The sequence below is a fragment of the Lissotriton vulgaris genome, unplaced genomic scaffold (assembly GCF_964263255.1).
Source record: "Lissotriton vulgaris unplaced genomic scaffold, aLisVul1.2 SCAFFOLD_1199, whole genome shotgun sequence".
NCBI classification, from domain to species: domain Eukaryota; kingdom Metazoa; phylum Chordata; class Amphibia; order Caudata; family Salamandridae; genus Lissotriton; species Lissotriton vulgaris.
Window position 1 is genome coordinate 85,049 of NW_028251169.1, and position 72,089 is coordinate 157,137.

The 72,089-nt window shown below is 49.7% G+C and overlaps 3 non-coding genes across 3 annotated transcripts; 2 read left to right on the forward strand and 1 right to left on the reverse strand.

The window, feature by feature from the left end:
- The first annotated feature begins 19,809 nt into the window (after positions 1-19,809).
- TRNAE-UUC (transfer RNA glutamic acid (anticodon UUC)) lies at positions 19,810-19,881 on the forward strand. The gene has a single exon. It is a non-coding gene; the product is annotated as a tRNA-Glu (tRNA).
- A 24,650-nt stretch (positions 19,882-44,531) lies between these two features.
- On the reverse strand, positions 44,532-44,617 carry TRNAY-GUA (transfer RNA tyrosine (anticodon GUA)). Its single transcript is given in 2 exon segments — positions 44,532-44,567; positions 44,581-44,617. It is a non-coding gene; the product is annotated as a tRNA-Tyr (tRNA).
- An 18,366-nt stretch (positions 44,618-62,983) lies between these two features.
- Positions 62,984-63,055, forward strand: TRNAQ-CUG (transfer RNA glutamine (anticodon CUG)). Its single transcript has one exon. It is a non-coding gene; the product is annotated as a tRNA-Gln (tRNA).
- Positions 63,056-72,089: the final 9,034 nt, after the last annotated feature.

Sequence of the window (72,089 nt, forward strand, 5' to 3'; positions counted from 1 at the left end):
GGCTGGTGGGTCAGTGTCAGGACGTCATACCTGACCTGACAGGATGGAGAGTGGACAAAGGGTTCCAAGCACCTGGGCCTACTGCCCCCTGTCCTCTGACGCCACAGAGGTTTGAGATCCCTGAGAGGCATAAAGCCTGGCTCTCATGCCTGAATACTGTCAGTGGCCACTGTGGCTTGCTGTCTGTCTGTAAGGGCACACCTGTGTGCAAGTTAAGGTTAGATGCTGCACAGGTGGTGTCCACAGGTGAGGAGAGGGGTTCCACATGGGTTAGCTTGATGGACCCTGAGAGTATGTACAGAGGAATTGAAATGGGTTCCAATTGGCGTAGAACTGGAATATGTCCCTGCTGTTGTGGGCAAGGTCCATGTTCTACCGCCCAAAGCAGGGAAGCCCATCAAGGTAGCAATTGGTCTACCCTGCGTTTTGTTTTAGGGGGTTGTGTTGGACTTGGCCCTTTTTGCAAGGTCATCCCTGACTTTTTGCCTTCCTCCCATATGTTTTCTGACCTGTTGTTGGCTGTTTTATGACTCTGGGCACTTTACCATTGCTGATCAGTGCTAAAGTGCATATGCTTTCCCTATTGTAAATTGGTGAATGGATTAGTGATTCCATGATTGGCCGGTTTGGTTTACTTGTCATACCCTAGTACAGTGCACTGAGTGTGCCCAGGGCTTGTAACCCAAAGGCTGCTGGTGGGCTTGCAGCACTGGTTGTGCCATCCACAGAAGCAGCCTGTAAAAGTGTGTCTCAGGTCTGCCATTGCAGAGCCTTTGTGCAGTCTGGTACTGCCATGTTGACTGGGCACGTGCACCGACTTACCAGGCCCTAAACCTTCCCTTTTCTTCATGTCAGACACCCCTATGGTAGGCCCAAGGTCAGGGTACATTGTAAGTATAAGGTAGGACAAGCCCTGATGTGTGTGGCATGTCCTAATAGTGAATTCCAGCTATTTTTGTTTTTCACTAATGCAACGCTACCTATTCCCCATAGGCCAGAATGGGCAGTTTGAATACATCTTATAATCCTAACTGACTCGGGGAAATAGGTGGAAATTTGAGTTTAGTATGTCTGAACTCAGAATGATAAAATGCATCTTTTAGTGAAGTTGGTTTTAACATTCTGTGTTTGAAAATACCACTTTTAGAAAGTAGGTATTTTCTTGTCTACCAATCCAAGCCTGCCTCTGCTAGGTTGTGTATTCCTTGTCTGCAGTTTGAGTGACAGGGGCTGGGGGGATTTCAGGAGACAGGGTGAGTCAGCCCAGTGCTGACTAGAGAGATCTGCATCTAGATGAGAGGGAGGAGTTCCAGCTGGGACCTGAATAGGGCTGTGCCTTCCCTCTACAATGCTGTCTCCACCTCCTGTGGTATGTCTGATGTCGCTGCCCTGCACTGTGAAAGGAAAGAAGGAGTCATGTAAACAGAGTGCTCCAGGATTGACCAGAACTGGTTTGGACTAGGCAAAGGCCTCTCTGCCTTCAGAGAACAAAGAAAAACTGCGTATAAAAGAGGGGACCCAGACCCCAGAGAATTAGATCACTTTGGACAACAACAAGAAACCTTTGCTGAGGAGTGGAACCAGAGAGACTGACGAGAGACTATCCCTAAGCTGAAGTGCTGCTTGGGAGATTGGCCTGCAGTTGTTAACCTGACTGCCAAAGAAAGGAGGGAGGAACTTTGATTACTTTCGTCAATTTGTAAGGATTTCCAAGGGCTTGAGGAAAGAGCGTGCCTCCTGCTGAAGTCTCAGGGAGAACAGACTTCACCCACCAGCTTCCCAAGAGTTCTTTTAAAGTGCCTGCAGTTGTGCTGGACATTTTGAGGACTTGCGCATCGCAAGGAGCTGGAACCATGATGCAGAACTGCGGCTGCAGCGTCACAACACGAGAGCGCATCGCCGGAGAAGTGGATCGACATTACAGCAGACGCCGCCGGATCACCGGGAAGCATGTCGCAGGGCCGGTCGTGGCCCCCAATAACCGCTTAGTCATTGCTGGCTCCCCGAAATGCCTCACATTGCCAGAGAAGAGGATTGACGTCGCAGCAGATGCTGCCGCATCACCGGGAAGCGGGTTGCAGGGCCTGTCCCGGCTCGCATCGTTGTCGAAACATCACGTTTTACCGGAGAAGAGGATCGACGTTGCAGCAGACTCCGCCGCATCACCGGGAAGCATGTTGCAGGGCCTGTCCCGGCTCGCATTATTGTCAACACACCGTGCATCACCGGAGAAGAGGATCGACGTCGCAGAAGACACCGCCGTTTTACCGGGAAGCGTGTCACAGGCCCTGTCGCGAGCCGCATCAAGAAGACGACAACATCTTTATTTCTTTGCACCAAAACTTCATCTCATCAAGGCGTTGCTCGCCGCATCATTACGGAAGTGTAGTAAGAAACCGATGCATTACCGTCCCCTACGCAGCAGCAGGGAACCGACGCATCACCTTCTCTGCAACACTTTTGTTGTATTGTGTTACGCATTTTAAGGTACATTGACTCAAAGTGTCGCATTTTAAAATCTAAAGAGAACTAAGCCAATTCTTCCATTTTAAGTACAGTATTGTGGATTTTTGTTGTTTGTGATCCTGTGTTAAATCTATATAAAATATACTTATTTTTAATATACAACTTGTGTGGTGTCCATCTATAGTGTTGTCACTTGGTTACTGTATGTGTTCACAAATGCTTTACACACCACCTTTGAGATAAGCCTGTCTGCTCATGCCAAGCTACCAAGGGGGTGAGCAGGGGTTATTTTAGGAGTGTACCCCCATACCCTGACTAGACGCAAGGGTCCCTATTTGTCACAGGTACCCACCTATGCCAACTGGAGACCCTGAAATCTAACTGGGCTTCAATCAATCAATCAATCATAACATTTGTAAATCACACTACTTATCCGTGAGGGTCTCAAGGCGCTGGGGGTTGGGGGATGCTGCTATGCTCGAAAAGCCAGGTCTTGAGGAGTCTTCTGAAGGACAGCAGGTCTTGGGTCTACCATAGGTGGGTGGGGAGGGAGTTCCAAGTCTTGGCGGCGAGGTGGGAGAACGATCTGCCACCAGAGGTGGCTCTTCGTTGCGGTGGACAGTGGCCAGGGTGAGGTCAGCAGAGCGGAGCTGGTGAGTGGGAGTGTAGAAGCTGAGTCAGCTGTTGAGGTACGCTGGGCCGGTGTTGTGGAGTGCCTTGTGTGCGTGGGTGAGGAGCTTGAGGGTTATCCTCTGGTTGATGGGGAGCCAGTGCAGGTCTATCAGTTGGGTGTGATGTGACTGCAATGAGGGATGTCAAGGATCAGGCGGGCAGAGGCGTTCTGGATGCGTTGAAGCCGTTTCAGGAGTTTAGCCGAGGATGCTGGGTAGAGGGCATTTCCGTAGTCCAACCTGCTGCTGATTAGGGCCTGGGTGACCGTTCTTCTTGTTTCGGTGGGGCTCCACCTGTAGATCTTGCGGAGCATGCGTAGGGTATTGAAGCAGGAGGAGGAGACAGCGTTGACCTGCTTGGTCATAGAGAGGGTGGAGTCGAGGATGACCCCTAGGTTGCATACGTGGTCAGTGGGTGTTGGAGCTGTTCCCAGTGTGGACGGCCACCAGGAGTCATTCCAGGCCAAAGTGGTGGATCCGAGGATGAGGAACTCCATCTTGAGGACTCCTGGCCAACATGCTGCAATGACGGCAGGACACCAGCACAATAACAAGCAATGGCAAGCAAAATCAGGCTCACTTTTTAAAATAAATACTGATATATTAGCTTTTCTAATGCTTTTTTGTCCCTTGTTATTCTGCTTCAGTACAAAGAAACAATGCTTGTTTCCAGGTGCTGAACCCCATTAGCAAAGAAGTAAAAAAATAGATAACCTTGCAAATGTGTACATGGATATTTTACATGATGCTATGGTGACACAGCGTGATGACGTATACAAGTGCAAGCTTCACCATGCATGTTTATGTATTCAGCATGATGCGGCTGACATTGTAGACTTTCTCTATCCAGCATTCCAATATGGAATATTTCGATCTTAGAGTGATTGATACTAGGGGGGCGGAGGAGGCATAGTGCCTCTATGCAAAGTTCCACAGAGTTGGAAAACAACTCCGTATACCTTTGCTCCACTACTTGCCGTCCCAAAGTAATTATAAAGTAATAAAAAAGGCACTTACCTGCCATGGCTGCCGCCTCCTCGCCATGGCCGCTCTCCTTCCTTGTCCTCATTGTATTTCTTCTTAGATAACCCCTAAGTTGTATGCGGTCACCATGGGACTCTAGTCCCAACTTTTTTCTAGCTCTCTGGACTTCTAGGGACTCTTTGTCCAGGGCAAATTACTGATGTCTCAGCCTAAGCTTAGCTTTCACAAGCTCAAGAATGTGGTACTCTCTGTCAAGAGTGGTCCCTCTTGCTAGATACAGAGGTCCCTACAGACTGTCCTGAGTGATTAGACTCTGCAGAGGGCAATCTAGATCTCCTTGCTAAACTCTGCACTCTTCCAGGAGCGGTGAAGAGGGGGCCTTCTTGGCCTTCTCCATCACCTCTCTGAAGATCTGAGTTATCCAGGTGGGACCCATCTTGGTCCTCCTGGCCAGGTTTGAGACTAGATCATAAAAGGTGTCACCTCCTGACCTGTCTCCATTCTCTGTCCCACCCACTCTGATTTGTTCATCTGACCCAGGGGTCTGCCTAAGGTCATCAAGCAGTAAGGACTCTATGAGGTGGTGGGAGTTTGTAGTTCTCTCTCTCTTCACCTTCCTATAGGCACACAGGGCTTTTAATGCTTGGAATGAAAGCTCACTGTATCTAGAGGACAGAGAGCCACCAGCATCTCCTTTAGTAGCGATACTAAGTGTGGTAAGGCGTTGCATCTACTGCACCTAGTAGGATCTAAACTCTTTGAGGTTGGAGAAAGGGTGTGTTAACCCTTGACTTTCCCAACCCTACGTGCAGTAGAACTTACTTATTCTAAGCTAGTATTATATGTATCTAGTACTTAGTGGTTTTCAGATAATCATTACAAATATTTATCTGTTAAAACAATGCAGACTTGAATCTCAACCACTGCACGCCAGTGTGAGAAGTGAATCTGGTATATGCTGTCCACTAATTAAAGTAGGCACCTTGCACCAGTCTGAACAACCCTTAAGGTGATTTAAGAGGTCATAGATAACCTTAGAAAGCTATCCCAGTGGTAGCTGTGGAGAGCAGCCGTCAGGCTTAGTCTTGAAGGAATGTTAAGCAGCTTGTTTTACCAGAATGCAACCTTATAGTATTGGTTAAATGAAACGAGAACCACACAGTAGTTATAAAAATATGTATTTATTATTATAACACACTCTAAATACCTCGCAGCAACTGCTACATGCATATAAACACAAAGCACAAAATACTGTAGCACAGAACCAATCCTAAGTAGCACTAATACACAGTGGGCTCCGGGGGAGACCAAACCATATACTAAAATAGTGGTATAAGAACCACAACTCGAGTCGAGACAGTGTCTAGAGGTTGTAGAATCACTGGGACCCCAAGGAACAACCCAAGGTGAGTAAGTAGGGACCCCATGGAGGACAAGTGCAGTGTGGAAACACGACCCCAGGCGCCACAAAATTCTATGGGAGAGTCGCAGTTGCAGTTTTGAAGTTTAAGGACTCTTCCCCGTGGATTACGAGGAAGCCCTTTGGATCATAGGATGTTGAAGAGCCACCCCACCCATGGATACTGTACTATCAGAGTTACCTATCCAGGGAATCTGGGTGTTTTGGGCTGAAGTGGTGTCGGAAACTGCTGTCAATCTCAATGGAGGACTTCAGGGAAGAGCCACTGCTGGAAAGAAGAAAAGTGTCCGCTGGAATCCAAAGGTGGATCCTTGATGAAGAGGACCTGCAAGCAGAGGGTACAGAGCCTGGGTCACTCAGGGGTGCCCAGGGGCTCGGTAGATGAATGCCCGCCGACGTCGTGTGCTTCAGGTGCGAAAAGGGGGTTCTTGACTCTGCAGCCACCGGGACCAGGAGATGTCGAGGATGACCAGGAGTCAGATACAAGGTATCCCACAAAGGATTTTGAGTACTGAGGTGTCGGTGTCTGACTGAAGCACCAACAATCCTTGGCAGCAGAAACACATTAAGATAGTCAAGCATAGTTGCGGTTCGGAACAGTAAGATCCAGGAGACTTACCAAATACTGGGGAGTCAGGGAAAGCATGGAGCAACCAGAAGAGCCCAAGAAAAGCAGTATTGACCCTCAAGAGGACCCACAGCCCGGAGGCACAGGAGTCACAAGGGGACCTCAAGCAGAATTACATAGCAACAGCCCACAGAGCACCCAGTGTAAGAAGGCCAAAGTTATTTTGTGAAAATGGTGTCAGAAGTTGCAGCTACTCAGAGCCTAGTGCACTTGTTTCGGGAATGCCAACAAGCGTATGCACTTGCAAAAGTACTTGGTACACAAGGGTTCCGATCTTGCAGCTCCCACAAGTGATTCTGACCTCAAAATTGGTGAGAGGGCACCCCCAACCTCAAGGGACTTGGAAGCCTACCTCCTGTGTTGCAGGAGTCTTCAGAGTACATAGGAACTCAGGATCATCAGACCAGTCAGTTGCGTTACGGTCCCTGCAGTTGTGGGGGAGTGACTCCTTCTCTCCAAGGTAGATGACTTCAGTTGTCCTTGATGCTCCACAGGTACTGCACAGAGCATGTAGGTTGCACAGGCACACACAAGGCTTTGAACGGAGTGGGAGATGAAGTCTGGCCCAAACGAAGTCCAGCGAAGTCCAGAGTGTCCAGATGGTCAAAGTTCAGTGGTTTCTGGTTCAGAATCTTGTCCACGTTGAATCTAGGGCCCTACAGCCAGTTAAGCCCTTTTGTACCCACGGGAGAGGGTTGGATAGATTCAGGGGACCCTCCCAGGGGAGGATCAGAACAGTGGGGAGGTTTCTCCCATGTCCTTTGTCCAGTTTTTCGCCATAATAGGAGCCAATGGCTCCCAGGACTGGTTTGAACTGGACTGGGGCACCAATTGTGCCCTTCATGCATACTTTTGGTCATTGCAGTCACGATTCACTCCCTGTGCTCTCGTACCCACCACCAGGGGGCTACATACTGGGACTTTCCAGTCTTCTAATAAGCTTCCAGACCCTCCCCTGCATGCATATCCTGACTTTCAGCCATTTAGACACTTATTGGGAACTGACATCCATTCCCAATCCATGCTGGGTTTTGTGAAAGCCAGCCTGCCTATACATGAAGCCAGCCTACTCATGCCTGAAACTCCATTACCCAGAATTCCCTGCTCACTGAGGTGTCCCTGCGCCTGACCTTTGAGGTGTCCATGCGCGGGGCCACTGAGGTGTCCCTGCACGTGGCCACTGAGGTGCCCCTGCACATGGCCACTGAGGTGTCCCTGCACGTGGCCACTGAGGTGTCCCTGCACGTGACCACTGAGGTGTCCCTGCACGTGGCCTCTGAGGTGTCCCTGCACGTGGCCTCTGAGGTGTCCATGCGTGGGGCCACTGAGGTGTCCCTGCACGTGGCCACTGAGGTGCCCCTGCACGTGGCCACTGAGGTGTCCCTGCACGTAGCCACTGAGGTGTCCCTGCACGTGACCACTGAGGTGTCCCTGCACGTGACCACTGAGGTGTCCCTGCACGGGGCCACAGAGGTGTCCCTGCATGTGGCTATGGAGGTGTCCCTGCACGTGGCACGGAGGTGTCCCTGCACGTGGCACGGAGGTGTCCCTGCACGTGGCCATGGAGGTGTCCCTGCACGTGGCCACGGAGGTGTCCCTGCACGTGGCCACTGAGGTGTCCATGCACGTGGCCACTGAGGTGTCCCTGCACGTGGCCACTGAGGTGTCCCTGCACGTGGCCACTGAGGTGTCCCTGCATGTGGCCACTGAGGTGTCCCTGCACGTGGCCTCTGAGGTGTCCCTGCGCGGGGCAACTGAGGTGTCCCTGCACGTGACCACTGAGGTGTCCCTGCACGTGACCACTGAGGTGTCCCTCTACGGGGCTACGGAGGTGTCCCTGCATGAGGCTACGGAGGTGTCCCAGCACGTGGCCACGGAGGTGTCCCTGCACGTGGCCACGGAGGTGTCCCTGCATGTGCCCACTGAGGTGTCCCTGCATGTGGACACTGAGGTGTCCCTGCATGTGGCCACTGAGGTATCCGTGCACGTGGCCACTGAGGTGTCTCTGTGCGTGACCACTGAGGTGTCCCTGCACGTGACCACTGAGGTGTCCCTGCACGGGGCCACAGAGGTGTCCCTGCATGTGGCTACGGAGGCGTCCCTGCACATGGTCACGGAGGTGTCCCTGCACGTGGCCACGGAGGTGTCCCTGCACGTGGCCACGGAGGTGTCCCTGCATGTGCCCACTGAGGTGTCCCTGCATGTGGACACTGAGGTGTCCCTGCATGTGGCCACTGAGGTGTCCCTGCACGGGGCCAAAGAGGTGTCCCTGCATGTGGACACTGAGGTGTCCCTGCATGTGGCCACTGAGGTATCCGTGCACGTGGCCACTGAGGTGTCTCTGCGCGTGGCCATTGAGCTGTCTCTGCGCGTGGCCATTGAGCTGTCTCTGTGCGTGGCCATTGAGGTGTCCCTGCGCGTGGCTATTGAGGTGTCCCTGGGCGTGGCCATTGAGGTGTCCCTGCGCGGGGCCATTGAGGTGTCCCTGCGCGGGGCATTGAGGTGTCCCTGCAAGGGGCGATTGAGGTGTCCGTGCACGGGGCCATTGAGGTGTCCCTGCACGGGGCCATTGAGGTGTCCCTGCAAGTGGCCAATGACCTGTCCCTGCACGTGGCCATTGAGGTGTCCCTGCACGGGGCCATTGAGGTGTCCCTGCACGGGGCCATTGAGGTGTCCCTGCACGGGGCCATTGAGGTGTCCCTGCACGTGGCCATTGAGGTGTCCCTGCACGTGGCCATTGAGGTGTCCCTGCACGTGACCAATGAGGTGTCCCTGCACGGGGCCATTGACGTGTCCTTGCACAGGGCCATTGAGGTGTCCCTGCACGTGGCCAATGACCTGTCCCTGCACATGGCCATTGAGGTGTCCCTGCACGTGGCCATTGAGGTGTCCCTGCACGCATGGGCGTAGGAAGTGTGGGGGATACGGGGGACATATCCCCCCCAGATTTTGTAGTGGGGGGGACGCGGGGGACGAGGGTGGGGGGGACGAGGTGATGAAAGAATTTCTCCTCTCTCTTCTGTCTGTGGCAGGGCCATTGGTATGTCAAAGCGCGAGTGCTTTGACGTGCTAATGGCCCTGCACTTGACCTGTGCCCTTCCCTTTTGTTGTGCGTCAAAAACTCCAAGAAGGTTTTCACACCTCATCACTCGCCCCCACAGCTGATTGCAGTCTGAATTTCCAGGACGAATCAAGAGAGGTAGTTAAGTTTGTAGATTGCTCACTACTGACAGCCACAGCCCACTGGCGTGATCCAGCACTGCGGGCTCCAGGTCACCAAAAGATTCATGCTGTGTGTGTAATAACAAGGCCCTCCTATCCCTTATCCAAGGCAGTGTTTCATGTGCTGTGATGAGTACAGTTGAGTTCTGCTCATATTACCCGAGATGGAGTCCGGTGCGAGCATGTTTGTGGTAGTGTACGCAGCAAAATGTAAAACAAGTTTATTGCTATTAGAAAAATGAAAGATTCCTGTGCTTATAAAAGGAGTTCACGTACGAGTTAATTTTTGTGCGAATCAATCTGCTGAGGTGGATCTACAAGCAGTACTGTATGTGAATGTGCACCTCTTTTGGAAGCACTAACATGTACGTTTCAGTTTATTTCTAAAAACTTAAACAACGCTTCTCCAGTAATAACATGGATTGTGGAGTCTCTTTAAATTGTTTTTCAAGCCAAATGTACCAGATATGCAAACTATGTGTAGTTCCTTTTAATATGCCCACATATTGTCTGCACTGAAAAAACACAGGGCCTCATTTATGAAAAGTGACGCATCGCTGCGTGAAAACAGCGATGCGTCACTTTTCACTGTGCACTCCTTGCGACACCAATGATGCGTCATATTTAATGTATGACGCATCATGTCGCAAGGAGGTACAGATACGTCAGTATTTCTGACGTATCTGTAAGCGCAAAAGTGACGCATTGCTGGAGTGTGTCACAAAAGTGACGCAACTCCAGCAATGTTCCCTTTCACATGGGGCAAGCCCCATGTGAAAGGGCCTGCGTCAGTCTTACGCCTGCTGTGAGGCAGGCGCAAGATTTTGACGCAACGGCGTCCTAAAAGTGACGCAGTAAAATCTCATAGATTTCACTGCGTCACTTCAACGACCCTTCCTTGCGTCAATACGCCCCCCCTTGCATACATTATACCTGGCGCAGGTATAATGTGGCGCAGGGGTTTACAAAGTGACGCATCTACCTAGATGCGTCACTTTGTAAATACGGTGCAACAAGGCACATTGTTTAAGCTGCTGGTGCATCACAAAAAGTGACGCACCGGTGGCGTAAAAGTGACGCACGGCCTCATAAATGAGGCCCATAATTTTCTTCCACATGGTGTCAAGATTACAGTTTGGGCCTGTAATATTTTCTCCCAGTCAGTATCGTATTTTAGTATTTTGCATGCAAATCTATTTTTAACGGTGGGACTCCTGAACCTTTAAACGTTCACTTTAGCTACAAATATATTTAGTATTGAGGTGCTTTCCCAGAGTCTGTGTCACCCCCAGCCCCTTTGAATTGGTCCACTGCAACACCGTGGAGTATTCACAACATATGAGTGTGGAAGAAACGTTAAAAAATGTATTGTAATGAGTTAGTGGACCATAACTGAAGCTGTTTACTTTATAAAATATTGTTTTGCCCATAAAGCTTAAATTGCTTTCAGATTAGTCAATTGAGTTGGTGTTAATAGTCTGTGCAGCTGGACTGCAAGGAGGAGTCTCCTGTTTGCGCCCTTCCATTTCTGGTGCTTTGAAAATGTCCAACAAAGCATTCTGAAACCTTGGCAGCTATGCTGACTGCATCCTGCCCCTCCTCAGCTGGGACCCTACTTTATTTGACTGTTTCACACTGCACAATTCAGCCACTCAAAAGCCTAATGTTTTGTTTAAATATTTGAGCAGTTAAACCTCGCCCTGGAACATGAGAACAATTAGCACCAGACATAGTCTAAGCACACATCTTGCATTATATTGTGTTAGATGTGTTGGTTTGTCCTAATATTTACATAAATAACAATTTAAATACCACTATTTTGTCTTATTTCAAATTTTATACCACTATCCAGTCCAGGGTTTCGGAGTTCCTTAAATCACACATCCACGTTATACAAAGACAATAAATCATATGTACGTAAATCAATTTACAGGATGTGTTACATAAGATAGTGAGGGTTACAAGGTGTAGGAGTCGCATGTTGACTCCTTCACGCCAAGGCAGTATACTTTGGATGTCCCTGATCCCCACAGGCCTTCTGGAGAACCTGGATGATGCACAGACACAGATGACTCAGAAGACTTGAAGAGCAGTGAGGCCAGGAGCAGTAGGAGTCTTCCTTGATGCAGTCTTGGGTCCAGTCGAAGTCCGCCGAAGTCCAAGTGTCAAAATGGTCAAAGAGTGTCTTGGTTTCAGAGGTTGAGAGTCTTGTTCCACGAAGAATCTGAGGACCTACCCACAGGGGAGCCCTTAATTACCCTAAGGAAAGGGTTGGAACGACTCGGGGGTCCCTCCCAGGGGAGGGGTTGGACAAAGGGAAGGATACTCCCCTGGTCTTTGTCCAGTTTCGCGCCAAAGTGGAAGCCTGGGGTTCCTGAACTGGCAAATGTGCCCTTCAAAGCAGTCTGAAGCCACCGGCAAGCCACACCTCCCTGTGACAGGAAACGTGTTTTTCTACCTTCTCGTGTCGAGCTCAGTAGCAGTAGGGCAGAATCGAGTCTGTGGTTGGCGGCAGCACTAGGTTGCTGGCAGACCCTGAAAGGCTGTTACTTGGAGTACAGGGGGTCCCCTGAAGAGCCCCCCAGTACTTGGGATCATCCTTGTAGCGCTAGAATTGGTGTTGAGGTATGATTCCAACATGTTTGCTACAAAACATGACCAGGTCCAGTGCAGCCATTATATAGTTAGACATCACGTAATAACTGATGTCCACTATATACCTTAAAATGGCTGACCGCTCTTACAAAGCCTGGAGAATCAAATCCGGGGTTTGTAGGGGTGTCCGGCTCATGCAGGGGCACCCTCACATTTGTAACCAAGCACCCTTTCTATCATAGGGGTGACTTATAGATTTTGAGTGCAGTGACCTCACACATAAGGAAACATATCTGTTGTGAGAGGTGCAAGCAGCATCTCATACAGGCTGCAATGGCAGGTCTGTACTCAAGTTTAAGTAGACTTCCACAGTTGGCAAAATACATGCTGCAGCCCATGGGAGCCTCTGGTGTACCTATGCCCTGAGTACCTTAGTACCATATACTAGTGACTTATAAGGGTACACCAGTAGCCAATTGTGGCTGTACCAAAGTACTTACCAGAGCCAATTTATGGGAGAGAGCACAGTTGCTGGGGTCCAGACTAGCAGGATCCAAGCAGTCTACAGACAAAACACACTGACACCAGATACAAAGTGGGGGTAACCATGAAAGCAGATTCTGCTTTCCTACACCCCCCAAACGTAAGGACATGAGGCTAACCTTGCCCATTTGAGTCTTCATTTTCTAAGTGGAAATATCTGGAAAGTCCATCTTTGTTGGCATGGTTACTCCCAGGTCTACGTTCTACTGAAAAGTCCATCCCCTGTAGAGAAATGGACCACCTCAAAAGTTGAGGTTTTCACCCTTCATCTGTTTAAGCCATAAGAGGGGCTTATGGTCTATCTGAACAATGAAGTGAGTGACAAACAGGAATGGCCTCAACTTCAAGGTCCAGGCCACAGGAAAGGCCTCCCTCTTATCTGACCAATGCTTCTCCCTGAGCATCAACTTTCTGCTTATAAAAGCTACTGGTTGATCCTGACCTTCTGAATGAAGCTGTGACAATACTGCACATATCCCTATCTCAGAAGCATCTGTTTGTACAATGAATTCTTTGGAGTAATTAGGACTTTGCATAATTGGAGCTAAATGTCCACTGAATTTCTTAGGCATTCTTTTGGGGGTGGGGGCACTACTACCACTAGTGCTATTGCTAGGGGCACTAGGAGTTTTAGGATTAATAGTAGCAGTATTGGTGTGGCCTTTTTCCTTACACAAATAGCACCAAGGTTTCTTGTTAGAGGAGGAAGATGAATTGGACCTACCCCCAGAGGAAGATTTTTTGAGGACCTTCAGAAGACTCTTTTTTTCTTTAGATTTCTTCCCACTTTTCTCTTGAACCTTAGAAGAATCTTGCTTCTTCTGGTCACTACTACCATGAGACTTTTGTTTCACCCTGGTGCGGACCCACTCATCTGCCTTCTTTCCAAATCTTGGGAGATGTCAGATCTGAGTCCACCATGTACTGGTGCAGTTGCTGATTTTGACAATTATTAAGGATGTGCTTGCTCACAAGTAAATTGTACAGTCCCTCACAATCATGCACATTACTTCTATGAAGCCAGCCTTCCAGGGCCTTAATAGCACTATATACAAAATATACCCAGTCTTAAGTGTTTGCCTTTTGTGTGTCCCTAAACTTAACCCTGTATTGCTCGGTGGTTAACCCAAACCCACCTATGATGGCACTATTCAAGACTTTGTAATTGTCTGCATCTTCTTCCTTCACAGTTAAGAGTTTATCTCTATCTTTGTTAGCAAAGGAGAGCCACAGAATAGCTGCCCACTGGCCCTGAGGAACCTTCTGAACTACACAGGCCCTCTCTAAAGCAGAAATCCACTTATGAATGTCATCACCTGCTGGTAAGGAGGGACTATCCTGCTCAAGTTCCTAGTGTCTAAGGAGTGTTCCCTAACTCTAGGTTCACTAGTGCTGCCACCATGGGATGATTCTAATACCAAATTCTTCTAAGCCCTCTGGACTTCTAGGGTTTCCTTATCTAGGGCCAAATGTTCTTTCTTGATTCTGAGCTTTGCTCGCTCAACAGTGAACAGGTGGGATTCCATTTCTAAAGAATACTCTCTCTTCCTAGAGATGGAGGTCTCTATTGCAATGGCGGAGGAGGGACCTCCCCTGAGCACTTTGTTCCCCCCAGGAGGAACAAAGGGGGTCCTACCTCAAGGGCATCCCTCTGTGTCACTAGAGATATTCCCTGGGGACTAGAGTTCTCCAGTAAGGGGTCTTCAGACTCCTCTTCGACATGCTCAGAAGCAGAGTCATTGGTGTTGGACACCCCGGCTCATCTTCTGAAGCATCACCACCCATATCCAAGTTATCCTGCCCATCTGACCTTTTTTCTTTGTAGCAATAACTATTCTCCAAAGATTACTTCACTGTTAATATGCAAGTCTCCAAATGTCACTTGTAAATAAACATAGTCTTGAGCATGGTCTCCACGCTTTCAATTAAATGCTCAATATTTTAGCTCGAATAATCCTAGCACAAGGCATATTTGCTTGTTTTGAGCATTTTATAGTTTTTGTGAGCCTCCCATATAACAAAGTTTTTGTACTTTAGTGCATTCCATGCACTACTCATTTGTGCACTGCTAAACAAGGGGTTTCCAAAAGGGATCCGACTGACTTCAGTACTCAGACACACAGAATCCTATACCATGTTATTAAACCTGTCAGTCTTGTGTGGTCTTCCCCCAAACATTTTGCCTGCTTACCTCCTCTTTATACTGATTCTTTTCGTTGGCCTTAGGACTCTGAGCACTTTACCGCAGCTGACCATTGCTAAAATGTGTGTACTTCTCCCCCAAACATGGTAACATTGGTGTATACACAACTAGCATATTTAATTTACTTACAAGTATCTTATTACAGTGGTATACCAAATACCCAGGGCCTGTAAATTAAATGCTACATGTGGGTCTGCATCACTGACTGTGCTACCCACACAGGTAGCCCTTTAACCATGTCTCATGCCTGCCAATGCAGAGCAGCCTGTGTGTGCAATTTTACTGCCATGTCGACTTGGTATTCAAAACCCCTTGCCAAGCCTTAAACTTCTCTTTTTTTACACATAAGTCACCCTTAAGGTAGGCCCTAGGTAGCCCATAGGCCAGGGTGCTATGTTACTAAAAGGTAGGGCATGTACATTTAAGTTTTGCATGTCCTTGTAGTGAAAAACACCTACATTTGTTTTTCACTTCTGTGAAGCCTACTCCTCTCATAGATGAACATTGGGAATTCATCTGTACACTCTTTTGAGCTGTAATTCCTATTTAGAAAAGAGAAGCTGTGTCATGTTTTGCTTCTTTGGAATGGCAATGATAAATCCTCTTTACTGGTAAGATTGGATTTCATATTACTATTTGACATATACCACTTTTACAAAGTGGACATTTCTCTGCTCTTACAGCTCTGCGTGCTTCTACTCTCTCTCAGATACACTCCAATATTACTCCAGTTGCATTTTGAGGTTTAGGAATATTGCAAAGAGAATTCAGTTTATTCTTCCTTTTTCTTCCCACCTTTGTTTGCTTGTTGCATGAAGATGTATGTTTCAAAAATATGTTCTTTCACATTTGGTCTAATTACTTTGTGAATATAAATAACAATTAAAACATAGTTGCAAACTGTGACTACATGCCTGCCTTTATCAATGTTTCACTACAAAACTATGGGGCATATTAGCAAGGAACCTCGTAAAAATGATCGCCGTTTTAGCGGAAGAAAACTGCTGCTAAAACGGCGATAATGGGCTTGCTAATATGCGTTATAGAATTCCAATAAGAGCCCAGGTTAGATGTGCAGGACATCTAACCTGGGCTTCTATTGGAATTCTATAACGCATATTAGCAAGCCCATTATCGTCGTTTTAGCGGCAGTTTCCTGTCGCTAAAACTGCGATAATTTTAACGAGGTTCCTTGCTAATATGCCCCTATGTGATTGTATTTGTTTAACGTAGTGTACGGTTCTCAGACAATGGTCGATTTGTATCGGGTCACTGGAAACTCCAAAAGGTTGTCCTTGTCCCCCCCAGAAATTGAGTGTCTCCTACGCCCCTGCCTGCACGTGGCCAATGAGGTGTCCCTGCACGTGGCCATTGAGGTGTCCCTGCACGTGGCCAATGAGGTGTCCCTGCACGGGGCCATTGAGGTGTCCCTGCACTTGGCCATTGAGGTGTCCCTGCACAGGTCCATTGAGGTGTCCCTGCACGGGGCCATTGAGGTGTTCCTGCATGGGGCCATTGCTGTGTCCCTGCACAGGGCCATTGAGGCGGGGATCAGAGTCAGTGTAGAGCACGCCCTATTCTTCTCATTGTGCTGTTCCATTGACCTTACTCTAGTCTGTGGGCGGAGTCTAATTATGCCACTAGGCCATTGGCTGTAGCATGGCAGGGGGTGCCGGTAGGTCATGTGTCGCTAGAGCCGTGTCTGAGTCAGGTCATTTCAGAGTGTTGAGAGAATCTGCAGGTTTGGATACCCATTTTCCCAGCCCTTGTAATCTAAGGCTGGCTCAGTCAGAGGCTTAACAATGTTTTCAATGCATTTTTTACATTCAGTGTGTGTCTTAATCCCATCAGATCCTCTCCCTCGAGAACGAGAGACCTTTCTTACCAACAAGGACAGCTGCAGGAATCTTGCACACCGCTGATCGAGCTGGTCCAGCTCGCTATTGACCTTGTCACTCTTAAGGCTGATTTCTTATTCTTAGCAGGGGAGAGTCAGAGAGGGACAAGGGAGTGATGGGACTCACTCAAGTCTCAGTTTTCTATATGGAACCCACGAGTTGTTATCAGGTCAGACTGGCTTATCCTTAATAATCAGAGCTTGATTTCCACAGTCCTCGCGTATTGTTGAGGAAGAGTCTGAGCACCAAAGTCTCAGCAGCTGTACAATGGTTAACCCCCACCCTCGCTTCCACGGGGTTTATGTCCTCATTTACAGCTCCCCTAGCATAGAAAGATAATTAGCAATGGAGGTTGTCCTAATGGATTTCTTACCCACAGATGGTGTGAATGGCTTGCTTTAGCCCAGTCTTTTGCCTTTTCTGGAGTTGGGCTTTCGAATGATGGAATATTGAGACCAAGAGGAATGGCCCAGCTGACCTGACAGGTGCAGACGAGCCCGCTCTTGGCCCAGTCTAAGCCCAGCATGTCCCGCGTGCATCCCATGCAGCAGGAGTCAGCAACGCGCTATAAGCACGGTCTTCACTCAAGTGCGTCCCACATGCATACTGTGCAGCAGGAGTCAGCGACACACTATGAAGCATTCGCGTGCATCCTGTGCAGCAGGAGTCTGCGACGCACTATGAAGCATTCCCGGGCATCCTGTGCAGCAGGAGTCTGTGACGCGCTATGAAGCACTGTGGTGGTGAAATCCCGTCTCCAGCACCAGGTGCAAACGAGCCAGCTCTTGGTCCGGTCTTCGCCCAAGCATGTCTGACCTGTATCCCGTGCAGCATGAGTCAGAGACGCGCCATGAAGCACTGTGGTGGTGAAATCCCATCTCCACCACCAGGTGCAAACGAGCCAGCTCTTGGTCCGGTCTTCGCCCAAGCATGTCTGACCTGTATCCCGTGCAGCATGAGTCAGAGACGTGCCATGAAGCACTGTGGTGGTGAAATCCCATCTCCACCACCAGGTGCAAACGAGCCAGCTCTTGGTCCGGTCTTCGCCCAAGCGTATTTGCGTGCATCCTGTGCAGCGGGTGTCAGCGACATGCTATGAAGCACTGTGGTGGTGAAATCCCGTCTCTTACCACCAGGTGCCAACGAGCCCGCCCCTGGCCTGGACTTTGCCCAAGCGTGTCCACTGTGCATCCCATGCAGCAAGAGTCAACCACGCGCTATAAGCATGGTCTTCGTCCATGCGTGTCCCACGTGCAACCCGTGCAGCAGGAGTCAGCAACACGCTATGAAGCACTGTGGTGGTGAAATCCTGTCTCCACCACCAGGTGCAAACGAGCCTGCTCTTGGCCCAGTCTTCGTCCATGCGTGTCCCACGTGCAACCCATGCAGCAGGAGTCAGCGACATGCTATGAAGCCCTGTGGTGGTGAAATCCCATCTCCACCACTAGATGCAGACGACCCCGCTCTTGGCCCGGTCTTCGCCTAAGCGCGTCCCGCATGCATCCCATGCAGCAAGAGTCAGTGAAGCGCTATGAAGCACTGTGGTGGTGAAATCCCGTCTCCACCACCAGGTGAGATGAGCCCTACATTACGTAATGGGCAGTATTAAAATTGCACTTGCACTGTTAATCAAATTATCAATTTTCACACTTCACTTTCTGACCCACAATTTTCATTGACTTTTGATAACATGATATGTTGCACAGAAGAAATTGTATGTTTTATGAATGCAAACACTAGAGATACAATGGACTGCTTCTGCACAGTCCTAACACTGACATAGCAATGGATGATTAGCTCATAACCTTCCAATTTTTCAAAACACTCCAGCTTCAGCAAGGAAGCTAGAAATAATGTACATTTCATATGCAGTGACAGATACTAAGGCTGCAGTTGAATGTCGATGATTTGCTGAAAAGCAAAGACAAAACACAGACATTCATTGCTTGTACACACGAAATAAACTAGCAATTTCAGTAATGTGACCAAATGCGGCCTAGTTATGCTAACTCAGCCAAAGCTATGCTAAGCATTCTTTTTTTCATGAGCATTTGTTTCTCACAATCAAAGACTAGATTTGCAGGTCTGAGTCACAAACACCTCTTCTGTGGTGGGCTGGTCATTGTTTTTGTGTCTGTGTCAGATCGTTGCTTCTCTGATGGTCAACCAGGCAGCCAAGAAGCATGGTGAGTGATGGGGTCAGCCATCTGCCAGCCCATGGTCCATGAGAAGGGTGTACAGCTGGTGTCATGTGTGGGGTGCCCCTGCCCGCCCCTCCCTCCCCCCCCACCCAGGAAAGATTTGATGGCCAGTGCAGCATTCTCACCTTTGACTCTGGCAAAGGCAGCAATATTGTGTGGTCTGCGCATAAAATGCTTTTCATTCGCATTTTGGATTAGTGCCGTCAGTGTGGGGTTGTGAGGGGTTTCATCCTCATTGATGCTAAATGGGCTACAAATTATTTCCCTAACATGGTGAGCCATGACTAGCCCTCACCCACTTCATTAACCCATCGATGGCCAGCATGGTCTCCACTTTCAGTATCACCTACTGGTCTTCCGGAAATCTAGTTGGGGTCAGGGCCAAAGTTGCATCAACGAGGGGTGTTTACTCCTGGGCCCTTCATACTCTTGGCCCCCTTGGAGCCCCTGCCCTAAAGAATAGCAAGGCAGAGCAGCCAAAAGCTTATTTGGGGACCCACATTTAAGAAAGGAACCAATAGGGGAAAAGAAACTGCGCCCGACCCTATTTGTGCACACTTTTTACATCCATTGTAAACACAGATATATATTTTAATGTATAATTTGTTTTCAGCTGAAATGGGTAAGTGTAAATGCATTTGTACTTCAGAGTGTTTCTTTGCCTGCCCTGGCTGCAGTCACATTGAACCTTATGTTTTTTAAACTTTTCTTTTCTCCATTCGGTTATTTTAAATTGAAATGATGTCAGAGAGGAACAAAACAGCAGAGAATGCCTACAAAAGTGTGTTTATTGTTTTTAACCTCAGATGTCTACTTTTGTAAAAACACACCGCAGAGGCTCCTCCCCCGCTCTCCCAGAATCGCTAACCCTGTTCAGACCCTGAGGGTGGCAGTGTGACTTGAAGCTATAGAGTGGAGTCTGACAAGACAAGACAGACACCGTTGACATATACTAAACTGTGCCTTCCACAAGTAGCCTCCCATATGGTCTAGCGGTTAGGATTCCTGGTTTTCACCCAGGCGGCCCGGGTTCGACTCCCGGTATGGGAAGTACACATTTTTCATTACAGGGACAAATTGCACTTTCCCTTATTTCCTAAAAACCTAAATGCCCCTAAATATTATTAAATCTCACTTCCTTTTCTTCCGCTGCTATCAGTCTAAGCCCTATGAGGTTTGCACCGACCCCTCCCTCCTGTCGCCCCAGCCTTTACTGCACAGCTGCTGTGGTATTGTTCACCTGGAGGAATAAACCACAGAATAATACTACGAAGGGTTAATCGTTCTTTGTCTTTTATTGAACAATACAAAGTACACATTATTATATAAATAATAACCAAAGCACCCGTTTCCTCTGCTCTCACCGTGTGAAATGCTCGTTTCTTTCCTGCTCCGCCCGTGCTGTGGTCGAGGCGCTTCAGTTTCAGACATTATTAACCTGCTGTGTTGTGTTTCAGTGACTCGTGTGTGTTTTGTGGCATTAATAACCAGCTGTGCTGTGCTTTGTTTGGCATCAACCTCGTGCTGTGCTGGTTTCTAGCAGATTAAGAGTTAGGACGTTTCTGTTTCTCTCCTCTGTGGGTTCAGCTCTTCTCTCCGCCGTTTCTCCGCATTACACAAACACTGAAAGCAACTCAAAGCGCTGTCCGAAAAGGACAGTTCGAAGCTGCAAAGGTGTCATTTTCAATGTTTCCGCTTAAACCAAAGTTTTGCGTGTCCTATTTTAAGAATTTAATTTTGAAATAGACCTCTTTAGTTGCCAGTTTACCGCACACGGCGACTAATAGAAAGGCTGCCAGTGGCCATCACTAGATCCCGTGTCCTTGGATGACCTGACCGGGATAGGAGCGCCACACAGGCGGTTCCATGGTGTAATGGTTAGCACTCTTAGTTTTCTAGGTTTTGAGCACGGAAGCCATTTGTTTCTGACAAAAGCTAACCTCTTCCTGTTTTCCTTCTCCTGGTCCCTGGGCACATCTATACATTATCCTATAGGCGGTGCTGGGCAACACAGGTGTTTTATCATTCCTGTGCCTGTGTGGACACCTTTCTCCTGTGGCTGCACAACCGTAACACACACAGTGTGGACCGGACTCCAGCGCCCTTCACACCGGATACCTTACAAGGAGACACACAGACGGGACAGCAGGGTGTAAATGAAAAGCTTTAATAAAGTGTGAACGGATACAAATCAAAAATGTTATTTGTTTTATTTCTGTACTCTGTTGGTAATTACCCAACATATGAATGGTGATAACAAAACTTCACCAGGACTGTTTGTCCCAAAAAAAGTGAAATTTAATCTGTTCCTCACGTAAAGCCCTCCAATGGCAGTGGGCCGAGTTTATGCTAACTGGAAAAAAAGAAAAAAAAAGTGTAAGATGCGGCTAGAGCAGTACAGTATTTGGGTGCATAAATTTGCTTCCAGTTTTGAAACACTGAGTGCCTCATTTACAAGCCCCTTGCACCGCAGAGCATCCATTTTTTTTTCAGCGCCACACCACTCCATATCTAACAAGCATTTACAATGCAATAGGTCTCAGATTAATTACGTCTGAGCTATTGGCATTGCTAAATATTGCAACACCAACTGCAACAAAAGTCTATAAATTGTAGGCCCCAGTTTTTTTTTTGTAGCAATGGTGGCATGCTGCGCTTTAGATGAATATGTTTAAAAGTAAAGTGCGCCATGCTGCGATTGCTACAATAGTTAATTGTGGATGCGTTAACAACTGATGTGTGCACTGATGGCTGGTGGTGTGTGTGCCTGGTGTAAGCGTGCACCGACGGCTGGTGGTGTGTGTCTTATGAAAGCGTGCACTGACGTCTGGTGGCGTCCTGGTGAAAGCGTGCACTGACGGCTGGTGGTGTGTGTCTGATGAAAGCGTGCACTGACAGCTGGTGGTGTGTGTGTTCTTGGTGAAGGCGTGCACTGACGTCTGGTGGTGTGTGCCTGGTGGAAGCGTGCACTAAAGAGGCTTAAAACCCATTTATTCGCTAGTTAATCCCGCAGCCACCGTTGTAACACAGGATGAGCTGCCTCCTTCCTTTCTCACTACAGCACGGGGACACGCCGAGATGGCGTAACCATGCGCTTTATAAAAGTCATTATTATTATTATTATAAAGGCTGGTGGTGTTTGGGCTCGGTGAAAGCGTGCACCGACAGTTGGTTGTGTGTGCCTGGTGGAAGCGTGCACTAAAGGCTGGTGGTGTGTGCCTGGTGGAAGCGTGCACTAAAGGCTGGTGGTGTTTGGGCTCGGTGAAAGCGTGCACCGACAGTTGGTGGTGTGTGCCTGGTGGAAGCGTGCACTAAAGGCTGGTGGTGTGTGCCTGGTGGAAGCGTGCACTAAAGGCTGGTGGTGTTTGGGCTCGGTGAAAGCGTGCACTGACGGCTGGTGGTGTTTGGGCCTGGTGAAAGCATGCACTGACGGCTGGTGGTGTTTGTGCCCTGTGAAAGCGTGCACTGACGACTGATGGTGTCTGTGCCTGGTGAAAGTGTGCACTGAAGTTGTGGTTGTGTGTGTGGTTGTGTGTGTGGTTGTGTGTGTGATTGTGTGCATCTGTAACAGTGGCATAGCTAGACCTTTTGTCGCCAGTGGCAGTCCCTTCATTTGCCTCCCGCTTTGGCTGCAGGTGAGAGTGAAGGGGGGGGTGGGCATGGGTAAAAGTATCTCTACCCCCAAAACTTGTGCTGCCCGGGGCAGACTCCCTCCAAGCTACGCCACTGATCTTTAAAAGTAGCAGAGGTTGGTATGAAAAACATGGTTTGAACTGCAACCTTCAGGACAATTATCAGAGTGTTAGAAGGTCACTGCCACCAGAGAGAGAGAGAGCGTGTGCACACACACTCTTTCTTTTATGCCCATTCCATTTACACCGTCATCCTTTAGTCCTACTCGTATTCTATTGTTAGTGGGGAGGTTGGGTAACACTAGCTGTACAATCACTGATCACCAACACTGGTGGCTTCGAAAGCTGGCAAAAAATCCAAATTGAAACTATTTGGCTGGCTACAAGGGGGGCGATTCCAGGGAAGCTGATAAACTCATTTGTGGACAAAAACCTCATGGTTTCAACCAAACCAGAAATACAAATGTTCTGGTATTTCTGTGCATCTCACCACTTCCAAAAAAAGGTGGGAACTATGCCAGGAAATAAGTCTGAAATTGGAGAAAAACATGAGATGTGCTAACGTTTTCCCCATGTTACGCCCCATTCCGGATAGGAAAAGTGGGAATCATCCAGTAAGGCATGGGAATACCACCAAGAACCTGGAATACCGTATGTGGTTTTACCAGGCCTTACTTACCACAGCTCCTTATAACAGGCTCTCGAGATGACATTTAGAATCTAGTAGTGCATGTGTGCTGCAGGGAGGACACAAGTCATTATTCTTACACCCATGAGCTCCATCATAGCCTTCAGTGACCTAAAACAGATTTTTTTATGTGTTACTCCCAAATTTGTGTTTTTAGGCAGCCAGCCGCATCTACTGATAAATTATAGAATGTTACATGTCTTCACCACAAACATCATTATTGGCCTGTGACGTAACATGAAGAATGCTGTAATCAGACCTCACACGTTTGCTGATTGAAAACCATATAGCACAGAACTTGCAGTATCCCAGATATTCCACAATGGAACTAACTCCTGGGAGAAAATGTGTAACCTTGAGTTCATTTCTCTAAAACGTTTCCAGATTCCCCAACTGTGAAGGATTTGCTGTGCATTTTATCTGCAGATGCCAAACAGTGAATTTAAAGCCTATTATTCTGAATGTACCTGCTTATTCAACAAGCATTGGCAAATGCAATATGTTGCACTTGTGAGATTAATATTAAGCTGTTTTTTTTGTAAATTGTAGTTTGGTGAGCAGTTGTGCAATAAAAAAAAAGAAACTATTAAAGTGTTATGACTTGTTTCTTGAGAAAGGCAATACAATGTGCTGTTACTTGTGGTACTATAAAGCAATGAGTATAGGACCATTTAAAGCACTGGCTATGTTTAGAACTATTCAACTGATATTTCAATTAAACTCACAAGGTATCAGGCATTTTATATTCAAACCCTAAGAATTATCGAAATGCGTACATATATTTTACTGTCCTTTCATTATCTAGCACCAAGACAAACAAGTATGCAAAGAGGGAGTGGAAAGGGGTAAGTAACAACAAACAGAGTATGAGATCAAGAGCGAGGCAGAGCTACAAGAGAGAAAGTGCAGGCACAAAGCGAGAAAGAGACAGTGAGTGAAAAAGAGAGAAAGAGTTAGGAAAGAGTCGCAGAGTGACAGAGAGAGAGATGAGCAGCCAGAAGGGGCAGAGAAAGGAAACGGAAGCTCCTTTGCGGTTTTCAGCGCGGGGACACTCTGTTTTTGAGTAACAAGGCGCTTTACAAATGGCTTCTATTCTATTCTATTCTATTCTAGTTATAGTCTTAGCTGTCCTCTTGGTAAGGTTATACTTCAGGCCCAACCTGCAAAGAAGATAGCCACTAAACGCTTCCTGTTATAATTCACAGTTTCACTTCATCAGGTGCTCGGGAGGCAAGCCTGAAAACGTGGTTTGGTCTGTTACTGTTTTAACTTCCATGCTCTCACAAATGTATTTACTCATCGACTCGTCCATTCACTCAGGTAATCACTCATCGATGCGATGAGACCCTCATCGAGATCACGTCATTGGGTGGCGACGCTATATTGACGATGTCTCATGCTGTGGACAGGGACAAAAGATGAATTGGATTCATTCCATCGCTGGTTGAAACAACAGAGCCTGGACATCCAGTTCACACTTCAGTCGGACAACAACAAAGTGGATTTCCTGGACATCACCATTTTCCATGAGGACAACAAACTTTCCACTACCCTTACCGAAAGCCAGCCGAACGCAAATCTTTACTTCAATACAATAACCACCACCCCCGGGGTCTAAGGGGCAACCTACCTGTAGGTCAATTTTTACGAATGCGCCATAATTGCACAAGGAGAGGTGACTACTTTAAAGAATCGGAAGACCTGAGCGCAAGACTCCTTGAAAGAGGCTATCCACGTAGACTTATTAAGAAAGTGCGGAAGCTGGCATGGTATAGCCCTCGTGAAGCACTTCTCACAACACCAGAAAAGAATGATGTGAGCCAAGAGAGTATGATTTGTGTAACGACCTATTGCACTCAGAGCAACGCAATCCGCGAAATCATCAATATTCATTGGGCATTGATTGCTGATGACATTAACCAACATGATCCCCCAATGCATTCCTTCAAAAAGGCTAATAGAATTAGAGACCATGTGGTCTGTTCCTTCCTGGACACCCCGGAACCACCAACCCTAAAAACAATGTGGAACCTACCTGTGACCTTGGGCCATTTCAGATGCGGACAGTATAAGGCCTGCAAACCTACCATACAAACCAACCAATTTACATACAGACACCAAAGAATAGATCTTAGATCCTTCACCAATTGCAATACCAGTTCCGTAATCTACTGCATCACATGTCCGTGTGGATTAGCTTACATAGGACAAACTCAACAAAAGATAAAAGCACGCATCCTACAACATTGCAGTAGAGTAAGGTGTGACGTCCAGGGTGCACCGCTGGTGGAGCACTGCAAAACAGCCAACCACACACCTGAGGATTTAAAGTGGGTGGTCCTTGAGAAGGTATCCCTGGGTCCAAGGGGAGGTAATATTGGTCTAATCCTTTACCTGAGAGAAAGCAAATGGTGTCATGATCTAGCTTAGCGGCGCCTGCCTGGCCTCCTAAACTACATCTCCCAGGAGGCCGTGGGCTAGGACGCTCGCTATGTAAGGAGGGCGGGCCCGAATGGTGTTGTGCTTGATTCTGATGCTTGGCTGTTTCCGGGTTGTTGAGTTCCGGGATGTTCAAGGGTTACAATCCTGGAGATCGTGAGGAAACCTGGCGCATCAGTATTTTTGGAGAAGACTGAGTTCGCTCGAGAGTTGAGAGCGTTGATGCAGGCGGACGGCCCCTCCTTCGTCCTTCGGGATATAGCGGGGAAGTTGTTCCTGTACGAGGTGAGGGGGCGCGAAGCAGAGTGCTTCCCGTCAGAAGTGAGTGACTGAGGTTCTGGGCATTGGTATGGCTGTACTAATTTCTATTTACAGCGAGTGCGCAATGCGGTGGTTAATACCACGCATCACCGTTACGAAGAAACATGAGGTGAATGTTCTTCGTGGTCTTATGGAATGCAAATACCAAAGCAGGAAGCAGTGGTAGTTCTTACCACACTTCGCCATGTTTGGGGGACTTAAATAGGATTGATAAAACTACATTCTGGGCACTGTGGATTACAAATGCCAAAGCGGGAGGCAGTGGTACCAGTTACTACACCTTGCCGTATTTGGATGTTTTGTTGGTTATACCAAAAGAGATACTAGTTATAGCTTTCGGTATGGTGAAGGAACCACATCTGACCAAGTATTTTCTGTTCTGGGGATTTAAAGGAAGGAAGTATTATTTTGGACGTTCGTCAGTCTTGGGGTACAATTCCCTGCATCATTCTTTGTTGTGATTCATTGCTTGATTTGCTGAGACTCTGGCTTTTGAGAAAAAGTTCCCATATTTATTATAATAGATTTTCCAAGAATCTGAGGGGGTAGGTCGACATCTCATCTAAGTACTACTTTAGTCGAGGTATTCTTAATTGCAATTATTAACATATATGCTTATGTTGAATAGGTGAGGAAGTATCTTGAGTACGTTGGAACTGTTACTGAAGCAGGAACTCTAGAGGCGTGCTCAAGGTGAATTGAATTACACTAGAGAGAAAATACGAGAGTAGACTGTATCCTTGAATGAATATTCATTGTGTATTTTCTCTTGCAGGTTTCCTTTTCCCTGCTGTTCCCTTCCTACCCTTCCCTCGCCCGAATGCTCGAGCACTCTGTATTATATATATGTTAGTGTGTTGGTGAGGCCAGGAGGTGGACCATTCTTGCTACATCTGGATTGTGCGGAGTGCGACCTGACAGAATCACGCACCCAAGTATTTCACTCCGCCTGGTCTAGTTGTGGCAGGCATGGCCTCCATGGAGGATGTGCTTCATGCGTTGGTCTTGGTCCAGAAAGAGTTGGCATCCTCTAAGGTGGAAACAGCCGCATTGAAAGAGAAGGTAGAGCAGCTTACGGGGAATCCTTTTAACACCTCGTCAGCAGCATCACAGATCCAAGTTAATGTGCTCCCGCCCATTCCATTGGCTAGCCCCGAGAGGTATCAGGGGATCCCTGCAAAATACAGGTGTTTTTGATGCAGGTGATGTTACATTTCTCTTGCAAACCTGCTTCATTCCCAAACAACCACTCAAGGGTAGCGTTTGCTATTTCATATTTGGTGGGGGATGCTGCCAATTGGGCAGTACCGTTGGTTAAAAACAATGATGCAGTATTGTCCGATTGGTCTGCTTTTCCAAGCTGAATTTGAACGGGTATTTGACCGTCGAGCAACTACCTTTAGTGCCGATAGAGAATTACTAGACTTAAGTCAGGGGAAGGGGGATCTGATCACTTATCTAACTACTTTAAACCGTTTGGGGGCAGAGGCAAAATGGCCAGAGGAGAAACGTATGCCTCTTTTTTATCAGGGGTTGTGTGAGGAATTGAAGGATGTTGTGGCCCAGATTGATCCCCAACCTCCCTCATGTGTAGACATGATTAATTTGACATTAAGGTTGGCTAGTCGCATGGCTGAAAGAGGGGGTGAAAGGAGGAAATGGGAGAGAGGTTCTCACAGATACGACTGTCCTCCTCACAAGGTGTTAGGAATACCTGAGAACAGTGCTGAACCAATGGAGATAGGAGCCCTCAGATCCCCTCTATCAAGAGAAGAAAGAGAAAGCAGGAGAGTGCAGGGTTTGTGTATGTATTGTGGGAAAAAGGGGCATTACGTAAAAACCCAAACCCAAGACACCTAATACATGGACAAGGAGTAAAAGGGTGGCAGTATTCGCCACTGTTAAGGAGGTTGAGAGAGAACCCCACCAAACTGAGGAGGAAAATAACAGACAAGATTGGAAGCTCACCTCGCTTTCCACTTCAGGGATAGGAGAAACTGAGTCTCACATTGTGGTCTCTATGAACCTTGAATTCAAGCAACAGAACCATCAGGTATTGGTCATGCTGGATTCAGGGGCAACTGGTAACTTTATTGATGGTGGTTTAGTGAGAATCCCAAGGAAGTATTAGCTGTAGATGGCCAGCCACTGAAGTCCGGTCGCATCCCTGAAAGGACAGAAGAAATGGTATTATCGGTGGATGTCAAGGGCGAGAGACACTCTGAGATGCTAACATTAAAAATCATAGATGCCCCTCAGTACAAGGTTATTCTCGGAATGCCGTGGCTGTGTCACCACAATTCTGCTATTGATTGGAAAACCAAATCCTTTTGATTCCTGTCAGAGACCTGTCAAACTCATTTAGTTCCCTGTTCCTCATCAAAGGTAGCAGCTTTGACCTTCCCTTTTCTTGCCGCTACGGCTGTTGAAAAAGAAATTCTATTACCTGAACAGTATGGCTCATATGGTGATGTATTTAGTGAAACCAAAGTGGAACAATTGCCTTCTCATAGGGAGTACGATTGCCGCATAGACTTAGTGGATTTTGCTACCATCCCTACCTGTAGAGTATACGTGTTGTTGGTGCCCGAAACCACACATTTGAAGGAGTACTTAGACCACTATCTGGATATCGGGTTTATTCGGCCTTCACATTCCCCAGCAGCCTCTCCTTTGTTTTTTATTGCTAAAGCCAACGGGGCTCATCGGGCTTGTGTGGACTATCGAATGTTGAATAAAAACACCATCCGCAATAGGTATCCTCTCCTCCTCTTTTCATTTCTACTAGACCAAGTTAGGGAAGCCAAGATCGAAGCCAGGTCAGACCTGAGCGGGGCATACCACTTGGTTAGAATACGTGAGGGGGACAAGTGGAAGACTGCCTTCAAGACACGTTATGGACTTTACGAATACTTGGTTATGCCGTTCGGCCTTTGCAACGCCCCAGCGGCATTCCAATTTTTCCTAAACGATGTCTTGAAGGAATATGTATATCACTTCGTAGTGGTCTACATTGATGATATTCTGGTGTATTCCATGGAGGAGGCATGCCACACTGCTCAGGTTTGTATGGTGTTGGATAAGCTGCGTGAATATCGGTACTTTGTGAAACTAAGTAAGTGTGAATTTGGAGTGACAGAAGTGGAGTTTCTGGGGGAGATGCTAAGTCCGGAGGGTCTGCACATGTCGGAGCGTAAGGTGCAAGCAGTACAGGATTGGCCAGTCCCGAGAAATGTGAGGGAGGTCCAAAATTTTCTTGGATTTGCAAATTATTATCGCAGTTTTATTCTTCATTTTTCCCAAGTGGCAGTCCCCAGTACTAAGTTGTTGAGGAAAGGGGCACCTTTTGTTTGGTCCAGAGAGGCTGGGGAGGCGTTCGACTATTTAAAGAAGTCCTTTATCACTGCTCCAGTGCTCTCCCATCCAAACTAGGGCATCCATTTGAGTTGGAAGTTGATGCTTCTGATGAAGCTATTGGGGCTGTTTTATCACAAAGGGACCGGTACACTGGACAGCTTCATCCGGTAGCCTACTTGTCAAAGAAGTTAAGTCATGCCGAAGCTAATTACACCATAGCCGAGAAAGAACTCCTAGCTATTAAGAGAGTGTTCCAAGAGTGGAGACATTATTTGTGGGGGGCCTGTCATCCCATTACAGTATATTTGGACCACCGTAATCTTCAGTATATGAAGTCAGCCAGGCATCTTACGCAGAGGCAAATGCATTGAATGCTATTTTTTGCAGAATTTGATTTTGTGGTGACATTTAGGCCAGGCATTGAGAATCACAAGGCAGATTCCTTGTCTCAGCAGGAGTTGCCAGCCATTCCTAGGTGTGAGGACACTCATGCCATTATACAACCATCCAGGGTGGTATGTGTTGTAGGAGCTGAAACTTTCTTAGAAGAAGTCAGAGGCCATAAAACCCTTGATGCATGGGAGACTTGGGCAGCAGAGAAAGATGTGCGGGCCGTGAAGCAGGGTTTGCCATTTCACGACAATAAACTACATCTGCCCACGGCTGAGTTGCAGAAAAAGGCCTTTACATGGTGTCACGTTATACCCATGGCTGGACATCCTGGCATACGCAAAACTATGCAATTGGTTCAGAGACATTATTGGGGGGCATAAAAAACGAGAGGGTGGCAGTGATTAAGCAGGCAAAAAAAAAAACCTTGCGAAATTGCAAAGCGCCTCGCGAACACCCACGAACACGCAAAGCGCCTCGCGAACACCCGCGAACACGCAAAAACAAAAAAATCCGCAAATTCGCGCGAATTCACAAATTTTGCGGATTGCCAATTCGTAAATCCGCAAATTTGCAAATTGCCAATTCGCAAAATTCGCCTATGCTTAATAGTAACCCAGTTCCAACACCACATGAACACAAGCTAGTGGCAGGGCCCCAAGGGAGGGAAGGTATCAGACAGTCAAACCTAGCTTCCCCAGAGAAAGGAGGTGGGATGGTGAATAATAAATGGGTATATCTGGAACCGGCGCAAGCAGGCCAAAGGGGTAAGAAACTGAGGAAAATGAACCCTTTAAATAGGTCACAAGTGCTGTCAACCTTTTCCAAATGTATAAGCCTGAGTGGGATTGGTTCAAAAGATTTGAGACAGGTGGGCTTTATAGAAACTACAAATGGTAGGGAAATAACAAAAGTACTACTATACTCGGACCTGGTAAAAATGGCAATTATGTAAGCAGCCAGTGAGATATCCCAAGGGGGAGTAAGGGTTATCCCAGAAAAGGGTTTAAGGGACGAACTACAACCTGGAAGGAATTTCTTAAAGTGCCATGCAGGTCTGGGAAGGAGACAGGTGAGGCTACAAAAGGATAACGAAGAAGAGGGTAGCCACCTGAATATAGTGATAAATAACACAGTAAAAGAGGACTCATGGGGTAGCTGGAGTCAAGGAAGCTATTTAGGAGACCCCTCGGAGAGATATTTGGATGGGATTGGGGAAGTCGGCGGTTTAAGTGAGATAGAATAGGAGATGGGGGTGTCGCATAGTCTAAGTCTCTTATTGTGGAATATAAATGGGTTTTGTCAATGAGTTAAAACAAGAACATATAAAGAAACAAGTAAATAAAGTAGCAATTGCCTGCCTACAAGAGACCTGGGCATGCGGCGAAACCCCCAGCTTCGAGGGCTACTATCAAGTAAATCGTTTGGCCAAGAGGAAAAGATTTGGCCGCCCCTCAGGGGGAACTATGACGCTCATTTCAACAAAAATATTAAGAAATGTTGTTCTGCTGAAAGTGAAATGTAAATGGTTACTGGCTTGCAGGTTAAATCTTCTGACCCTGGATAAAAAATGTGAAATGATAACTGTTATAAATGTGTATATGCAGTAGGACAATGTGGGAGAATATGTAACTGAGATGGGGAACTTCAAAGAGGATATAGAGTCCCTATTAGAAATGTTTGCCCCCGATGTATTGTTAATTATAGGGGATTTTAACCATAAGTTGCACCCAATGAAGGCGGACCGCTGGAATACAGAACTGTTGGATGCCTATGGAATTAACTATGCTAACTTTCCAGCATGTGATCCCTTGAAACAGGATTTGGAATTGGCCAATTATTTAGGGGAAAGGTTTTTTTGTGCTTAATTAGCAGATTGAAAACAGACTGCCCGGCAAAGAAGACCTTTAAAAAAGGTTCACAAAATTGCCCAATCGATTATGTTTTCATGTTAGCCTGGAACTTCCCTTTAGTGCGGGAATTTAATTTACATCAAAGCGAGGGTAGTGACCATATTCTGCTTTAATTGACGGTACAAGGGGGAAGGATGGAACCCAGAGAAAAGGTGATCCTATAAGAAGTGGATTACCCAAAATGGGCGACAATAAGACTAACAGATGAGTACCAGGAAAAGTTAAAGTCCTTTCAACTAAAGGTTGAATTAGTAAATATGGAGAGAAAAAACTTGGAATGGTACGAGGAAAAGATAACCCAAGTAGTTCAATGCCTTAGGATAGAATTAAAAAAGGATAAAAGAAAAGGTACAATAAACCGGGCCAGTCCATTGAAATGGTTTTCAATGGATTGCCAAATTAAGAAAAGAGAGGTAAGGACAGAAGTTAGAAGGCAAAGGAAAGAGTTCAACCAAGAGAGGCAAAGTTATCTCATTAAATTGAAATCGGAGCTCAAAAAGATGGTCACCGTCGCAAAAAGGGGATATAAGGAGAAATGCTGGGGTGATTTCCTAGAATCAATCGAGGCGAAGAATCTGAGACAATTCTGGAAATTGATAAAATCAGCTTCGGCTCGCCTAGCTGGAGAAATGAAATGCGCCGTAAGCGAGATAGCCTGGGATAAATATTTAAGGGGGCTGTTTGGAGTCCGAATACCCCCAGGAGACACAGAACACCACGTGTTACAGGAAATCTCAGAAGAACTTAAAGTAGATTTTACTGAAGAGTGAGTAGAAGATACGAATGAGAAGCTGAATCTAACCCGGGCAGCAGGCCGGATAATCTCCCAGCAATAATCTTAAAGTTACAAACAAAGTGGTGGGCACGTTTCCTATCTCAGCTGTTTCAAGAAATTTTAACAGAAGGTAAAATGCCAATAAATTGGAAGGGCGCAATAATTAGGCCAATCCAAAAAAAAGCAGTGTGGGCGAACCCCAAAATTACAGATTGATAAACCTTTTGGACATAGGGGAAAAGGTATTTTCAAAACTTGTCCAAAATAGATTAAATGCCTGGGTGGACGAGTGCTCAATCGTACACATCGAACAGGGAGGATTTAGAGAAGGGCACTCCACAATAGACCACTGTTTTTCATTATGGGCAATGGCAAGGAAGTCAACGGAACAGAACAGAAAGCTCTGCTGCTGCTTTGTTGACTTCCGTGCCACCTTCGATTCAGTGGATCAGGTCTGCCTCTGGGAAACGCTAGTTAATAAAAATATCCCAAAAGACCTGCTGACTATAATAAAAGAAGTACACCGAGGCAATTGGGCTCAAGTAATTAGGGATACTGAGGGGTCCTTAACGCCAAAAATACCCATTGGAAACGGCCTGAGACAGGGCTGCGTATTGGCCCCCCAGTTATTTTCTATACTTCTATCAGATCTACCAGATTGTCTAGAAGTGGAGGGTAGCGCCAGTCCAAGAATGAATGGTAAAAAGGTCCTGTGTCTTTTATCCGAGGATGACCTTGTAATAGTGGACCACACAGAAATAGGCCTACAAAGGAAGCTGAAATCTTTTAGTGATTATTGTGTAAAGAAATTTTTAACAGTAAACTTAGACAAGACAAAAATTCTTTGCTTTGGAAAAAAAGCGTCTAAATTTAATTGGTTTTTAGGTGATCTTAAATTATAATCCGTTGATGAATACCGCTACCTAGGGGTGTGGTTTGACAAAACATTAAAATGGCATACACACCTAGCAGCCCAAAAAGCGAAGGCACAAACTTCAATCGCTGGTTTAAAAATGTTTAATCGTGACTATGGGGATATGTCCCATCGACCACTATTAAAGGCTTTCAGTGCAATGATACCACCGCAAGTACTCTATGGAGCAGAAATTCTTTATTTGAGTGGTAAAGGAGTCTGGGACTTGGAGGAAGGAAAATGCCTGTAAAACCTTTTATCCCTACCCCCATCAGCAATGGTCCAAGCAATAAGATCAGAATTAGGATCAACTGCTTGAGGGGTACAATCACAAGCAGCATTGATCAGATTTTGGAAACGCCTGGAAAACGAAAAAGGACAAAAAATCGTACAATGGTGTCGGAAAGAGATACAACAAATTAACCTAAATTGGGAAAAAATATGTAGGAAGAAAATGGTACAGGCCTGTGAGAATATAACAGTGGATATATGCCGAGATTCGCTAAAGATAGTGTACAAAAAAAGATCTAAAGTCAAGAAAAATCAGTAGAGTTCATGATGAACACATGGGCAAAGGAAAACTGGTTCCCTTATTTGGACATCCTACCAAACCAGTGGTTCAGACAAGAGATCCTAAGGTTGCGCATTGGGATCAACCCATGGCTAATAAATAAAGGAATTAAAACTAAAATGCTGGATCCAAAAGGGTGTTGCAAATGTAGGCTGGGAACAAAAGGGGATTTGTGCACATTCTTTTGGACTGTATAAACATTTTAGAACTACGTAAACTCTGGCTGGGCCTAATATTAGTAAAATATGTTATAAGAACTTGTGCGCAAGCGATCGATCCCATCACAGAATGTCTTGTATTGAAATAGCAATTGCTTTAGGGAAGTTCTTAAAGGAAGTACAGAGATTCATAATAAGTTAGAATGAATATTTTATAATTTTATAATAAATGAATTTATATCTTGTCTAGGAGAATTGGTTGGTTTTATCAAACCGATGGGGTAAGGATTTTACTAAGAAAGTGATATTTTATGAGCATCTATTTTAAATGATACGTAGCTAGGGTGAGAACATTCTATAAATTGTGGTAGAAGAAGATTTTAACCTGTAACTAGCTTGCGAGATTGCTGTATAATATTTTAAAACATCATTAATTGCTATTTATTTGTTTAAAGATCATGATCTAAATAAACATACTTTTTGACTTAACTTGACAACTTCTAAAATAACACCCACTCATGTCATTCACTCCCTAAATTGAACAAAGGCTGCTTTGATCACCGCGCGCGCTAATGGAGCATTTTAATACACCGTACACAAATAATTAAAATCATGTGTGAAACGTGATAATGATGAGGTGGGGTGACTTAATTAATTAAAGACAAGGGGACAAGCATTACGCTGATCCCTTTTAATCATAATATAATAAAGAAAAGTATCCAGAAAACACAGTCAACAGAATATCTGGCACTACCTCCGGTAGACAACAATAAATCTCATACAGCCAAAGTTTTCGTGCTTGAGGGAATGCTGGGAGGCCCATTAACATCCAGGAGTGGGAGAAAAACAATGTGCTTTTCGTTAATGGCAAACTTACCGTATTCATGTATGAAACACTACATCGACCATAGAGAACTGCTGAAGCGAGCCCCCCCTCGCCCCCCAAAGCACCAACCTATCAATTTGTGAAATAAGGTGGGTTCTTAGGAAACCTAGAAAAATAAAAGTTACCTGATAAAATCTGATTCTTTCTCGTATTGTTATTACATTGACACAGTATGTGCTGGTTTGCAATAAAAACATTTAAAATTAGTTTCTACTCACCCATCGGAATATTTCATGCTCTCCTGCATACCCCTGCCTAAAATTGTCTACAAGCCATCAAAATCTAGCATAGTGGGTCCTGAAAGGAGAGATAACAGCGTGATCATGTTGGATTTCACGTTTCATCAAAATTATTGGAAGGTTCCCCTGGTTATTGAACACAGGTAGGGGGAGTACTGCAGAAAGAAAAAGGGACCTGTGGTTTGTACTTAGCTCAATGGAGTCAGGGATACTGACTAGGACAAGGCAATACAAGGGCAAAGCTAATTTCTAGAAGGTCCTAGAGTTATCACATCATAATGTAGTGGTAATGTAAATATCAAGCACTTTCCATTTTTGTATATCTATGCCGCTCGCATAGAGGTCTTTGCCTAACTGAACTTTGTCCGGCACTGCAGGAGCAGCTTACTTGCCTTCCTGCCCTTGTCCAGACTCTACAACCATCAGCGTGAGGAGCAGTGCGTGAGCGAGGCCGCAGAGGAGGTGAGAGGTGCGGCCCCGGGACTGTGAGGACCAGCAAGCAACACCAAAAGCTGGTCCTCTTCCCGAGGGAGCCGCGCCCCCTCCCAGTGCCACGCCCCCAGCCAGCGCTCATAACCTCTTAAGATATATGTTCATTCAACACATAATCTTTAATCCATATACAGTGTTTACTACCCATTCTGGTGTTCATTTCGACCTATAGTTAATTCTACCTGTTATCTAAAAAAACATTCTTATATAAGGACCTCCATTGAATCTCAACCTTGACAATGACGATAAACCCTTCTTTGAGCATATATCTAAAATAATGTTGTTTAGATCCTAGATTATTTTTGAGCTGTCAAAGTGTCCTGAAGAAGGTGTAAACATTACAAACAAACACCGAAACGCAGCGTCGACCTTTGTCCTTTGACTTTTTTAATGTAGATTTGTTTCACTTCTGTGAATATTTTTATTGCATTTTATTTTAGATTGTAACCCTGACAGGGAGGTATTTTAATATATTGTGTTTATACTTTTTACTTTTCTGGTGGATTTGTTTACCTGTTAGATTTGATTATTATATATTTTTTGGATATACAAAAATGGAAAGTGCTTGATATTTACATTACCACTACATTATGATGTGATAACTCTAGGACCTTCTAGAAATTGGATTTCACGTTTCACCATGGGCCAAGCAGGTGTTTTAAAACTGGAGGCAGCGTGAAGTTTGAGGCTTTCTTAATGAAACAAATAACCGAGCGTCAGGAGGGCCTAAGGGAGTCTTCGAAGTGTCAAACACGGATTGCCAATGGCACTGAATTTGTTTTCGTATTTGTGGTTCTTGCTAAGGAAAAGCAGACTTCATTGGAGCATACATTTGTGGTACAATTGCCAGCTCTCAGGAATGTGAAAGTGGAAACACTGAGAATAATGTTAAGAGCGTTTTTTTGCTGTTAAAACGCACACTGACCTTCGCATTAGTCGTGTGAATGTGTTTATTTAACAGTTTGACAGATATTATGACCGGAAAGAGATTTTTGTTATTTCCGATTATGTCGTTCACAACAGCTGCTGAAAACAAGCGCGGCCCGTCATGGTACGTGCATGGCTCTTTACAGGAGCGGACAGAAGATGTGACCACGGGGACTGCCTTTACTGGCGGTGAAAAAAAAGTCCCCAGTGTATCACGCCGCCAATAAAACATCCAATTCCCGCTTTCTGTCTTGTTTGTCTCACCGCTTGCACGCTGGAATCGTATCTATTCCAAAAGTCCTCTGCTTGGCAGAGCAGCGCATGCGCTGCTTTCGTCAGGCCGAGACCTAAAAATGGGCTTTTACAAGGAACACTAGAAGCATCCAGAGCTGCTGCTGTGTTCTTTTTAAGAGTGCACATACACGTCACATCTGGTTTTAAAATGTCCTCTTACCCAAATCCTTTCATTGATGCACGCTTCTGCAAGAGGACAAAAGAGCTTCTCAGGGATCCCTGCAGGAATCCAGTGGTTCTTCTTAAGGATCCCTTCAGGAGGTCAGCAGTTTTTCTCAGGGATCCCTTCATGAGGTCAGCGTTTTTCTCAGAGATCCCTTCAGGAGGTCAGCGGTTCTTCTTAGGGATCCCTTCAGGAGGTCAGTGGTTCTTCTCAGGGATCCCTGCAGGAGTTCAGTTGGTCTTCTCAGGGATCCCTGCAGGAGCTTCAGGAGGCCATCAGAGCTTCTCATCAGAGCTTCTCATGGACCCCTTAAGGAGTTCAGCGCTTTTCTCAGGGCACAACAGGAGGTCAGCGCCCCTTATCAGGGATCCTTTCAGGAGGTCAGCGGTTCTTCTCAGTGATCCCTTAAGAAAATCAACGGTTCTTCTCAGGGATCCCGTAAGAAGGTCAGCTGTTCTTCTTAGGAATCCCTTCAGGAGGTCAGATGCTCTTCTCAGGGATCTCTGCCCGAGGACAGCTCAGGGATCCCTTCAGTGGGTCGGCAGATCTCAGGAATCCTTTCTGAAGGTCAGCAGTTCTTCTCAGGGATCCTTTCAGGAGGACAACTGCTTTCTCAGGGATCTATTCAGGAGGCCAGCTGTTCATCTCAGGGATCCCTTAAGGGGTTTAGCGGTTCTTCTCAGGGATCCATTCAGGAGGACAGCTGCTCTACTCAGGGTCCCTGCCGGAGGACAACTGTTGAACTCTCAGAGATCCCTTCAGGAGGTCAGCAGATCATCTCAGGGATCCCTGCAGATGGTCAATAGTTTTTCTCAATCAATCAATCAGAGTACTTGTACTTACCCGTGAGGGTCTCAAGGCGCTGAGGGGAGGGGGGGCGCCGCTACTGCTCGAAGAGCCAGGTCTTGAGGAGTCTTCTGAACGTGAGTAGGTCTCTGGTATGCCGTAGGTGGGCAGGGAGGGTGTTCCAGGTCTTGGCGGCGAGGTAGGAGAAGGATCTGCCGCCGGAGGTCATTCGTTGGAGGGGGGGAACCAGCTCACGTCGAAGGCACTTGCTATAAGACACATAATCAGAGACTGACTGTGTTTCTGGTGTTGGTTTTGTAAATAAACCAAAGTACACATTAGGGCAACACTCAGGCCACTGTTTACTAACAAGGGTGCTGTGGGGATATCGGTAAATACAAAAATCACACTACACCGAGGCCGTCTATGAAGAAAGGAATTTACTGCACCTTAAAAAGACTGATATCTGCTGAGAGATTCCACCCTCCTATTACACCTCAAACTGGAGAGGAAAAATATCAATAACAATTAACCATTGAAAAAAATAGAAAAATATGTAGTAGCGCGCTCTAGTGTATGCACGTCACGTAGGCTACGCAGGCTGCGTAAGTGTTTGGCGCGCAGAACCGTTAATCGGCAGTTGAGGCGCGGCGCTCTTCAAGGGTAGACGTGTTTTAATAAAGATGGTTAAACACTACCAGGTTGCAGCATCATCATTGCTGGGGAATCGATAACATTACAATGGCGACGAGGGTGGGATTGACTATCCCTACCCCGCAGTGAACCAGACGCCAACCAAGCAAGCACCCTGAAGAGCGCGGCAGGGCCGAACAACCCTAAGCCCCCCCAGAGGTCGGAACGGCGGAAAGTCGAGGAAGGCACACAGAGCAGTGAGCCCACGAGGTAGCGTCCATTGGTCAAGGAACAAGCTGGATACCTTGATAAAGAGCGAGGGGGCTGACACAGGTGGTCCCCAGAACCACACGTACAAAGCAGAACGAGATAGTGTGCCAGGAAGCCCCAAGGGCCAAACGAGCCACCAGCCCACGATCAAGAGCGAAAGAATGAGCGTTCAAACAGGATATGCGACAGCGCCGCTGTAATTCCTGCCCAGGCCGGGAGAGCCGTTGATGAAGTGGGAGGATTGGAGAGAGTACATTGACAACTTCATTGGCGTGCTAGAGGACGAGAGCGAAGAGACATTCAAACCATCTAGGAAAAAACGCATCCTGCTGTTGAACCTAGGCCCGGAAGGGTTGAGAGTGTATAAAAGCTTGGTGCCGAAGCAAAGGAACAACACGGACGATGATGTGTACGCTCACGCAGTCGAGGACCTGAACGAACACTTTAGACCAGCGGTGTGTGTATCCGTGGACAGGTTCAATTTTCAACAAAGAAGGCAGCGCCCAGGAGAGACGGTAGAGGAGTACGTGGCAGCACTAAAACGGCTGGCGGCCACGTGCAAGTACGACAACTGGGAGGAGGAGTTCATAAAGGACCAATTGGTAATGCACACCACGTGCACCTCCGTGCAAGATAAGTTGTGGGCCAGCGGAGAAACCACCCTGAAGGATGTGATGGTCATCGTCAAAAGGGCAGAGCTGGCGAGGAGGTGTGCGGATGCAACAAAGAAAGAGACGGCGTCCAGCGCCATGATGAACAAGGTAGATGAGGACGAGCCCCGTAAGGACCACTCGATGAAAAAGACAACAGAAAAGAGTGGCGCCAAGTGGAGCAGTAATGGCCGACCTCCAGGAAGGCACACGGGCACCAACCGGAAGCCATGCTACAGGTGCGGAAACAGGACGCACGAGGCGCATGATAAAAAATGTCCGGCGTTTTGGGCCAAATGCATGTACTGTGGAATAATCGGACACTTCGAGAAGGTGTGCAGAAAGAAGGCCTCCAAGAGCACGGTGAGACTCATCAGCCAGCACAGCGACATGCAGGAAGACACACCGGAGGAGGAGGTAGCCACGGTGCTGGGCGTATACGACCAGGTACTGGGAGCGGACGGACAAGTCATGAATGTGGATGGGAAAAGATCTATGAAGCCGGTGTTGGAAATGACCATGGGAGGAATCATGATCAGCATAATAGCTGACACCGGTTCGCCGTATACCATCGTCCAGAGGGCCGTGTGGGAGGAGAAGTTCGCACCACGACTAGGCCCGGAACTGGAGAGGTTAGCTATCCGCCCAGTCATGTACAACGGGGACCGCATACCAATGGCGGGATTCCGACCACTGAAGTTTGAGTTCCGGGGCCGATCGGCCTGCTGCAAGCTCTACGTATCGGAAAAGGGACCATCCGTGCTGGGGTGGCTGGACCAGGGTGACCTGGGCATCAAGTTGGATCCTGGGGGTGTGGAGCAGATCTTACTAACTGAACACGAATCGTGGCCTGACCAAGACAGATGGAGGAAGACATTCCCCAAGGTATTTGGAGGCACGGTGGGGAAACTAGAGAAATTTGCACATAGGATCTTCCTGAAGGACAAGGCAGTACCCGTGGCCCACCGAGCCAGGAACATTCCCATCGCAGTGCGAGAGGTGGTGCAAGAGGAGCTCCAAGAGCTGGAGAAGAAAGGGATCATTCAGCCCATCACATGTGCGGAATGGCTGGCGCCACTGGTGGTGGTTAAGAAGCCCAACGGGAAGGTCCGGTTGTGCGTGGACCTCAGGGAGCTTAACAAGAACATTGTAGTAGAAAGATTTCCCCTGCCAAGAATAGAGGAGATGCTGGCCAGCACCCGGGGCATCAAATGGTACTCCACCATCGACTTGACTTCCGCCTACCACCAAATTGCCCTGCATCCGGAGAGCCGCCACCTCACATCGTTTATCACCCCGTTTGGGTGTTACCAGTTTCTCCGCATGCCATTCGGGCTGACGACTGCAGCGGCAGTCTTCCAAAAATTGATGCACCAGCTCTTCCAAAATAGCACGGGCGTCCAATACTTTCAGGACGACATCCTGATAATGGGCCGAGACAAGCTGGACCATGACGCAAAACTGGGGAAGGTGCTACGGATTTTGAAAGGGAAAGGTCTCACCGCGGAATGGTCCAAGTGCCGCATTGGAATGTCGTCAGTGACATACCTGGGACATGAAATAGGCGTGGAGGGAGTGACCCCCAAGGCTGAAAATGTCAAGGCGATCCGCGAGGCACCCCCTCCAATCAGCAAAGACGAAGTAAGATCATTTCTCGGCATGGCCGAGCACTATGGAAAATTCGTGCAACATTTCGCCTCCAGGACCCACCATATGAGGCAACTTACGAAGGAAAACACCCAGTTTCGATGGTCAGGAGAGACACAGAGTGAGTTCGATGATGTCAAGAAAGCGATCACAGAAGCCATTCCCCTTCAGGGGTATGACCCCCAAGGCAGAACGGTCTTGACCACGGATGCCAGCGACAAGGGCCTGGGAGCAGTCCTGATGCAGGACAGAGGGCAAGGACAGATGGAGACAATAAGTTTTGCCTCGCGCATGCTGTCGGACACTGAGAAAAGGTACAGTGTAATTGAGAAGGAGATGCTGGCAGTGGTGTGGGCCACTGAGAGGTTCAGACAATTTCTGTGGGGCACAAGGTTCCTATTGAGAACGGACCACAAACTCCTGCTAAAGGTGCTGACGTCAATTGGGCACACCGAAGCCACACCTAGAATATCAAAAATGTCATTGAAGCTACTAGAGTTCCGGTATGACGTAGAACATGTACCAGGGAACAGGAATCGTGTGGCAGATTACCTAAGCAGAGCTGCTGCGATGGAATCCAGCGGCGAGAACATGGCAGGAACAGAGGAGTGGGTGGCACTCACAGAGGACCAGGAGGCCTCCATCAGCCTCACAGAATGGGAACAGGCATATGATGAGGATGCAGTGTTAAAGGAGGTGAAGAAGTTTGTGACGCAAGGGTGGCCCGAAAAGAGAGCACTTGTAAGGGAACTTAGACCCTACTATGAAGTCAGAGAAGAACTATTGATAGGCGACAAGGGAGTGTTTGTACACAGGGGCGAGAGAGTAATACCACCCGCTAACCTCATCGACCGGCTACTAGACACACTCCACGAGGGACACCTTGGGATCTGCAAATTGAGGCTGAGAGCCAGGCAAGACTACTGGTGGCCTGGAATGGACTTGAAGGCAGAAAGACATGTCAGGAACTGCACCAGGTGTCAAGGAGCGGATAAGACCCTCAAACTCCTCCGACCTGAGCTGGGCAAGTTTGATCTACCAAAGAACCCTTGGCAAGAACTGAGTGTAGACATCCTGGGCCCTGTTCTGGACATGCAAGGAGTGCAAAAATACGTGTGTGTCATGGTGGACAGGTACTCGAAATGGCCAGAGATAATGATAAGAGAAACCATGGACACAGATGCAATTATCAAGTTCCTGGCAGACACGTTCGTGAGGGAAGGCATCCCCAAGACTGTGTATAGCGACAATGGGCCCCAGTTCAAATCGGAGAAGTGGAACAGATTCATGAAAAGAAATGGTATAGGAGCCAAGCACACAGCCATATATCACCCAGCCGGAAACGGCTTAGTGGAACGGTTCAACAGTGTGGTAATGGGGTCAATCCAAGCTGCCATAGCTGATGACAAGGACTGGGAAGCAGAAATTTGGCATATGATCTGGGCCTACAGGATAACGCCTACCAGCACAGGATACAGCCCGTTCCAAATACTCAGAGGAAGAGAACCTTTCACACAGGACAATCGAGTGTGGAAGGAGAAAACAGTCACCAGTGAATGGTCGCCCGCTGTAGTGCGAGCCAACCTCGAGAAAGCCCAAGCAACCTACACCAAACATTACGATCGCAGACGGAAAGTACGGGACACTGGACTAGAGGAAGGAGAGTGGGTGCGAGTGAGGTTGGCCAATGCGCAGAGGAAAGGAGAGAGCAAATACAGCAAGCCCATGCAGGTGAAGGAAGTACGGGGCAGGGCGGCCCTACTGAGTGATGGCAACGTCTGGTCGCAAGACCGCATGGAGAGGTGTAACAAAATCTTGAACTGGAATCAGAGGACCACGGACTTGGATGAGGAAGAAACGGAGTTGGGGGAGCAGGAGACTCCGGAGGGGGCGCTCGAGGAGAATGGAGAAGATGCGCAAGAACTAGAGACAAGGGAGCACGAGCAGGAGTGGATGGCCCGAGGATGTCGGAGAGAAGGAGAAGAAGGCGCGGCCGCGCAGGAGTCAGAAGGAAGCAATGAATGTGAGAGCCTCAACACCCCGGTAAGACTGACCCGTAGTGGCAGGGTGGTGGTTAAACCAGCAAAATTTAGAGACTATGAACTAAACTGTGGACAATGAGAAACTGTCTCCATGTTGGGAAAAAAGGGGAGATATGTTGTAGCGCGCTCTAGTGTATGCACGTCACGTAGGCCACGTAACGTGCCGCGCCCGCGCAAGGCTACGCAGGCTGCGTAAGTGTTTGGCGCGCAGAACCATTAATCGGCAGTTGAGGCGCGGCGCTCTTCAAGGGTAGACGTGTTTTAATAAAGACGGTTAAACACTACCAGGTTGCAGCGTCATCATTGGTGGGGAATCGATAACATTACAAAATATATGTATATTATGGACTACAAGTCCCAGAATGCAGTTTAAACACCTGACCTAGATTTGGTCGTCATGCCTGGACCTGGGAAATATACAATCTCTGATGAGGATGGTGGGGAGTGCATTCCAGCTCAGTGATATTTTTGCTTTTAGAATGTGGCTGTAAGTTCTAAACCATTACACTTAAAGATGTTTTTTAAGTTTCACTTTCATATAAAACAATTCCTCATTCAGAGCCCGATCCATCATTTCATGCAGGTAGCCTGAAAAAGCCACTAGCTTAAAAGCATTTTATCATGTAGAACTTTGTTTTTTATGTAAATAATAACCCTTCGGGCACGTTTCCTTTTCAATAGAATACCCAGAAGCTTAAAATGAATAGGCAGAAATCCTTTCCAAAACGACTCTGACTTAAAAATTGTTCGTGATTGATTTTAAAAGTTATGTGATTACATTAGGGAATAGTCTAACGAGATAAGGTCATTAATGAAGTGTTCGTACTCTATAGTATCAGTGTCACATTATAGATATTTAAAATAAATCTTCACTCGCCATACTTTAAAAATGGAGATTGAATATTAAAAAAAAAAAAAAAAGTCATCCTCCCCGTGAACCCCGGTCTCCCGCGTGACAGGCGGGGATACTGACCACTATACTAACGAGGAACCGGTGAATTTCAACCTGCTGGGCCGCTCCTCATGTGGCCTTCGAGCCGCCTCTCCCCGATATGCTACCGGTTCGTGCCATTTATCAACTCCTTGACACCAACACAGGGGGCCACGGGCTCAACAAACACACACACTCTCTCCCCCCATACACACACAAACACACTCCTCCCTCACACCTCACAGCAACCCTCTCGCCTCCAGGCAGACGCTCTCAGCAGCATCCCCTGATGCCAGAGTCCCCACAACCAGCTCCCAGGGCTGCTTCAGACGGGGCCCCGGCCTGGCTCTTCAGCCCAGGGGCCCCTGGCTCTGTCTGAAGAGGGGGCATTGCAGCGGGGGCTGCACACAGGGAGGGGGGGGGGGGGGGCGGGAGACACCACCCCCCTCGCCCCCGCCGGAGGAGAGAGCTGGGCTGTAAAGGTGAAGAGGGGAGGCAGGAAAAGCCCCGGCGTGTGAGGGTCCGAGAAAGAGGCGCTTTCCATTGGGAAGCAGAGGGAAAAAAAGTGAAGAGTTTGCAAAAATCCTTCGAGCCGGATTTGAACCAGCGACCTAAGGATGACTGTCACTTCACTACAGTCCTACGCTCTACCAACTGAGCTATCGAAAGGTCGACTGGGTACTCATGACAAGGCGCTATATGGCATAAGAACTGGGCAGAGAGGCTATCTTTCTGTTCCTAATTATATTCATAAAGCTGCAAACCCGACAGATATTTAACTTACTGAGACAATGGGTGGATAGTAACTGAATTTGATGATATATTTCCATTTAATATTTTTGGATTCAAAAGTTAATGATGGGGTATATTATCTAGGTACATATATTTATAGCGCCCAAACACCATAGGTTTCTTGGTTTTGGATCAGAATTATATTTGTTTTTGTCTTTTTAATTTATTTCGGGTGTTTCGTGTATACTGTTGGATACATTATTGCTGTTGATTCTGGCTAACCTTTGTTATGGTGCTTTAAGAGGTTTTTATTGGGTTAAGATGTTCTTCGTAACATTAGTTACCTAAATGTACCTAAATGTGCTTTTGGGGTTTGAGCACTTTCATTATAAATATGGTATTCTCATTTTCTGGAGTTCATTGTTATCTTATTAAAGAGTATAATGCAAAGCTTCATCCGATGCTACATTTTATGTTTCTGGTCTGTGATGTTGGTAAAGGTGATTCAGTCACTGGGGGTCACCAACGTCAGCGAGTCCCTGTCTGTGAAACACACTCAGACCCCCAGGGGGCCCCAGGGGCTGGTTTTACTTAAAGTTATGGGGCTGGTCCTTGTAAATGGATCTGTTTAAACACCAGAAGGTGACAAGAGGGGTGTCCCCTCTGACCTATCAGAGCACTTATATGCTTTGGGTGTAACAAAGGTGATAATAGGAGGAGACTGGGTTGAAATGCTGAGCCATTGTCAGCCCTTTGCCCCTCGGCAGCCTCGTCTCCACGTCAGTGTCTCCTCCTCTATGAAAGAGGTCTGCAGGAATCCAGTCTGAGGGCAATCAGAGGTTACTGGGCCATGGTTGTATCAACGAGGGGTGTTTACTTCCGGGGCCTCCGTACGCTGGGTCCCCGAACTAGGGATCAGGCCCCCCTTTTCACACCTGACTCTCAGAATAACAAGAGAGAGTAGCAGAAAGCTTACTGGGAGACCCACAGGTATGAAAGGAACAAATGGGGCAAATGAACTGCACCCTGACCCTATCAGTGCACACTTTTTACATCCGAAGTAAACTTAGATTTATATTTTGATGTATAACTTGTTTACATTTGTACTTCTGAATGTTTCATTTGCCTGCCATCTGCCAAGTCGTATCCTAGCTATTTCTCCATTCGATTCTTTTAAATTGGTATGATGTAAAAAAGGAACAACACAGCAGAGAATGTCTGTAATGATTGAAAGTATGGGCCCTGGGCCCTCATGGTAGGCGCAGCAAGGATGACACGGACACCAGGAATGAGTGGTAGGAAAGGTCCTGAGCACGTGCGCTCAGCCTCTTTTATTGGCAGCGTCATGTGACACCATGACGTCTGTGGTGGGTGGGTGTAGAGTGTGATACATTACATAGGAACACTAGAACGTGTCCACACTAAGACACTACATCACTCCCCTTTTTAATCAATGAAAAGACCCAACTTAATAATTCACCTTTGGGGAATTAACTTATCTCAGGATGCAGTGAAGTGTTCAGTTCCATCAAGCTTTTCTATCCGCCGCAGCTTGGGAATGGGCGGATGGAGTTCAGTCTGTTTCGGGGAACTTTTGTCCGCTTTAGCACAGGTTGGTGGTGTTAGATGGAAACAGTCTGTAACGACTGGGTAGCCCCTTTTTAGGTTTTGCCTCGCCAAAAAGATGCGCTCTGCGCATCTTTTTCGCGCAGGCGAAAACCTGATGAGAACTGTAGTGTGCTTTGGGTCGGCCCTCGTCATTCATTGGCTGGCTCCGTAAATGGAGCCTAGCCATTGGATGAGGGGCCTGTCCGTCAATGCCGGACCAGACACGGGGGCGTTCCCGACATTCTTTGGCTTTTGCCGACGTCACGCGACGCCGGGAACGCCCCCGAGTCTGGTCCGGCATTGCCGGCACTGTAGGGAACGGGACGGACATGGAGCTCTCGGCTGTTGGGGAGCGAGTGTTTGCAGCGGAGGCACTGCTCAAGCGTCGGGTGCGGAAGGTGAGCGAAATGTTTGCCGGTTCCCACCCCCTCTCCCGCTCTCCGTGTCTCCCCGGCCCTGTTCCCGCCTCCTACCGCTGCCTCGGCTCCCGTTCCCGCCCCCCTACCGCTGCCTGGGCCGCCCTGTTCCCGCAGTGCCGTTTCTCCTGTGCAGGTCACGTAGCAACACTCTGGGACAGGGGAGGGGCGGTACTGGCGTTGCAGCCAATGGAGGTGCAGCGGAATATTCCACGGAGCTCAGTCCTTAGCAACGGCGCTGGCAACGACAGTTACGTCACGAGAGTATTATGGGCTGCCTGGGACACTGACGGGTGTAGGGAACGGGACGGACATGGAGCTCTCGGTTGTTGGGGAGCGAGTGTTTGCAGCGGAGGCACTGCTCAAGCGTCGGGTGCGGAAGGTGAGCGAAAGGTATATGGGTAATAGGAGAGGACCAGTAAGGTAGGGCCAGTGTATACTAAAAGTCTGTCAGTACAAGGTAGTCTTAATATCGAAGTTGTCAGTAAGAGGTGGTTCTGGGGGAGGGACATGCTGCAGAACTGTCAGACGCGTGTGCATTTCGGAGTAGTCACCCTGAACTATTCAGCCCCGTTTGTTTGAAGACTATTCTACAACGAATCTCATCTCTGGCCCCCTCCCCCCTTCCAGCCCCCCCCCATCAAAGAAAAAGCTTCCACCGGCTGCTTCTAGCAGTGGAAATCTCTGCATATAATGACAGCGATCCGAAAAACCCAATGGACCCGGGACCTGCTGTTACTGGCCCCATCTGAATTAAGCGAGCACTCGTAACGGGGGCATGCGTCACAATATTGAGACTGATTTTTTTTTTTATGACTTGGCCGAAAAGAACACGTGGAATGCACGCAGCGTCTCCCATGCGTAGGGCCGTGGCGAGTGGGCAGTGGGCCATGGGGAGTGCTGGGTGCAGCGTTCACTCAGAGGGTTTGTGGTGTCCTCCAGTGCTTGGACCGCTCTGCTCGGGTTGCTGTTTGTGTTAGATTTAGAAATGGCACCAGTGCTGATCAGGGGGAGAGCTTGCCTTTCTTTTCTCTGGAAGCTGGGGCAGAGTCTCGCACTTCTGCTCCCAGAGCTACAGGAGAAACAAAGCGCCGTACACAGGAGCCAGACCGACAAGAGCGGGAGGGGGGTCTTCCAGGCATCCCTGGGCTCCGGGCTTCCTTCGGGTCAGACCAGGCTAGAAGAGCTGGGGCAGAGTCTCACACGTGTCCTCCCAGACCTACAGGAGAAGCAAAGCGCCTTACACAGGAGCCAGACCGACGGGGGGTAATCAAAGAATTACAACTCGAGTGTTCAACCCCTTGACGTCCTAGAGGCCCTCAGCTGGGCTTCTCTGAACAGCTGGACATAAGGACACACAGAGTGGGGGCGAGCCAAACACGAACAATCCGTGGGTGGAGTGGGAGGAACAAGGGGGCGAGAGAGCGAGTGAAGGAGATTCAGCTTAGTAGACCGAGGAGAGCGCATGAGTCAGTGCTTAATTTGAGCCAGGGATGCACGTGGGCCCAGCACTTCTAGAACGACCCGTGCTGTGTCTATGAAAGTAAAGTTAGTAACAGTTGGAAATCTCAAAGTATTTTGCGTGTTCCTGGAAGTAGAACGCAGTCTACTGACAATGATTTTGTACAAATCGTAGTGATAATGTTACAGTTCATAATAGTAAGGTAACACCTGATTCTGGATTAAATTCTGCATCACGTGTCAAACACAGTGGAAAGGCTCGAATGCATTCAATTGGATTGAAAGCTTTTGTAAGTTGCTCAAGTTTGGGTTCTTTCCAGGTCGGTTTAGTAAATGTAGGCTATGATTCTAAATGGAATTTTCTGTTATTATTCTCGCCCCCTTTACCATAGAATTTTCCTATTGATACCAAAGAAGCGCAGGGTCACGGGGTGACGTGCAGGCTCACGGGGTGGAGCGCAGTGTCAGGGGGTAAAGATGTCCGTCTCTTGAGTCGAAGTTGGAGTCCCGAGGACGAATTGTGACGGGCGTTAAAGATGGGCCGGTTCTGGGGGTGATGGGCGGGCTGGGCACGGACCGGGTAGAGTGGCCGCAGTGGGCCAAGATAACGTGTCTGCACGGGGTGAGTGGGGTGGTGGTCCCAGTGCAGACACAATTGTGAATCAGGTGTGAGCCGTCTCAGCATTTCATCCTTACTTGGTTGCTTTTCTGACCGAATACTTTGCCCGGCAATCAGAATGATGCTACATAGCCAGAGCCTGTGTTAACTACTCCGTCCGTATGCTGGTGAGACACACGTCAGTCTTGACCTAACCTCTCCTGAGAAGTTATGAAGGACTTCTTCATAAACCTGCAGCAATTTCAAGACTGTCCGACCTGCCACCCCTTGAAACACAATCCTTCAAAATGAGTATCTCCTCATCGAGCCCTCTCGCCTCGTCCTCACCTGTACAATATTGGCCTGAATCCAATGGCGAACTGGATTGCTAACAGGCAGTCATTGGCAGGGTTTCATCCCGGACAAAAGACCTCATGTGCAGTTTCTACTGAATGATTTCTAAAAAATCTGCACTTTTAGGTAAGATTTCTTTGGAGGCTTCGTTGATATATTCCCTTACAGGCCCTCCAAATCCTTGTCCAATCTCTTGCTTTCAAGATGATTACAATGTGAATTATCCGCTGACTGCTCTTCCCAAAAAATATCTAGCCCCCATAAGGCATTTTTAACTTGTAGTGGTTTTCTTCCGCAAACGGACCAAACCAATGTGCATTAATTGCAAGTCCGAAATTACCCCCACAACTCCCCCTCCATTTCCTTTCCCCAAACAATGTCCATACTCTTAACTAAATGTAGCTTATGAGCTCAGTCGGTTCGCAGCACGGGGACTGTGGCACAGTCCTTTTCTGGAGTGGAGACAGAATTTTGAAATGGATAAAAGGACACATTCAGCGTGGAGGGGCCACCGCCCCCCCCCCCCCGAAAATTACTTCACTGAATGGGAAACGTTATTTTAAGCAGAATAGGGAATAATTTTACCCGGGGCGTGGTAGTCGCGCTAGAAATGCAGCTTTTTTGGCAGGCACACAGATAAAAATAAACAAATCCGGCTTAAACAGTAATGTTGTTGTTGGCAGCTTTTTATTAAAGTGCGTTTTGCTTTGTGTCCTCGGCGAAGTGGTGTTCTTATCTCTGTTGGTGGCGTGGTATCTCCTGTTCACATCCTGGAGGACGTCCCAATCTGTGACAGTCTTCCTGTGGTTTGCAGTCCAGTTTTGCCCACTGTGTATTGTTGTGCATTCACCTACTACGACAGTTTACTTTGTATGTTCAGTGCTTCAATTCTTTAGCTTCTATTGCTGGGTTTAAAAAAAATATATTTTCATATTCTCGGTTATTGTACTTGTGTTTACCGCGGATATATCAGTGTGCCTCACTTAAGTGCCATTTCTTAGCTAAACTGCTCTTTAAAATTGGAGGCTAGCGCAGCGTACGAAGGGGGTGTTGAACGGCTCCTGTCAGGATTGGGAGGTGGGGGCTGCGTCATGCGCGCGCACTTTATTTTTCCGGGTATCTCGCGCTCTCCAGTGACGCCGAGATTGATGGATCGAATACAGACTGCGCAGAATGATAACTAATGCACACCAGAAGGGTCTGGTATCCTCTGTGGATGAGATATAAAGCCCTGTGACTCGCATTAAATGTAGCATACTTCTGCTCTGTGTGGGGGGGGGCTCTGTGTGGGTGTATGTGTGGAGGGCGCTGTGTGGTTGTGTGGGGGGGCGCTGTGTGTGTGTGTGGGGGGGCTCTCTGTGGGTGTTTGTGTGTGGCATTTGTGAGAGATTAAGCTATTGGCATTGTAAATGACAATGCCATTTATTTATGTTAAAAAAAACATAAATAAAAATAATGTCAAGAGCAATGCCAATAGCTCTAACTTCAACAAAGGCAAAACCATTGCATTGTAAATGCTTGTTCCTCACAGTCCTTGTGTTGTTGACTTCCGTGGTCACGGGTGCGGTTGGAGTTCTTGTAGTTCGCCGTGGAATGATGGTTGGCCTTGGACTCACTGTGGGGACCCACTTCGCACTGCCTTCTTCTTCACTCTTAACTGTGGCAACAGCCACGTGGATTTACTTCCTTCCATTATTAACTGTGGCAACGGCCACTTGGATTTACTTCCTTCCATTATTAACTGTGGCAACGGCCACGTGGATTTACTTCCATTATTAACTGTGGCAACGGCCACGGGGATATACTTCTTTCTGCTCTTCAACTGTGGCAACGGCCACGTGGAATATGCTTCCTTCCGTTCTGGCAGGGGCGGAGGTGCCACCTGTCTCCCCTTTTCTTCCTTTCTTTTCTCGGTGGCAGAGGTGCCACTCAGATCTCTCTTCTTCTACCTTTCTTGTTACAGTGGCAGATGTGCCACTCAGTTCTCTCCTGTCCTTCCTTTCTGTTTCACTGTGGCAGAGGTGCCACACAGCTCTCTTCTCGCAGTGGCAGATATGCCACACAGCTCTCTCCTCTTCTTTCCTCCCTTCCTGTTTCGCGACATCACTCGGTCCGATCTTGCATCTTCTCTCCTGACCTGGCTCCTCCATGCAGGGCGCGCCCGCTGCATGCGTGATCCTGGTTTGTCCCCGACTGGGACACTTCCTCCTTCTTCCTCAGCTTCCTGAGTTGGTGTCGCGAACCCTCTTCTCTAGATTCTTGTAGGTGACGTTCGTGGGATGGTGTTTAGAGACCTTGACTAGGTCGAACGTCCTGGACCATTTGGCGGTCCGCTCCTGCTGATGTTTTGGCAGGTTTCTTCGGTCGTCCTGTCGGACTTTCTGATGTAGGTTAGAGAACCCGTCGCGGGTCATACTTGGTAAGCGATCTTTCTGTGGATCGGCTTCTGGGGGCGCCACACTTAGTGGTCGTCTTCGGTAACTGTTCTGCACTGTGGCATTACCTGTGCCCTTCTTCCATCTCGTGGGGGCTGTGCCTTGCCACGTGGCGCGTTATCTGCGCCCGTTCTTTTCAAGGCTCTCGGACACTTGTTGCGTGTCGTTGGTACTTGCAGCTTTGGCTGGCGTCGTTTTCTTGCTGCTTTGGCTGACGTCCAGTACTTTGCTGCTTTGGACCGTTGGGTACTTGCTGCTTTGGCTGGCGTCAGATGTTTGCTGCTTCGGACCGTTGGCGGGAGTAGTTGATGCTGCGGTGATCTCCTGTGGCCACTAGGAGTCACTGCTCTCTCCGTCTTCTGATCTCGGCAGTCTTATTCACTGATCGTTCCTCCAGAGCTTGGCAGTCGTTTTCTCCAGACGTTTTGTCCTTGCTTGGATGCTTGGTGAGGTGTTGATGTTACGTGAGTCATTCGTGCCTCTTCCCACGTCGCTTCGGAAGTGGCAGCCGCCGACTCCTTGCTGGTGCGTGTGGGTGTCTTCTGCGCAGAGCGTGCTTTCTGGATTCGGGCGTTAAGATGCTTTCCCTTGGGGCGCTACTCCGTCTGTTGCCTCTAGATGGTGCTAACTTCTTTTGCGTTGTGCAATGCTTGTTTCAGTGCTGGAGGATGTTGGTGCACTGCTGGTTTTGGCCACTGGGTGGCAGTGTTGCTGGATCTGTTAGCAGCCTGTCTTGTCTTTCCCGGGTGTGCACTCTACTGCTTCAGTGCACAGGGGGTTGGAGCTGCTGCTGAGAATGGGTGAGTGGAATTTCTTTGCTTTTTTTTTTAGTGTTCCAGAAATGTACCGAATTATAATGTGCTGAAGTCAGGCAGACATTGCAAAAGCACTGTTTATGTCCCTCTGGTGTTGTGCAGCTTTGATGCTGGGGGCAAATTTGGCAGTCTTTGTGGGTGTACCGGTGGTTCCTCTAGTTTCAGTGTCCCGGTGGGGCTTTTGTAACTTTTGGCGGTTTTGACCGCCTTGCCAGCACTCTGCCCCTCACGGAGCACACAAGGAAGGGGCTCTTATGCTGACGGCGGCGCTGGCCTCGTGCAGGCGCTTACTTCTCCCCTGCTCCCGTGCACTCCGCTCCTCACACGGACCACACGAGGAGGGGGGCGCCTCTTGCACTTGGCGGCGCTGGCCGCCTGCGGACGCTTGCTTCCTCTCCCCGTCCGCAGCCGCCTCGGCAGTACTCACGCGGGCGGGGGAGAAGGTGTGGTACTCCTGCGGGGAAGCGCGTCGCTTCGGTCCCTCCTGTTCTTGGTCCGCTGGCCCCACTTTCGCCGGTCTCCCGCCGCTGCAGCTTCTACACGCACACGCTGCGCGGCGGAGACCTGCCTTGCTTCTCGCAGGCCGCGGGTGGGCTCCGCTGGCTCTGCAGTCACTGTCCTTCACTGGGCACTACCGGCGGGCCGCGGGTGGGCTCCGCTGGCGCTGCTGAGTCTCTTCTTCGCTGGGGGTGCCGCCGGCAGGTCGCGGGTGGGCTCTGCTGGCGCTGCTGAGTCTTCCTTCGGTGGAGGTGCCGCCAACCGGTCGCGGGTGGGCTCCGCTGGCCCGGACCACGTCGCGAGGGGGGTCAGGAGGCGGTTAGCTACTCCGCTCCCTCCCCCTCGTTGATTTAGTTAACTTTCGGGTCCGGCCGCCTTCCCTACACGCCGTGGCTTACTCTGGGCCCCGCCGCTTCCGTTGCCACGCGGCGGGGGTAAGGGATGACTCGGGCAGGCCGCGGGTAGGCTCCGCTGGCGCTGCTTATTTCCTGGCACATTTCATGGCGGGCACTTCACCCCTGGGGCTCACCTTCGGCCGGCAGGCCAGATGCTCCGTCGCGGTCGCGGCGGGTGGGCTCCGCCCGGCCCTTGCCCTTTTTCCGGTGGGGTTTTTCAGCCTCGCGGTCGTCACAGGTGGGCTCTGGGCGGTCCGCCGTTACTTGGTGGCACTCGTTGGTGGCAGTCGACGCGGGTGGACTCCGGTCGGCTCGTTGTGTGGCTCCCGGTCACTGCGGGGCTCCTACGTGCTCACCGGCTTCTCGGGTCGCTGTGCCTTGCTGCAGTGGATGCCCTTCAGGCGGGCAACTCTCTCCCCCTTTTCCTCAGTGATTGGTAGTGGCACGCATGGGTTGCACTACCGACCTCGTCGCCATTGTAATGATTGAAAGTATGGGCCCTGGGCCCTCATGATAGGCGCAGCAAGGATGGACACAGACACCAGGAATGAGTGGTAGGAAAGGTCCTGAGCACGTGCGCTCAGCCTCTTTTATTGGCAGCGTCATGTGACACCATGACGTCTGTGGTGGGTGGGTGTAGAATGTGATACATTACATAGGAACACTAGAACGTGTCCACACTAAGACACTACAATGTCAACAAATGTGTATTTATTGCTTTTACCCTCAGGTGTTTACTTTTGTAAACACACACACACCACAGAGGCTCCTCCCCCACTCTCTCAGAATGTTGTGCCGGATTATTCTGAGTCTGACCCCTGACAAGGCTACTCATGTCCCATTTATTTATGTATTTTATGTGTTTTTATATGGCGCGGACTTTACCCGGTCGGTGCTGTTAGTAGGGGAAGATGGGGTGTAACTGGCGCCCCTGGGGGGGCAGCCTGGGTCCTGTGGAAGGTGCAGGGGAGGGTGGATCAAGGAAGCAGCTGGTCGGTAACTGGAGAGGGGTCTGTGGGACCCTCAGCCTGATGAGGAGACACAGGAGTTAAAGGGGGTCCTGGGGAGAGGGGCGTGGCTTTGTCTGGTCCCAGGGGGGGCAGTAAGAGGCAGTGCGGGGCTGCTGCTGTCCTCTGGTCCTGGGCTCTGAGTCTGAAGTTGTTCCAGGGTTGTAAATAATGAGACAGAGCAGGGGGCGTGGCTTGGTAAGCCACGATGGCGGCGGTGTTCTGCTGAGGCTCCGCGATCGGGCTTGCATCCTGCCCATTACCAGGGATCGCCGTGAGCCTCAGCCAAAGCAACGGCAACTGACAGACGCGGCAGCACCAGGGGCTTCACCCGAAAGAGTCGTGACCGCTGCTGAAGTGCGGTATCGACAGGAAGAAGCTTTGTTTGTCGGGGCGAGGAGCCGGACCGCAAGATGGCGGCCGCGTCCCCGGCCACCTAGACCCTGAGTGTCCGCACCCCCGCGGCCGGTCCGGAGACCCCGGGGACCGCGCACACATCGAGGCGGCGGAACTCCTACCAGGTCGGCGTCCCTGATTTTAGAAGGCTTGTGCGACACGGGACTCGCCGAGACGAATGCGTATCGGCGCACAAGATGGTGGACGCCAGCCCGGAGCCTCGCCCCACCTGCACCTCTGCCCGACTGGTTGCCGGTCTGGCCGCTGGGCACTGAGGGACGCCAGCCAGCGCACCACCGTCGCGGCGCCCGGATCCCTCTGCAGCGGAGCAGCTCCTGACGAGTGGTGAGTGCCGGCTCCCCCCCTCCCCCCTGGGGGCCCCCACCACTACCTCCACAGCGACCTCCGGGCCCCCCCTGAGACCCCCAGCGGTCATCCCACATCCATGCCATGGGCCGGGGACCGAGGCTGCATTGACCCCTCTGGCGCAGCGGACAGCACTGCCACTCGAGCTGCCTGACCTCGGCATGGCGCCCGGAGAGGCCTAGGAGCCTCGCCCCACCTGCACCTCTGCCCGACTGGTTGCCGGCCCGGCCGCTGGGCACTGAGGGATGCCAGCCAGCGCACCACCGTCGCGGCGCCCGGATCCCTCTGCAACGGAGCAGCTCCTGTCGAGTGGTGAGTGCCGGCTCCCCCCCTCCCCCCTGGGGGCCCCCACCACTGCCTCCACAGCGACCTCCGGGGCCCCCCCTGAGACCCCCAGCGGTCATCCCACATCCACGCCATGGGCCGGGGACCGAGGCTGCATTGACCCCCCTGGCGCAGCGGACAGCACTGCTACTCAAGCTGCCTGACCTTGGCATGGCGCCAGGAGAGGCCTAGGCGCCGAGCCTGGCCCGGGCTTCCCTACAGCAGCGACGGTGGTGACCCACCCTCCGGGACACGGCGGAGTCACACCGCAACAGGAGCAGCGCCTCACCACCACGGTCCCACGGGAACCCTCCAAGCAACACACTTTACCTCGACCCCCGCCACGGACTGTTCACGGCTTTGGGGGAAGGGGTGTGCAGCTGGCCCTATACCACGTCCATAGCCTGCTGCCTTGGACCCGCGCAGGCCCTACCACCGAACCGGGGGACCCCGAGCGAACCCCGGGGGGCTCTGACTGCCACAAGAGCCTGCTTGCTCGACCCCCACAGGAGTGACCCTCGACCCAACTACCCGTGGCCCCCGGACCCCGAGACGCCGCGGCACCCTCTCCCACAGCCCAATGGGGAAACCAAGGGGCACGCAGGTGACCGCCGTCCCTGAAACGGCCATCGAGAACATGCCGCACACAAGGACATGGACTCAGGCGAACACGCCGACCGCTGATCCCACGCTATCAGCGAAACTGGATCAGGTGCTGGCGGCTATCGAAATGTCCCGGCTCTCTATGGAGGAACGTCTAGGCACCCTGACGACGGACATCAACCTAATACGCGACGATCACCGCAAACTGGTGGATAGAGTGAAGGAGGGAGAGCGAAACGTGGCGGCGCTTCAGCCCACGGTGAAGACGCAAGAAGCAGACATGAAGGAAGTCTTGCGCCGAGTGGCGGCCCTCGAGGAGCGCACCATTGATTTGGAAGGGCGCTCAAGACGTTGCAACATCCGCGTCCTGGGTCTGCCGGAGGGTATTGAGAACTCGGACCCGCTGACCTATATGGAATCATGGACCAGGTCGTTTACCCCCGAATCGGAGCGGTCAGCTTTCTTCTCCATCGAAAGGGCACATAGGGTCCCAGCCCGGAAACCCAAACCGGGCCTGCCCCCACGCCCTATGCTGGCCAAGTTCCTGCATTTCCGAGACCGAGATGCGGTGCTCCGCGCGGCCCGGATGGCGGGCCCCTTGCAAGTGGAAGACCAGCAGGTCATGGTGTTCCCAGACTACGCCCGTGAGGTACAACAGCAACGCTCGACCTATCTGGAAGTTAAGAGGCGTCTCCGTGAAAATGGTCTTCAGTACTCCCTACTGTTCCCGGCCCGCCTCAAGGTGCTTCATAACGGGAAATCCATATTTTTCACCACGGCGGAGGAAGCACAGGACTGGGCGGAATTCCACTGTCCGTTGATCCCTAAGCCCGGTCCCCAGCGGAGACAAAACAATGACTCACGACGTTCTAGAAGGCGAGGCATGAATCGCACCCGAAAAGACAACTCCAAGAGTCAGGCATCCTCGCCCTCGGGCTCACCCGATCTCACGCAAATTATGCAGGAACGACGGGATGCCCTACGGGCAGTGACTGAACTACACACTTCTCCTCCAGCTTCGGACCTGGAACACCAACCACACCTGTTCACCCCCGAGAAGGACCGGGACAGTGATGGCACAATGTCAGGATTTGGTCCGATTTCATCTCCCCTCCTTGCGGTGCACACCACGGACACCACCCATGCAGGTCAACCAGGCACCTCTTCAGGGTGAACAATTGGACGATTGCTGTATCCTCTTTTCCTTTTGGCTGTTGATCACGCTATGCGTAGACTGCGCGCCGAAGAGGCATAGTTAGTTGGCTGTACATACACACGCGCGAATGCCATTTCTCCTACAACAGCCCGATCTGCGAACAGCCCAGCAGTAACGCACGCTACCACCCCCACAGAATTTTGTTATATTTCTCCCCTAGTGGGACACTAGTTTGGATATGCCACCTCCGGTGATATATCCCCGGCATTGGGACTGTTCCCCACTTTTGGTTCTACACGTTGTAGCCCCCGTTAGACCCTCCCCCACACATATGGCAGCAAGGCGCGCAGGAGCACATACGAGACACAGGCCCACACGGTCCTTGGGAGGTACAAGGGTTCCCCACTTGCAAGCACGAAACCACAGCAATGGCGACTCCACGGTCAGATGTTAACGTCCTCACGCTGAACGTACGGGGCCTCCACACACCCAGCAAACGCTATTCCGTCTACTCTTACATTAAACGCATGTCAGCTTGCATAGCACTGTTACAAGAGACACACACCAACGCTACCGAACTGGCCCGATTACAGGCCAAATGGCGGGGGACCTTTTGCGCCACGACCTACTCAGCATTCGCTCGTGGCGCCTTAGTGTGGGTTAGGCCAGGCACCCCTTTTCGGACACTTAGACGGGTGGTTGACAGGGAGGGCAGATACGCATTGTTGAAGGGAATCTTAGACGGGCAAGGGGTCCTCCTGGGCAGCATTTACGCCCCTAACACCGAACAAGATAAATTCTGGGATCACCTCACAGTAGTCCTGGCCCAATTCACTGCCATTCCATGGATTTTGGGAGGTGATTACAACTGCACGCTGAACCCCGCTCTAGACAGATCACACCCCCCTCCCACAGGCTCCCCAACCCCCCGACAGGCGGAACTCTTCAGGGCCTGGACCACACACTGGGCACTCACCGACGCATGGCGACACTTACACCCGCTAGCCCGTGTCTATTCGTTCCACACGATTCCACACAACCTTCGGGTCCGTTTGGACAGGTTCTTATGCTCTGCACTTATCCTCCCAAGGGTCACGTCCTCGGACTATCTGGGTCGGATCCTCTCGGACCACGATGCTCACATCTTACGCCTGACCTGGTGCCCCCCACGCCCGCCGGTCCCCACCTGGCGCCTCCCTAAGGACTGCTTGTCAGACCAAGTCTTCAGAGACACACACAAAACCAGTATCCAGGATTACTTCCTACACAACGCGGGTACGGCATCATCGGCGTTAATGGAATGGGATGCATTCAAAGTGGTGGCGCGGGGGGAATGCATACAACAAATCGCGGGGGTTCGTCGCACACTAGAACAGACACTCCTCACGTCGGAACGGCGTCTGGCTACGCTTACAAAACAAACCGATGACTCGGAAGAGAGCGTTGCGCTCACGGCCGAGGCGAAGTCGATATACCAGGCTGCTTGCGCCGATCTCCGGAAGTATAATTTTCGCGCCTATGCCTCCAGAGTACACAAAGAACGGGACAAAACGGGGGCACTGCTTGCCTGGATGGCACGACAGGACGCCGAGACCAAGCCGATTACGGATATTATCAATCCGGAAGGCATATTGGTGCGATCCCAGGCCGAGATTCTCCTAGCGTTCCAACGCCATTACGCACAGGTATACGAGGCCCCAACCCGCTACGCTCCATCGTGCGTGGATTGCTTCCTCGATTCGCTGACGCTGCCTACGATATCGGACGCTGACAAGCGCACGCTTGACGCCAAAATAACACCCTCGGATGTCACTCAGGCATTACGTGCCCTTTCCCGGAATAAAGCCCCGGGACTTGACGGCTTCCCACTGGAGTACTACTCGACGTTCTCTGCCCTGTTAGCTCCCCGAATGGCTCGGATGTTCGCAGCGGCTCTCCATCTGGGAGTGCTTCCTCAGTCACTACGGGAATCCGTTATCGTGACCTTCCCCAAACCTCACAGGGACCCGCTCCAACTGGGGTCATATCGTCCTATCACGCTCCTCTCGGCGGACTGCAAGGTCCTCGGGAAGATCCTGGCCGACAGGTACACCCAGGTCATACGCCCACTGGTCCACCCTGACCAATGTGGGTTCGTACCGGGCAGGAACACCTCACAGAACATCCGCCGTGTCTTCCATGTACAGGATCAGGTTCGGGACAGATTCCCGCGCGCCGCTTGCCTGATCATGGACTTGGAAAAGGCGTTTGACACTCTCACCTGGCCGTACCTATTCGCGATCCTGAGTCGTCTCAACGTCGGCCCGACACTCATGGCATACACTCGCCTCCTATACACCGACCTAACCTCGCGAGTGCGGATTGGGAAACACATATCCTCTGCATTCGAGGTCCGCCGAGGCACGCGACAGGGATGCCCCCTATCACCCCTTTTATTCGCCCTGGCCGTCGAACCGCTGGCGGTTAGACTGCGTCAGGAGGGAACCCACTGGGGCATCCCGCTCGCGGACGATACGCATTGCGTCTCCCTGTACGCAGATGACCTCCTGATATATGTCCGAGATATAGAGGCGGATCTAACCCCCATAGGGGTGGCGCTGACAGAGTTTGCGGACGCCTCAGGACTCCAGGTGAACTGGGACAAGTCCACGGTCTACCCATTCCACCCGCACTTACCGCCCCGAGACGTCGAGCTGGGAACCCGCAAGCTCTCGTGGTCCGCGGAGGCCCCTCGGTACCTCGGTGTCCGCCTGTACCACTCACCGGCGGACATCTTTGACGGCAATCACCGAAAGGTGCTTGCTAATCTACGCCCGACTGTAGCCTTCTGGAACAAGCTCCCGTTGGCCCCGATAGGACGGATAGCCCTGGCAAAAATGGTGATGCTCCCCCGACTTCTCTATCACTTCACAAACCTGCCGGTGGTACCGCCCAGATCCTTCTTTCGGGACCTCAACTCTCTGCTAGGCACCCTTATCTGGGGCACGAATCGACACAGAGTGGCCTTGAAAACCCTCCAACTCCCCACAACACAAGGCGGACTTGGAGCTCCCTCCTTCGAGTCCTACTTCCTGGCGGCGCAGCTCCAATGGTTATCATATTGGACAGCGGACCGCTACACCCTGGAGACCGCTACCCCGACCGGCAGAGTTCCGACCCCGGAGCTCATCCGTCTCCTTCTCCCGGGCACCAAACCCAGACGGACATACCCCCGACAAGTCACGATAGCGCGCCAATGTATGATGCGGATCCACCGGATGGCCCCTAGTAGGACTCCATACTCCCCACTGCTGCCGCTGGTGGGCTGCCCCAGACAAGACTCCTATTTCTCGGCGCCAATATTAGCTGAGTGGACTCGTTGCACTATCATGGATATGGAGTCGCTCTTCGAGGAAGGACAACTGAAACTAATCACTCAGCTAGCTGCAGAATACGACCTCCCCCCAGGTCAATTCCTCAGGCACCGACAGCTGCTTGAGGGATTCCGTCCCCACCATAATCTTAGGGCAGGGGAACCAGATGCGCACCCAGTAGTGCACACCATCCTACGCATGGGAGTGGGTCGCCACCTGATCACCTGGTTGTATAAATCAATCCAGGAACTCTCACACGCCCCCCTGGCGGCCCTGCGGGCCACATGGGAGGAGGACATCGGTCGCGCACTACACGACTCAGAGTGGACCAAGGCGCTCGAGGCCCCGAAACGCGTCTCCAGAAATGCCAGATTTAAAAACATCCAATACTACATACTACACAGGGCATACCTCACGCCGGCGCACCTACAACGGTTTTACCCATCCACACAATTCCTATGCCCCAGATGTCGTTCCCCCGATGCAGATTTCCGTCACATGTTCTGGGACTGCCCCGGCCTACACTCCCTATGGAAAACTGTGCACGACACACTGGCGGATCTCACAGGCCTCACAACACTAGCTTCCTGGGAATCCAGCGCACTGGGCATCCTACACATCCCTAAACAGGAACCTGTACACAGGCGGTTCGTGTCCTTGGCGCTGCTGCTGGCAAACAGATGCATAGCTATGCATTGGCGATCCCCGGAAGGTCCCCCTATAGCAGCCTGGACAGGAGCAGTTTGTAAGTGGGCGGCGGCGGAGGAAGACGCCCTTAGGGAGGAAGAGGCCAAGGGCGCGCGTAAATATCCCATTTCCATGGAATGGGCCATGCTCCTACACAGCTTCCGGCAGTCCCTGCGCACAGAAGACCCACCTACGCCCCCTCCCTCACCCCCACTCCCTCTCCCGAATGAACATATAGCTCCTGTCCAAAGCCCTGTCCCCACACTGTAATCCCACTAGGCTCTAACATGGAATGCCCCCGCTCTCTGACTACACTGCCCTGATATAGACGTACTTTGAGGGAACCCTTCGTCTCCCGACATCCGACACCTGCTCCTCTTCTACCGTGCACCTGCTAACGCCCATATGCTCCCCTCCCCAGTTGTGTTTCCCCAGTTACCGGCAATACAATCATAAGAACTGTACAGACTCTGACACTACGCCATCAAGGCGGGCATTCATGTATCCTCTAGTATCCACCCTTCTCCCTTATGGAGCACGATAATAGGATCCCAGCCTGAGACTGTATCAAGCCGTCCTGTACTGTTTCACAGAAGAAATGTCATAAATTCATAAGTTTGCTCACAGAAAAGTTGCGCGCATGGCTGACCGTGGCTGAATGTTGAAGCCACGCCAGCAGTTGATTCTCTATGTACCCAAGTATTATGATGCAACAATAAAAACACATTTAAAAAAAAAAAAAAATAATAATAATGAGACAGAGCAGGTTGTTACACAAATCATGACCCCTCATTCCCTCTGATTTGTCAGGGGGGGGGGGGTCTGTGACCCCAATGATGGTCAGACCCTGAGGGTGGCAGTGTGACCTGAAGTGAGTGTGACCTGAAGTGTACAGAGAAGCGTCTGACTGGAGAGACACTGCTTACATATACTAAGCTGTGCATTGGGGCTGCAGCCTCCCATATGGTCTAGCGGTTAGGATTCCTGGTTTTCACCCAGGCGGCCCGGGTTCGCCTCCCGGTATGAGAAGTAACATTTTTTCTCCACAGGGACAAATTAAATTTTGTTCTATTTTTTATAATCCTAAATGCCCCTAAATATCTATAAAGCTCACTTCCTTCTCTTATCAGTGTAAAGCCCTATGAGGTTTGCACCGACCCCTCCCTCCTGTTGCCCCAGCCCTGCCTGCACAGCTGCTGTAGTATCAATCACCAGGAGGAATAAACCACATAATAATACTATGAAGGGTTAATCATTGTGTGTCTTTTATTGAACAATACAAAGTACACATTATTATATAAATAATAACCAAGGCACCCGTTTCCTGCGCTCTCACCGTGTGAAATGCTCGTTTCTTTCCTGCTCCGCCCGTGCTGTGGTCGAGGCGCTTCAGTTTCAGACATTATTAACCTGCTGTGTTGTGTTTCAGTGACTCGTGTGTGTTTCGTGTCATTATTAACCAGCTGTGCTCTGCTTTGTTTGGCATCAATCTCGTGCTGTGCTGATTTCTAGCAGATTAAGATTCATCAAGTTTCTGTTTCTCTCCTCTGTGGGTCCAGCTCCTGTCTCCGCCGTTTCTCTGCATTACACAAACACTGAAAGCAACTTAAAGCGCTGTCCGAAAAGGACAGTTCGAAGCTGCAAAGGTGTCATTTTCATGTTTCCGCTTAAACAAAAGTTTTGCGTGTCCTGTTTTAAGGATTTAAGTTTGAAATAGACTTCTTTAGTAACACGCTTACCATACACTGCGACCAATAGAAAACCTGCCAGTGACCCACACCGCATCTCGTGTCCTTGGGTGATTTCACAGGGATGGGCACAGTGCACAGGCGGTTCCATGGTGTAATGGTTAGCACTCTGGACTCTGAATCCAGCGATCCGAGTTCAAATCTCGGTGGGACCTGAGATGCTTTTATTATGTGCTTCACATTACTCTAGGTCCTGAGCACGGAAGCCATTTGTTTATGTGACATGAGCTGACCTCTTTCTGTTTTCATTCTCCTGGTCTCTGCTGCCTCTGGAAATCTATACATTATGGGGCAGATTTACAAGCCCCTTGCTCCGCTTTTACGCCGCCGTTGCATCACTTTTGTGACACAGCGGCTGCGCAAAAGATGCGCCATGGTGCGGGGTATTTACAATGTGATGCATCTCCCAGATGCGTCACGTTGTAATGCCCTGCGCCAGAAGAGGCGTACCATCGCAGGGGGAGGCGTTCCGACGCAGGAACGCCTCCCAAAAGTGGCTGAGTGAAATCTATAAGATTTCACTCAGTGGCTTTTGGGCCCATGCTGCGTCAAAACCCTGCGCCTGCTTGAAGCAGGTGTAAGGATTGACGCAGCATTGGAAGAATAGGCCCCCCTGATCATTGCTTGAGCTGCGTCGCGCTTTTGAAGCAACTCCAGCAATGCCCCGCTTTTACCGCACAGAGGCGTCACGCATCTGTGCCGTTTTTGCCCCATGGTGCGCCGCATTGTAAATGCGGCGCTTCATGGGTGGCGGAGCTGCGGCGCACAATTACTGGCACATCCCTGCTAATTTGTAGGGATGCGCCAGTTATTGTAAATCTGCCCCTTTGTTTTTAGGCGGTGCTGGGCGGCACGTGATGCTACACACTAGTGTTTTATCATTCCAGTGCCTGGGTGGACACCTTTCTCCTGTAGCTGCACAACAGTAACACACACAGTGTGGATCTGACTCCAGCGCCCTTCACACTGGATAACTCACAAGGAGACACAAAGACTTGAATTTGAATTTGAATTTAAAAACATTTATTCAGCGCTCTTTTACCAAGCGGTTTCATGGCGCTATGTGGACAGCAGTCTGTAAATGAAAGGCTTTAATAAAGTGTTAACGGATACAAATCAAAAATGCTATTTTTTTTATTTCTGTACTCTGTTGGTAATTACCCAACATATGAAGGGTGATAACTTAACTTCACCTTCACTGCTTGCCCCCCAAAAAGTGAAATTCAGTGGCAATTTATCAACAAAGAGGCATCTCGCTCCTCCCGTTTCCAGCCAAAGTCATCGAGAAGACCGTCAACAAGCAGCTGGCCGCCTTCCTTGAGACAAATGGATGCCTCGACCCCTCACAGTCTGGCTTCCGAGCCAACCACAGCACCGAGACCGCCCTCATCGCCGCCACCGATGACATCCGAGCCCTGATGGACAACGGAGAAACAGCGGCCCTCATCCTCCTAGACCTCTCCGCGGCATTCGACACTGTCTGCCACCGCACCCTAGTACAGCGCCTCAGCAACGTCGGAATCCAGGAGAAGGCTCTGGAATGGATCATCTCCTTCCTCGACGGAAGAACACAGAGAGTCCGCCTACCACCGTACAAGTCAGAGGCCACCGAAGTCATCTGCGGCGTTCCTCAAGGATCCTCGCTGAGCCCCACCCTCTTCAACGTCTACATGAGCCCCCTCGCGGCCATCGCACGACAACACAACCTGAACATAATCTCCTACGCCGACGACACCCAGCTGATCCTCTCCCTGACCAACGACCCCGCCGCCGCAAGAGCCAACCTGCACGAAGGGATGAAAGAGGTAGCCGAGTGGATGACGACCAGCCGCCTGAAACTGAACTCAGACAAGACGGAGGTCCTCATCCTGGGCTCTTCGCCCTCCGCCTGGGACGACTCCTGGTGGCCTCCAGCCCTGGGCACCGCACCCAAACCGACAGACCACGCACGAAAACTGGGCTTCATCCTGGACTCCTCCCTCTCCATGACCAGGCAAGTAAACAACATCTCCTCTGCATGCTTCAACATCCTACGCATGCTACGGAAGATCTTCTGGTGGATCCCCACCGAGACCAGGAAGACCGTCACCCAGGCCCTCGTCACCAGCCGACTGGACTACGGCAACGCCCTCTACGCCGGGACCACCGCCAAGCTCCAGAAGAGACTCCAGCGGATCCAGAACGCCTCAGCCAGACTCATCCTCGACATCCCACGAACCAGCCACATCTCCGGACATCTGAGAGACCTGCATTGGCTCCCCGTCAACAAAAGAATCACCTTCCGCCTCCTCACCCACGCACACAAAGCCCTACACGACCAAGGCCCGAGCTACCTCAACAACCGAATCAACTTCTACTCTCCCAAACGCTACCTCCGATCAGCCAACCACGCCCTCGCCGCCGTCCCTCGCATCCGAAGAGCGACAACAGGAGGAAGGTCCTTCTCCTACCTGGCCGCCAAGACCTGGAACTCCCTCCAACCGACCTGCGCCTGACCCAAGACCACCTCTCCTTCAGGAAGAAGCTGAAGACCTGGCTGTTTGAGCAGTAACGGCACCCCCCTCCCCCCAGCGCCTTGAGACCCTACGGGTAAGTAGTGCGCTCTATAAATGTCTTTGATTGATTGATTGATTGATTGATTGGCAAAGAGAGGCATTAGCCGTCTTGGCTTAACGCCTCTCTTCGCCACTTCGGAAACATTAGGCTGAACCATGTGTGCTGCTTCTTGCAGCACACATGTATGTTACAAATTGGCATTTTTAAAAAGAGGTTTGTTTATGTACAGGAAGGGACACCTTCCTGTACATAAAGAAACCTTGGCATTTTGCTTTTTCCATGTGTCCTGCATAAGGCAGCACACATGGAAAAAGCAAAAATGAGGAGAAATTAAGCATTTCTTCTCGTTTCGCCATTTTCCTGGTCTTAAGTTCGGCACTGCCACCTATTATCGCCTCTCTTGATAATAGGTGGCAGCGTCGAAGTGAATGGGTGTTGCGGCGGACGCCCACCGCAACACCCACTGCACACCCCCTTTCATGATAAGTTTATTGTGAACTGGGCCCTATTACCAAGGCAGCGTTAAGCCAATTAACGTGGCTTCAATCCACGTTAATTGCCTTAACGCTACCTTGGTAATAGGGCGATGCAAATATCGCTGCGTTATCGGCAGAAAATTGCTGATAACGCGGGGATAAGGGGCTTGATAATATATCCCTGAATCTGTTCCTCACGTAAAGTGCTTTAATGGCAGTGGGCCCAGTTTACGCTAACTGCAAAAAAAGGAAAAAGAGTAAGATGCAGCTAGAGCAGTACAGTATTTGGGTGCATATATTTGCTCCCAGTTCCAGTTTTGAAACACCAAGGGCCTCATTTACAAGACCCTTGCACCTTTGTTGCATTTTTTTTTTTTTATGCAGCAACGGCGCAATCAGTGCACCACACTGCTCCATATCTAAACACTGATGCATTGGGTCCAGTGCGTCAGTTTGTAGAGCCCTCCGTCACATTATACCTGCTCCAGGTATAATGTATGCAATGTAGGCGCTCCTACGCAAAAAGCCACATAGAAGTGGTACAGTGAAATTTACATTTCACTACGTCACCCTACGACTTCACTGTGCCAAAATCACTAAACATGTTCAGGGACTCGCGACGCACTGCTGGAGTTGGGTCAGTTTTGTGCCAATAGATGTGTCCGAATGTGTGACACATCTGTTAATCCATGCCCATGTAGCCCTGTGTATTAAATACCGTGCATCTATGGTGTCACAAGGGCACTTGATGCAGGCGCCATGGAAACTGATGGATCAATGCCGATGCGTCAGTTTTTTGTAAATTAGGCTTTGAGAGTGGGTTTCCAGCGCGTGTGTGGAAGCTTCCAAGGACTGAAGTCCATGACTGATCCCACAGCCTCCCCAGGACACCCATTAGGAAGGCTTCAGTTCGGAAGCATTTTCTGTTTTTAGCACAGGTAAGTCAGATAGGGGTGGTCACTGCTTTTTCAGTGTAGTGGCACAGTGAGCACAGGACCCACATCTGGGCATACCCATGCCATGTAGAGGGCAAGGTTTGGGCATGGGTAGAGGGCATCAAACACACAAAAGGTGCTTCTCCCAGCAGTCAGCAGTGTGACTCTGACCTATCAGGTTAATAGGATGAAGATGCCTTAACTGTGCAATCCTTGGTGTCTAGAATGGATGCTGATTGGAAGTATTATAAATGGTCAGTTGTGTAGGAAGCAATTCACAGCAGCATGATTCTAAGAACTCTATGGCCCTGATTACAAATCCAGGTGTGCAGGGTCACAAAATGACTTGGCCGGGAGCACAAGTTCCACATTGCATATCTATCCCTACTCCTCGCACCTACTGTTTAGGCTTGGAATTGGGAGTGACATGGCCAGGCCTTCACATCATGTGTAGTGTGATTCTGGGCTCAGTTCCACACAGACATTGCTGCTTTAACCTCAAGGAATATCATATCTGGGAAGGAAAAGAAGGGGAGACACAAGGTGGCGGTCTGCACTGGATCAACTATGAGTCAGTCCTGGGGTTTCTGCCCACGAGGACACCGCTCCACGCAAGGTGTGATCCAGGTCTTTATTTTTTCAGATCTAGGAATAGATATAGATGGAGAGAATGTGATTTGCCAAGGATCAAACAATGCAATCAAACATGTCGAGACGAACGGATCCCTCGACCACTCGCAGTCCGGCTTCCGAGCCAACCACAGCACCGAGACCGCCCTCATCGCAGCCACCGACGACATCCGAACCCTGCTCGACAACGGTGAAACAGCGGCCCTCATCCTCCTGGACCTCTCTGCAGCGTTCAATACTGTCTGCCACCGCACCCTAGTACAACGCCTCAGCAACGTCGGAATCCAAGAGAAGGCACTGGAGTGGATCATCTCGTTCCTCGCCGGAAGAACCCCAAAAGTCCGCCTCCCCCGTTCAGGTCCGAGGCCACCGAAGTCATCTGCGGCGTACCACAAGGATCATCACTCAGCCCCACCCTCTTCAACGTGTACATGAGCCCCCTCGCAGCCATCGCACGCCAACACAACCTCAACATCATCTCCTACGCCGACGATACCCAGCTGATCCTCTCCCTCACCAACGACCCCGCCACCGCCAGAACCAACCTACACGAAGGGATGAAAGAAGTAGCCGAGTGGATGAAGACCAGCCGCTTGAAACTGAACTCAGACAAGACGGATATCCTCATCCTTGGATCATCACCGTCCACCTGGGACGACTCCTGGTGGCCCCCGGCCCTAGGCATCGCACCCAAACCAACGGACCACGCTCGCAACCTGGCCTTCATCCTGGACTCCTCCCTATCGATGACCAGACAAGTCAACGCTGTCTCGTCATCGTGTTTCAACATCCTACGCATGCTCCGAAAGATCTTCCGATGGATCCCCACCGAAACCAGGAAGACGGTCACCCAGGCACTTGTCACCAGCCGACTGGATTACGGAAACACCCTCTACACCGGAACCACAGCCAAACTGCAGAAAAGACTGCAACACATCCAGAACGCCTCCGCAAGACTCATCCTGGACATCCCCCGCCACAGTCACATCTCCGGACACCTGAAAGACCTCCACTGGCTCCCCGTCAGCAAAAGAATCACGTTCCGCCTCCTCACCCACGCACACAAAGCCCTCCATGACCTAGGCCCCAGGTACCTCATCAACCGCATGACCTTCTACACTCCCACCCGCCAACTACGATCGACCAGCCACGCCCTCACCGCCGTTCCACGCATTCGAAGAGCCACCATGGGAGGAAGATCCTTCTCCTACCTGGCAGCCAAGACTTGGTATTCCCTCCCATCCACCTCCGTCTTACCCAAGACCACCTCTCCTTCAGGAAGCAACTCAAGACCTGGCTGTTCGAGCAGTAGCGGACCCCCCTCCCAAAGCGCCTTGAGACCCTCCGGGTGAGTAGCGCGCTATACAAATTTCTTGATTGATTGATTGATTGATTGATTGAACATGTCAGTCTCGGTGGATTAGAAACAGAATCCATTGGATGAAGCAATCACTGCTCATGCGCACACATTTCCATGTACACATGAAGTCATACAGTGTCCTCTGTAGAACTGCAGCCTATAAATTAATCAATCAATCAAGTAGTTTTTGTAAAGCGCTGCTTATTACCTCAGGGGGTATCCAGGCGCTGTGTTGCGGGTTTCAGTTGAACAGCCAGGTCTTGAGTTCTCTCCTGGAGTGGCTGAGCCAAGGTGCGGTGCATAGGCGGAGAGGGTGTTCCAGTGCGACTGTGAGGGATGTGAGGAGTCTGTGCGAAGGCGAGGTGTAGAGAGCATAGGATCCTGGTGGGTTGGTGGAAGGTCAGGTGGTGGTTCATGTAGTGTGGTCCAATGTTGTGGAGGGCCTTGTATCCGTGGGTCAGGAGCTTGAATTTACATCTCTTGTGGATGGGGAGCCAGTGGAGTTCTCTGAGGTGTTAGGTGATGTATGTTCTTCTAGTTAGGTTCAAGATCAGTCTGGTTGCTGTGTTTTGTATCGTCTGGAGTCTTTGCACCGGTTTGGAGTTTGGGCCTGCATAAAGAGTTCTGCCGTAGTCAAGTTAGCTGGTGATGAGGGCCTGTGTCACTGTTTTTCTGGTGCTGGTGGGGAGCCATCTGAAGAATCTTCAGAGCATGCGGATGGTTTTGAAGTAGGCTGATGTGATAGAGTTGAACTGGTGTATCATAGTGAACTTGCTGTCCAGTATGATGTCGAGGTTGCGAGAGTGGTCTTTTGCTATGGTTCACTAGATATATCAACATGTACCAAGGGTACAAAGCAGGAAGAAAGTATACTAAATATACATGCATTACAAAGTACAGCACACACTGTGAGAAGTTGGCCTGGTATATGCTGTCCACTAGTAATAGTGGGCACCTTGTACCAGTACAAACAACCCTTATTGATGATTAAGTTAAAGACAACCAGTGGTAGCTATGGAGAGCAGCCTTCAGGCTAAGTCTCAAAGGAATGCAAAGCAGCTTGTTTTACCAGTCCATAACCTCCTGAATGACCCAATGAAAGGAAAACCACACAAGATATATATATATATAAGTGTGGCAGGGTATGCTCAGACGTGAGTCCCTAGCTCACTTTGCTACTGGATTCAAGCAAGCCGGGCTGAAGATGGCTGGAATGCTAGAAACCGGTCCTCTGAAGATTTTTTCCAGTCCAGGGAAGACATGGCTTGGCATTTCGGCTGGACTGTTCCCATGAGGCACAGGATCAGACTGATTTACATATAGCCATGTCTAAACTGGGGTGGCAGAGTGGGCTAAAGAACGGTGATGGATTAAACCCAGATCTTTTGACTGGGTGTGAGTGTTTGATTGATTCAGATGATCCGTCCATCAACACCCCCTTTTGTACCGCTTTTGGCTGCCATAAGTGTGGCAGGGTATGCTCAGACGTGAGTCCCTTGCTCACTTTGCTACTGGAATCAAGCAAGCTAGGCTGAAGACGGCTGGAATGCCAGAAACCGGTCCTCAGAAGCTTTTTTCCGGTCCAGGGAAGACATGGCTTGGCAGTTCGGGCTGGACTGTTCCCATGAGGCACAGGGTCAGACTGATTTGCATATAGCCATATCTGAACTGGGGTGGCAGAGTGGGCTAAAGAACGGTGATGGGTTAAACCCAGATCTTTTGACTGGGTGTGAGTGTTTGATTGATTCAGATGCTCCGTCCATCAATACCCCCTTTTGTACCGCTTTTGGCCACCATAAGTGTGGCAGGGTATGCTCAGAAGTGAGTCCCTTGCTCACTTTGCTACTGGATTCAAGCAAGCCGGGCTGAAGACGGCTGGAATGCCAGAAACCGGTCCTCGGAAGCTTTTTTTCCGGTCCAGGGAAGACATGGCTTGGCATTTCGGGCTGGACTGTTCCCATGAGGCACAGGGTCAGACTGATTTGCATATAGCCATGTCTGAACTGGGGTGGCAGAGTGGGCTAAAAAACGGTGATGGATTAAACCCAGATCTTTTGACTGGGTGTGAGTGTTTGATTGCTTAAGATGCTCCGTCCATCAACACCCCCTTTTGTACCGCTTTTGGCCGCCATAAGTGTGGCAGGGTATGCTCAGAAGTGAGTCCCTTGCTCACTTTGCTACTGGATTCAAGCAAGCTGGGCTAAAGATGGCTGGAATGTCAGAAACCGGTCCTCGGAAGCTTTTTCCGGTCCAGGGAAGACATGGCTTGGCAGTTCGGCTGGACTGTTCCCATGAGGTACAGGATCAGACTGATTTGCATATAGCCATGTCTGAACTGGGGTGGCAGAGTGGGCTAAAGAACGGTGATGGATTAAACCCAGATCTTTTGACTGGGTGTGAGTGTTTGATTGATTCAGATGATCCGTCCATCAACACCCCCTTTTGTACCGCTTTTGGCCGCCATAAGTGTGGCAGGGTATGCTCAGACGTGAGTCCCTTGCTCACTTTGCTACTGGAATCAAGCAAGCCAGGCTGAAGACGGCTGGAATGCCAGAAACCGGTCCTCGGAAGCTTTTTTCCGGTCCAGGGAAGACATGGCTTGGCAGTTCGGGCTGGACTGTTCCCATGAGGCACAGGGTCAGACTGATTTGCATATAGCCATATCTGAACTGGGGTGGCAGAGTGGGCTAAAGAACGGTGATGGATTAAACCCAGATCTTTTGACTGGGTGTGAGTGTTTGATTGATTCAGATGCTCCGTCCATCAACACCCCCTTTTGTACCGCTTTTGTCTGCCATAAGTGTGGCAGGGTATGCTCAGACTTGAGTCCCTTGCTCATTTTGCTACTGGATTCAAGCAAGCCGGGCTGAAGACGGCTGGAATGCCAGAAACCGGCCCTCGGAAGCTTTTTTCCGGTCCAGGGAAGACATGGCTTGGCATTTCGGGCTGGACTGTTCCCATGAGGCACAGGGTCAGACTGATTTGCATATAGCCCTGTCTGAACTGGGGTGGCAGAGTGGGCTAAAGAACGGTGATGGATTAAACCCAGATCTTTTGACTGGGTGTGAGTGTTTGATTGATTCAGATGCTCCGTCCATCATCACCCTCTTTTGTACCGCTTTTGGCCTCCATAAGTGTGGCAGGGTATGCTCAGACGTGAGTCCTTTGCTCACTTTGCAACTGGATTCAAGCAAGCCGGGCTGAAGACGGCTGGAATGCCAGAAACCGGTCC